Source organism: Taurulus bubalis (assembly GCF_910589615.1).
Source record: "Taurulus bubalis genome assembly, chromosome: 11".
NCBI lineage: Eukaryota > Metazoa > Chordata > Actinopteri > Perciformes > Cottidae > Taurulus > Taurulus bubalis.
The window spans coordinates 11,546,737-11,607,684 of record NC_136599.1 but is presented as its reverse complement, the minus strand read 5'-3'; the positions used below and the strand labels follow the sequence as shown (position 1 = coordinate 11,607,684).

The 60,948-nt window shown below is 39.4% G+C and overlaps 4 protein-coding genes and 1 long non-coding RNA gene across 6 annotated transcripts; 2 read left to right on the top strand and 3 right to left on the bottom strand.

Moving 5' to 3' along the window:
• Positions 1-1,883: 1,883 nt before the first annotated feature.
• ccm2l (CCM2 like scaffold protein) lies at positions 1,884-12,823 on the top strand (the record flags this gene model as incomplete). The annotated part of the gene is made up of 11 exons (XM_079226262.1): positions 1,884-1,913; positions 4,248-4,415; positions 4,510-4,593; positions 5,097-5,280; positions 6,221-6,906; positions 8,179-8,308; positions 9,084-9,147; positions 9,661-9,817; positions 10,333-10,471; positions 11,824-11,971; positions 12,351-12,823. The coding sequence occupies 11 exons, from the start codon at positions 1,884-1,886 to the stop codon at positions 12,484-12,486; spliced, it is 1,926 nt and encodes a 641-aa protein (XP_079082388.1). The 3' UTR covers positions 12,487-12,823.
• Positions 12,824-15,978: 3,155 nt separating this feature from the next.
• Positions 15,979-39,509, top strand: cables2b (Cdk5 and Abl enzyme substrate 2b; the record flags this gene model as incomplete). Its single annotated transcript, XM_079226543.1, has 10 exons — positions 15,979-16,571; positions 28,651-28,746; positions 32,825-32,902; positions 33,735-33,843; positions 33,947-34,115; positions 35,050-35,147; positions 37,054-37,160; positions 37,332-37,451; positions 38,009-38,093; positions 39,357-39,509. The coding sequence occupies 10 exons, from the start codon at positions 15,979-15,981 to the stop codon at positions 39,507-39,509; spliced, it is 1,608 nt and encodes a 535-aa protein (XP_079082669.1).
• A 4,566-nt stretch (positions 39,510-44,075) lies between these two features.
• On the bottom strand, positions 44,076-46,001 carry LOC306743562. 2 transcript variants are annotated; one of them, XR_013771087.1, is made up of 5 exons: positions 45,659-46,001; positions 45,198-45,288; positions 44,906-45,004; positions 44,747-44,784; positions 44,076-44,665 (listed from the first exon to the last, which is right to left on the bottom strand). It is a non-coding gene; the product is annotated as an uncharacterized lncRNA (long non-coding RNA). The 2 variants fall into 2 exon arrangements; XR_013771088.1 differs by lacking the exon at positions 45,659-46,001 and having other exon boundaries at positions 45,198-45,361.
• A 699-nt stretch (positions 46,002-46,700) lies between these two features.
• Positions 46,701-52,500, bottom strand: LOC306743983 (uncharacterized protein; the record flags this gene model as incomplete). Its single annotated transcript, XM_079226542.1, has 8 exons — positions 46,701-46,769; positions 47,573-47,734; positions 47,824-47,861; positions 48,880-48,978; positions 49,065-49,199; positions 49,581-49,931; positions 51,197-51,210; positions 52,391-52,500. The coding sequence occupies 8 exons, from the start codon at positions 52,498-52,500 to the stop codon at positions 46,701-46,703; spliced, it is 978 nt and encodes a 325-aa protein (XP_079082668.1).
• A 528-nt stretch (positions 52,501-53,028) lies between these two features.
• Positions 53,029-57,654, bottom strand: hsd17b10 (hydroxysteroid (17-beta) dehydrogenase 10). Its single transcript, XM_079226772.1, has 6 exons — positions 57,628-57,654; positions 56,472-56,636; positions 55,628-55,792; positions 54,669-54,797; positions 54,468-54,576; positions 53,029-53,472 (listed from the first exon to the last, which is right to left on the bottom strand). Exons 1-6 carry the CDS (start codon positions 57,649-57,651, stop codon positions 53,282-53,284), a joined length of 783 nt encoding a protein of 260 aa, XP_079082898.1. The 5' UTR covers positions 57,652-57,654; the 3' UTR covers positions 53,029-53,281.
• Between the last annotated feature and the right edge of the window lie 3,294 nt (positions 57,655-60,948).

Below are 60,948 nucleotides of genomic sequence, written 5' to 3'. Positions count from 1 at the left end.
GTTTGCGTGTGTGTGTGTGTGTGCGCGCGTATGCATGTGCGTGTGTGTGTGCGTGTGTGAGTCCATGTTCTGATCATACGTTGTTTGAGTAGTATTTGATATCTGTTTGCTAGCGTTTTTGTCCACAACTGCATTTCGTTGTATTGTCAACCATTGCATAATGACAATCGATCATTCTTGTTTCCTTGAATGTGTGTGTGTGTGTGTGTGTGTGTGTGTGTGTGTGTGTGTGTGTGTGTGTGTGTGTGTGTGTGTGTTTGTGTGTGTGTGTGTGTGTGCATGCGTGTGAGAAAGGTCACAGGTTTGATGTCATATCTTCTGCCTCCATCAGTGTCCTGCTGAGAAGAAATATGCTTTTCCTTCTTTCCTCTCCTCCCCCTCCTTCTTCCTTCAGATAGTCTTTGTCACAGCTCTGCCCCTCTGTGGCCAAACCTGCTCATTGCACCTGAAGACTGACAAGTCCTATATCTTTACTTTGAAATGTTGGCTGAATATCACTGGTTGTGGTGTCACTAGACATGACATATTTCTTCTGAAGCATGGCTTTTCATTTAAAGTTTTTGTATCGTCCGGTGACATTAGCAAACAACCTCACAACAGAAAACGTGTGTTCATGTAGGATCCGATTACTAATAGTAGGAAGCGTATAGAGTCAATAGGTTTGCTGTCCCTTTAAATGACATCATCATTTCAAATGATCAACACTAAAGAGAGGTGCATTTAATGTGAGCATGTTTTGCATTGACACAAACTTGCAGCCAGTTGTAGAAAAGTGATCTTCTACAACATAAAATTATTTAGTAAATATCTCATTCGTAAATTTTGAAGCAAAAATCCTAAGTGTTCAATTTTGAAGATTATCTTGCTGAACAAAATGTCTAACTATCTAATTAAGCTTATTTTCTGTAGTATTCCAAAACTCAATTAAAAAGTCCAATCTGATTTGTTTTTCATGGGAAACCGGGAGATGCTAACTTCCAGCTCGGCCTACGAAATTGTGTCATCCCTTGGGGTGGTGCAAGTCAAACAAACAAAGGACTTTGACCTAGGAGACTGCGGTTTATATCCTGTGAGAAACCAACATTTTTGTTTTGCTTTACGGTTGTTACGTAATGTTAGTTAAGAAAGTCAGCTAGGGGCAGTTGTTATATTATATTATTACTTTATCATTCTAACACAAACATGACCTTTCTTCTCACCTTAACCAAGCATGTTTCTTGCCTAAACCTAACCAATCATTCCACAGCGTTAAAGACTGTCATTGTGTGTTTCTGCAAGCATGATACAAGGCTGATATGTGACGTATTCATGAAACGTCTTTTTGGTTCAAAAAGTGAAAGAAATCATCGTAGAAAAAAAAGTTATATAGTTGTTCGCACCTCCAAATTGTAATTAAATAGGAGAAAATCCCTTAATTGTGTGTGTGTGTGTGTGTGTGTGTGTGTGTGTGTGTGTGTGTGTGTGTGTGTGTGTGTGTGTGTGTGTGTGTGTGTGTGTGTGTGAGAGAGAGATCAGTGCCGAGAGAATGGGCCTTATCAGTCTCTGGTGGAGTTTCCTCTCGGACAGGAAGTGGGCTTCCTCTGCTTCCTGTTCGTGTGTGTGTGTGAGTGGGTGGGTGGGTGGGTAGGTGTGTATGGCAGCAAAAGAACAATCAGTGTAAGGACAAGAAAGAACAAGAATGAAGCAGCCGACACAGAAGCAAAAATAACATCACCAGAGAGAGACGTTGACACAGTGGGAACGATGGAAAGGAAAACTGAGAGACAGATACAAAGGCAACAGAAGACAAACTGAAACAAAAATAATACATTCAGGAAGAGTGTGACCAGAACCTGGAATCATCTGACCCAGAACCGGACCAGTACTGGGGGGGTTAAATCGCAATGGACTATGAACCCAAGAAATCCAAGAAGGTAAGAGGCCTACACTCACTTTTGCTCTGTCTTTAAGTACCCAACAGCAAATCATTTTTAGTGTCACTGTTGAGCCTTTGGAAAATCCTGCTCTGCTCAGCAATCCTTTGTTTCAAACAAGCACAAGTGGAAGGCCTGGTCACAGCAGCATTTAAAACATCATAAATTGTGAGGGGAATTCACCTGACGGGGTGAAGTAAATCAGTGTGAATCTTTTGCACTGAGTTTGGTAAACTCTGAAAGACAAATTTCGGCTATTGCGCATCAGCAAACTGTTTCACAGTGCTAACCTTTAAAGGACTGGTGGTACCTATTGTAACGTATTAGCTGTGTGACAGCTGCTGCACAAAAGAGGAATGGTTTGAGGCCGGAGTCCATGGTGCAAAAATACTTAAATAAACAGTTTAAATGTATAATACTTTATTTAATAAAATGATTCCTGAGAATAAAATGTCAGGGAATAGTAAACAACAGCACCGTACAGAGTGCGACTGATTTGGTCCTGACCTGCAAGCCTGTTAGCTTGTTAGCCATTAGCTCAGCAGCTGCATTTCATAAGAACAACAGGATAAACTTCTGCATGCAATATTCCAGTGTTAATTAGGAGAATATTCTAAATGACTGGCCTCCTATTTTCTAAAATTTTAACTAAAACAGCATACAAAAATTAAACAAAATATAAAAGAAAAATGCCAAGACATAAAAAGAAGAAAAGCACAAACCTCAGAATTAATTTGCTCTAGCATTTTAGTTGTACATTCATTACAAAAATCCAATTATTTCTCTCTTTATGTCTCTTTAAAAAAAGACTGGAATAAGCGGAAGAACAAAACTCATTACAACACACCGCTGTCTTACAATGAAATCCAGCTGAGTGCAGAGATGTTCATCAGACCTCCGTCTGATATGCAGAAACATGTCCTTGTTCTTTTTCATCAAGACAAGACAGGTTTTCAATTCTAAAAAGCTAATTTACTCTCTCTATTCAGTATGTGTGTTACGTTCATTCGCCTCACGCCTTCCGGCCACAGTATATCAACGTGTGTGTGTGTGTCTGTGTGTGTGTGTGTCTGTGTGTGTGTGTGTGTGTGTGTGTGTGTGTGTGTGTGTGTGTGTGTGTGTGTGTATGTGTGTGTGTGCCTGTCTGTCTGTCAGTGTGTCGAACAGTGTGAGCTGTATTGACAGTGAGTCTTAGCAGGGAGCTGTCAAAGATCACTGCTTACCTGTCAATCACTGCTGGAACAGCCAAGGGGATGTACTGCATTAACACACACACACACACACACACACACACACACACACGTACACAGAGATACACCGAGGCATGTATGTTCACACAAATGAACTGTCTTCTATGATATTCGTTCAAATTCAAAACCAAAACACCCACCTAGTGAGACTGCTGTGATAAGTACAGCCATAATAGTGTTAAACTCGAGATTTAGTCATTAGACTCAGCAGTTGTGGAGCAGATTTCCCTGTGGACATAACTAAAGGGAAAGTCACGGTCATTAAAATCAATAGGTTTCATCCTCCTTTCCCAACTCGTGAAATGCCGCCGCTTGGTCAGTGTCCCTCGGCGTCTGATACTGACGCACCGTGGCACCCTTTAGCATCAGCTTTCAACGGACTCCAATGTAAAGCCATCCTCGTCATTGTTAGACGGTCTGAGTAACTGACTTGATATAAAGAAAGCGGGTGGGAGGGGTCTTGTGAAACCAAGTCAACATTGACCTATTTTAGCATAGTTTTGGGACATAATCCACTTAACTAATGCCAGTTATGTATTTGATGCCAAACACCTACCTTTAAATCAGCTGAACTAAGTACTTTTGTTGCCGAAACCTAACCTAAAGAGGTTTTTAGCCAAAGTAAAACTAAAAACTAGATAAGATTTTGTTGGAAGCATGTTTTGAAAAGACCCATGCAGACCCAAGGAATGGATCTGACGTATATGTTCCCGATACGTCCGAGACTGGCGCCAGAAGGGTATCTAGAGCATCATAGTTACCTCACACAGCAGGTGGATCGCGCAATTCACTTGATCAAGGGAGAATTTATAGGATCACATAATACATTAAATACCACCTTGTCAGGCTTCAGGTAGTACTTTTGTGTGCGGTAAGCAAGAGCACCGGCCAATAGTGGCTCCTGAAGCGTTAGCGTATGCTGACTATACATGTACTAAAAATGTTTATGATGACAATATTGAGATATGGGAATATAGAATGTGGCCTGATGGTGGCGATAGGGGACATGTCAGCAAAAAAAAGGTTGAAATAATGACACCTTAAAATGCTTAATGTCCAAATGCATCTCTCTCTCTCTTTTCAGAGTTTTGTCTCACCTATAAAGCGGCTCGTCTGGTCAAAATCTGGTCGCAAGCCGGTGGATCGAGGCAGCGTTTACCGACGGCCACTGCACTCTGTCCCTCTCTATCCCCCGGACTACCTCATCCACCCTGAGAGACTCATCTTTGACTATGTAGAGAAGGAGGTCAAGGTAGAACCTGAAATACACTACGTTACAACAAAATGCATATATATATATATATATATATGACAACAGTTGCTTGACCTTTCACCTCTCTCCTTAGTTCCTTGGTCACCTGACCTGGGTGTCGGTTTCACTGAACCCATCCAGCCGAGACGAACTGCTTCAACTACTCGACACAGCCAGGGTTAGTCATCAATAACCTTTCTATAAGTAATCACTGCTTAGTTACCAATAGCATAGCTATAATGAAGCATTTCTGTCGATACTGATGGACGACATCAAAAGAAAAAAAAAGCCAGGCTTTTCATTACGTTATCAACAATTAATCACTAATTTATAAATAGTCCAAGCCAGGGTTATAATAATAATATTATGGGCTCCTATGTGTAAGTAGCTCTGTCTTATAATTAGCGGGCCTTAAAGTTAAAAAATATATATGTAAATACATATTTTTAAATCAACACAAAAGGGAACTTGGAGCCACAATTGGAGTTAGGTGATCTTTTTTTCCCCTCAATGTTCCAATTTGGTATTTAATAACAATTGTTTTACTAATAACACATTTACTTTACTCCTAATCACTGAGGTTACTTATCACAAGTCAATCCATGGTATTTCATCAATCAAGGCTGCAACAATGTCTGACTCATAATCTATAATCACATGTCCATGTGTGTTGGTCAGTAGCAGCTGAAGGTGCTGCCGCTGAAGACCAGCGTGGATCAGGACTGTATTCTGAGTCTGTCCGCTCGCTGTCTGCTGCTCACATGGAGGGACAACGAGAAGCTGCTGGTGCGGATTCCCACACACGAGATCGCTGCTGCCTCCTACCTGAGAGACGACGCACTGCACCTGCTGGTCCTCAAGACAGGTGAGGACACACCTGATGACAAGACAGGGTCCCTTCCTGAAGGACAATAAGCAATGAATGTGTTTTTAATGATGCCTCCACCTCTCAGGTGACCATTTTCTTTACAATCAGACTTATTTTTAGAACCAGAGAAGTTGCCCCTGGCTGGCCAATAGAAATGATGCAACTAAGACTGTTTTAGAGTCAAAAAGTGTGAAATTAAACTAAATTAGATTTCAGAGCATTAGATACAGACATGCTTGTAGTAATGTGTGGGCACACCAATAAACTACTGCAATGTTGAACATTAAACTGTTAAGCAGTGTTGCTAATGATAGAAAATGAATTTATATGGCATAAACACCTTTTTTCTTTGCAGTATTATAGTTCAAAACTGTGCAATTCAACCATGACTCGTTATATTCTTTCTATATATACGACCCACACTCAAAACAAGTTATTTTTTACGAACTTCTGTAGATGCTGTATTTCTGTTAATCGTATTTATTTGATGGTTTGATGGTTTGATGGTCACGTGACTTGGTGATGGCCCTGTGAATCTCTCGTATTTGCACTTTGAAAATCTGACTCCTGCATAATCTTTCAATCCTCATTATTACAACAGAAAAGGATTTAACCGTTGAGTTTTTTCAAATGCAACACCAAACTTCCACTAGCCAAACACTTGTGAAACAGTGAGCTAACATGCCATCTTGCGGTTAGAAGTAAAGCTGGTTTACTGCTGTTGTAGTTTTGCAGACAAACACACATTTTAATCCATTCCTTCATATTTTCTCTTGGACTTCTGAAAAGAATCGCTCTTCAGGGGAGTTTTTGTGAACAGATAGTCAATGTGTTTTACTTGCTTTCTTTTTGTTTCTTTTCGTTTTTGTGTGAGTGAAATGAGGTGTTTCTTGTATGTGAAAGAGAGGGTACACACTTTTAAAACTCATCCCTACAGGTCTGAACGTGGATACAGTGGTTGCTGGGGAGGACAGCTTGGACAGGAAGAAACCAACAAGCGTGGATGGCCGACGTCAAACCGTGAGCTGCAACGCCGACCCTCGGCCAGCAGGGGGCACGATGGAGCGACGGCACACCATCTGCGGAGTCGACTGGAGGCAGTCGCTGTCCAGGAGTAACCACGACAAAAACCAAAATGTGGAGCGAGGGGGAGGAGGAGAGCGAGGAGGAGGTGGAGGAGAGAGAGGAGGAGGAGGTGGGGGAGAGAGAGGAGGAGGAGGTGGGGGAGAGAGAGGAGGAGGAGGAGGTGGGGGAGAGAGGGGAGGAGGAGGAAGTTTAGAGAGGAAGAGAGTGGGGGGGAGCTGGGAGAGGAGGCAGCAAACACGCAAAACAGGAGGGAGCTGGGAGAACCGTAGAGCGAGACCCACGAGCGGGAGCTGGGGGGTGGGGGTCGGCGGCGGGAGCTGGGAGAGGAGGGGAGGAGGTGCCGGTGGCGGGGGGAGCTGGGAGAGGAGAGGTGGAGGTGGTGGAGGAGGGAGCTGGGAGCGACGGCAAGCCTGCACTGGAAGCTGGGAACGGGGGAAGAGCTACGGCAGCTGGGAGAGGAGGAACCACAATCCCCTGGAGCCCACGCCCTGCCCCGACGCCTACTGCAACCTGGTCCTCCTGGCTGTGGAGAGCAGAGTGGGTCACCTGCTCTGCTGAAAGTCACTTTACAAACTTCACAAGTTAATTCAGGATTTGTTTTTACTTTTGTGGTCCGTGACCTCAATTTAGCGATCAGTTGTATTTTTTTTAATGCACAGCAAATTATTCCATTTTAATTTTCCTCGTACTCCCCATTAATTCATACCAGAGCCACTGATGTGACTGATGTGACATAGCAAAAATAACTGCAGCTTAGCCTTACAAGAGCATATAAGTCCATTTTACATGTTTATAACACAATTCAACCATAAATATTAACATAAACCATACATATGACTAATATGAAAGTGAGTCGAGAATGCTCCCCAAGTTATGAAAATATAAATTGTTATATCCCTAGCTTGATGCTACAAATGATTAGCGCACCTTTCTGGAAATCTTACGACCTACGGAATCTGCCAATTGCGCCAAATCCACTGTCAGACAAAGCCTGCAAGATATCAACCACAGTCCAGCCAAAAAACTGAAATATGACTTACTTATGATTAAACAATATTCCACACAGCCTTGCTTGATTTGTTAGGGCATTTTTTCTTTGAGCGTAACTAAACCTATGGTTCACGAAATCTGCACTAAATTAATTACTAAAAATATTTAACTTCACTCAATCAAAGTTTTAAAAAAGCGATGATATGCATAATAAAAAGAGAAAATACATCCTGGAAGGTTTTTTTTTTTTCTCTGAGATTTATTTTCTTTTTTTCTTTCCTGTGTTCTATCATCAACCAATAATTCAGTAAAACGTATACGCACCTCTTAACTAGTCTCAAACATGTTTTTTGAAATTATTCAAATAGTCCTTGTGGTTGAGGAGATATTCTGTATTTAGTATGGGTGTGCAAAACCATTCAGAATTTTTGAGAAAAATGGCTGGGGCTTAATTAGAGTTAGATTTTTGCAAATATGCCCATTCTCACAAGATCATCAATACCACGTTCGTATTTGTGTGTTAAGGCATTTAGCATAGCTTAGCATGAAGACTGAAACCAGGGGGGAAAGCCAGTCTGACTGTCGAAAAACTAGATTTTTTCATTTGCTGTTTGCACACGGATTAAACAAACAAGAAACACGTAATTAGTGAACTTTAGTGGTACAGTGGGGTGTATTATTTTGTTTGAGTGCAATACACTCAATCAGAATTAGAAAGATAAAGACATTTCATTTCAGAGAAGGTCACAGATATTGATTTGATAACCAATTCAGTGTGATGATAAGCCTCTTTTTTTGTTTATGTGTGTGTTTGTGCAGGATGCTGCAGAGGAATACTGTTCTCTGATCTGTCAGATGTTCCAGATCATTTACGGCCATCAGACCATCGAGTGTGTCGACAGAGCGGGGTTTCACCACACCGTGCCGGACCGCTATTGGCTGGAGAGGAGTGAGTGACACATGGGCAAAAGTAGATCAGAAAAAGATACTGGCAGAGTACTACACACATACCTATTTCTGGTTAGTATCCTGACCTGCAGCTACACGCGTCCGAAGGTCAGGATACACCACTGTCCTGTTTCTCAGCATTGGCGCTTGTCAATGCTCCAGAAAAATAGCAATTTAATCACAACTTGGAAATTAAGCAATCCACAAAGGAAAAAGTAAACATGTTGAGCTCCATTAGCCTACTGGTAAGGCTCGAGGAAAAGCTGCAGTACATCATCCGTATATCATATATTAGGTTTAACGACTACTGCAGTCTCTACGTGGACGCTAGCAAGGCGTTCGTGTTCGAAATTCCTTGCTAATCTATCGGAAATACTCAATTAGTATGTGCTGCATACTGCCTTCATGTTGGATAAACTGACCACATATTGGGAATCTAAAAAGTTACTTTCTTTATAAAGTGACATATTAACAGCTTTAAGCCTGGCTCAAAATCTCCCACGACTGACGGACGGTCTCCAGGAACCCAGATGCAGTGCATTGTGGGGGAGTCAAGTATGTTCAGTAGCTCACCACTCATACTCTTGCTAATGAAGCATACATCCGGGCATTTTTTGCTATACATAATACAAATACTACAGTGTGAATGCACTACCTTCTCATTTTGACGTCGTACTCAATATGAATATGGTATGCAATTTCGAACACAGCCAGCTGTTGGTCTATTTCAAGATTTTAGAGAGTGTAAATAGTCAAGTTTAAATGTCTCTTTGCAGGTGACAGCTGTCTGACTGACATGTCCTACGGTTATGATCCAGAGTTTAGCTGCTGCAGCTCATAGTGAGTAACATTCTGTCCTAATGGATTCTCCAACTTTTTTAGTCTCCAGATAAATTAATTGTGTTATCAAATATTTAGACTGTCTGAAGAGATCGCCTTGACAATCTTTACCACAAATATGACCACCCACTCTACTGTAGTGATGGGTTTGGTTGTAATGTTCAGACACATAATGCATTTTAAATAAAAGCTGATGGTCCATTTGCAATTCATTTTTATTGTGAATGTTTAACTTAATAATACGAGCCCAGAGAACTGTATGATTGATCATTCAGAGACAGTGACTTCTACAAAAAGCTAATATGGAGAAAAGTTCAATAGTTTCCTGAAAGAATACCTGAATAAATGGTTCCCTTGAATAATGCCATTGTTCACTTTAGTGAACACAGTAAATGATAACTTATCAAGTATTTGACATGTGATCACCTTATTATTTACCCTGTCAATGTTAGGTACAAATGATATCCTGGTCATGGTTTGATGTTATAGTTTGTTGCTCTCTCGCTCTCTCAGTGATGGTTCCCAGGATGCTTTTGAGCTCTACTACAGTGAAACATACAGTGAGAGTTCATCTCTCTCGCTGCAGGACTCCCATCGCAGTCTCACTTCAGCCAGTGAGGGAGCAGACAGTAACCCAGCCCTGCTGCTGATGCAGGAGTACATGATTACTGTGAGTATGTGTGTGCCTTTGTTTCCTAGGGAAGAAGGGTAATAAATGAAAGCGATTGTGGTCATCCTTCAATCAGAGGTTCGGCAGTTCAATCCCCGGCTCCGCTAGCCCATGTTAATGTGTGCTTGGGCAAGACACTTAACCCCAAATGGCTAATGTGGGTATAAATGTTAGTTACTTCTGATGAGCAGGTGGCACCTTAGCCACTGCCATCAGTGTATGAATCGGTGAATGATGACATGTAGTGTCAAAGCACTTTGAGTGGTCAGAAGACTAGAAAAGCGCTGTACAGGTCCATTTACCAAAGCTGTCACCAGAAACCTCAAGATATATTGAATATTCAATATGAGCTTGGCTACTGTAACAGCAAGAGAAATACAACTTTACTCCAAATACATGCAACTAATAAGTCTTAGTTCACAAGCTAACCTATGCTACCTATAATGAATAGAGTAGTAGGCTATATTGTGGTTATTTGGATGCTCTTCAGAGTCTCTCTTTGTGTGCACGTGTAGCTGCGTAACAAGCTGAGTCCGGTGGAGCTGCAGCACTTTGCGGTATTGCTGAGAGAATATAGACTGGCATCAAACATCGACCACTTCTGCTCCGAGCTGCTGCAACTGTACGGAGACAATCGGAAGTTCCTGCTGATGGGTAAGAGAGAGAGAGAGAGAGAGAGAGAGAGAGAGAGAGAGAGAGAGAGAGAGAGAGAGAGAGAGACACACATATACAACAACAGAGCTCATTAACTGACTGAAAATATTAATATTGTTATTTTAGTAGTGGGTCGTGACCGAAAGAACGAGATCTCGGATACAAGCGGCCGAAATGAGCTTCCTCCGCAGGGTGGCCGGGCTCACCCTTAGAGATAGGGTAAGGAGCTCGGACATCAGGGGGGAGCTTGGAGTCGAGTCGCTGCTCCTTCGTGTCGAAAGGAGTCAGCTGAGGTGGTTCGGGCATCTAGTCAGGATGCCTCCTGGACGCCTCTCATTAGAGGTTTTCCAGGCACGCCCAACTGGTAGGAGACCCCGGGGAAGACCGAGGACACGCTGGAGGAATTATATCTCCCGGCTGGCCTTGGAACGCCTCGGGATCCCCCAGAATGAGCTGGAAAGTGTTGCGGGTGAGAGGGAAGCCTGGGTCGGCCTGCTGAACCTGCTGCCACCGCGACCCGACCCCGGATAAGCGGCTGATAATGGATAATGGATAGTAGTGTTGCAAGAAAAGAGCAGGCAGCAACTTCTGGGTCTGAAATGTGAAGCCCATGCTGGGGTGCCTTAAACTTGCATTATTTCTAATGGCCAGCAGGGGGCAACTCCTCTGGTTGCAAAAAGAAGTCCAATTGTATGGAAGTCAATGAGAAAATGACCAAACTTCTCACTTGATTTTGTTTACTTCAGTAAACATTGTGAACATAAGTGCATGAAGCTCAATCAGTTTCCAGTCTTCAAGTTGCAGGTTAATCTTCATTTAGTAAATGATTGTCCCTTATAGAACAAAATAGACCTGCAGGGTATGCCTATTATCAATATCTGCATCTCATGTATTATTGACAGGATAGTGACAGCTTGAGAGTATGAAAACAATATATTGTATTGTGCAGCTTTAACACATTGACAAAACTCTCCTTGAAACTTCATTCAACTATCAAGCAAAAGGGGATCGTTTTATGGTTACTTTTATCTGATTATGATTGATTGTATAAACTACAGATATCCCCAGTTTCAACCTCAGAAAATATGTTTATTCGTACAAAAAAAAGTGTATACTACTAAAATATTAATTCATTAGAAATCGGAAGACTCGCTTAACTTTGAACCCTCAGGTAAAATAATTTCACAATAAAAGTCATGTTGTAAGGATTTCAGTTTCCATCCTTATTTTGATAAATATTAGGCCTTACCCATTCGTTGCCCTCTCATAGTGGTACACAACCCAAACACAATGCTGAACAACAAAAGTCATTTTTATCCATAAAAAACAGTCTTGTTCTCTTTGTTTCTTAGGCATGCGTCCTTTCATCCCAGACAAGGATGTCGGGGTGTTTGAGAGTTTCCTAGAGAGCATCGGGATCCGTGAGGGTGGGATTTTAACTGACAGCTTTGGACGCATCAAACGGAGCATGAGCAACACGTCAGCCACGGCCATGAGAGGGTATGTAGGTCAGGAGGTGTAGGTTGTGACTTGTGATTGTCTCAAGGCTTGGTTTGAAACCCGGTTCTGACTGGTTTTCTAAATACCACACTGCTGTCTCACATTCCATCATCTCCTATTGACATGGTGCATTTTGTTGTATACGTATTCTTCGGGACAAGCTTTTGATTCAAATTTTTGGAGAAGGGTTTCTTGGTCTGATTTTGATGCAAGACCACTCCCATTGAGTCTACATGGTTGACCTTTAGTAAACACAAAACATACATTTTATTTATTTTATGAAAGCAAGTTCATTCTAAACTGAAGATTTGAGTAAGCAGGAAGTCAGAGAGACGCGTTAACATTTACATAATCTGTCCCCCCCCCCCCCCCCCCCCAGCAGGTATGATAACTGCTCACTGGCCTCAGGATCTCAGGAATTCAACCGACGCATTACTGACATCACCCATGACATCCAGGCGCTGGGCTTCCAGGACACACATGGAGACATTGAGGAGGAAGACTACTACCTCTGATGCAGGGATGAAGGAACACAGAGAGCGATTGATTCCCTGTGGAATTCAGTTTGAACTTTGAATCTGCCAAGGTGCACCTGAGTGAGAGCAGCGTGTCCACAGTTCATTTTCTCTCCCTTACTGGACATTTTTAGAAAGCGCAGTATTTTGTCGTTGAAGTTTCACAATGCAACGGCCATGATTAGAGTCGACTAGTATCCAAAATAAATTCAATTTCAATCTAAATATGTCATAACTATAAAAGATGTAAATAGAAAAAAATAACATTATACAGTTATTGCCAGGTTCAGTTTCCACTGTTTAATTGGTTCAACACTACTCAATAAAGAGTCTGAGAATGTAACTCACTGTATTTGATTTCTTACCTCTAACACATTTGTAAAAATAATTACAAAAAATACAATCTAAATATATTAAAAACAATTATACATCATCAAGAAGAGCTCTTGAATCCATTTTGAATCGAGTCTTTGTCACCACATTTGCATAAGAAGATCAAGGCATCTAAATAATTTATGAAGCTGCTTTCCAGTATGATGGTATTTTCTGTCAGGGCTGTAATACCTAAGAATGACCACATGGGGACAGCTAAGGATGAAAGAGCTGACTTCCATCCCCACTGCTGAGCTAAAGACACTGAGTCTTTAGCTATTAATCAGAAAATATAGGTTCAGTAAAAATAAAATACAGATAGAGATAGACAGACAGTTAGATATGTAGATAGATAGATAGATAGATAGATAGTGGCTCACTGATGGAGCAGGGTCGTCCTTCAAGAGGAGGATCGGTGGTTCGATCCCCGGCTCCGCTAGTCCATTTGTCCTTAGGACAACGAATTGGGCACATAACTGTGCCTACGTTGGATGTTAGCTAGGCCTGATGGGCAGATGGCACATTTCATAGTCCCCCTCCCATTAGTGTATGAATGGGTGGGAATGATGACATGTAATGTTAAAGCGCTTGTGATTAGTTTTATGAATGCGTATTTTGTGTAGTTTTGTTCCTGGTAATATGTTGTGATGAGAACACCTCTCTCTATCTCTCTCTCTCTCTCTTTCTCTAGCATAGAGTCTATGCTCCCAACGCTGCATTGACCCGTTATCCTGGCAGCAGCATCATGACCTTCCCATAGTGCACTGCTTCTCTGTGCCCCCCGGTCCTCTCCTCTGCCAGCCCCACTGAACATCAGAGAGGGAGAGTCAGTACACCCATGGGCTTCACCCGAGTCTTGTTAGTCTCCTCACTCTCGTTATGTAATAGACCCACGCTGTGTGTGTTTACTTTTCATTCTCAATGACTTCATCATGAACAGAGTAACTTTATTTAACAGCAGCAGTGATACACATCACTGTAAATGTAACAGGATTGATGGAACACGGGCAGCCGTTCCAAAGAAATTAAGTGAGGCAGACAAAAACACAGTTATTTAAATAGGATGCATGCACAGAGAGTACTGGGTGTGATAAGAAAAGAGAGAGAGAGAGGCACCCAGAGAATCATGTCAAATTGTTCTTCTCTGTTGGAGAAAGTTGGGCTTATTGTAGCCGATATAGTAGCTACATCTTATACTGATCGAAAGGTCAAAGTTCAATGTTTGGTCCAGGACAGGAGATAAACTCTGAGGTTATTTACTATAGTTTTAGAGCAATGTGTGTGTGTGTGTGTGTGTGTGTGTGTGTGTGTGTGTGTGTGTGTGTGTGTGTGTGTGTGTGTGTGTGTGTGCGCGCGTGTGTAAGCACATTGTACTTTATCCTCATCATCGGATTACAGCTCTGTAACCTCTGCAATCATCATGTGACGGCATTTACTATCATATCATCATCATCGGAATCCCCTCCTTGCATCATCAGGGATACACTGTTTACTATCAGTCCTGCCAAAATACTATTTTTGTGTTCTGCTATAACACAATATTCTATTAAACCCATATGTATTTCGTATGGTTTGCATATGTGACAGGAATTAATCAATATGTTGTATTTCTGCTGAACTAGCAATGTATTACTGGAAAAAGTAATAATGATCTACAATAATCTTAATAATATATTTCACACAGAAGAATTAGATAGCAATTAAAATCGCAATTACTCCCAGGTAAACGATGTTGCTTGTTCTGTTTACTGGGTGTCTCCATGTTTCCCCCCACACCCTGTGCAGCACTTTACACTGCAGTTAAAGTTTATGTCACATCACACCCATGAATACAACAGACTACACCCAGGATCAACGTTTAACAAAAGTACCTCTTTCAATGCATAAAGTGTAGTACAGCAATATGTTTTCTTTATTACAATCTTTATTGTGGAGCTTTTAGCTGAGCCGCAAGCCAGCTTCTTCACATACAAAAACCTGTGTTATGATAAAACATGACATCATGCAAATGAAAAATACTTTCCAGTGAGATCAGACTGAAATAAATGATGTCACTTTTGGGATTTCCATCCTGCTGTTGTTCCAGCTGGAAGGTCAGTTGTGGTTAATTTGTTGCTCTGCAGATGTAGGGCATCAGGGTGTGAGTGTAAAATAACAAACTCCCAGCCTGCAGGGATTACAATGTGAGGGATTATATTTAGCAAGATAACAGTCATACTATACGGTGTGGTTATCCTGCTGAGCTGACCAGGTGCCTCTCAGCCCATGTGTTGGTGTCACTGCAGGGATCAGTGCAGAGAAAATCCATTGAGGTTTCATAACAAAGTGTCAACAGCCAATCAAAGCTGCTGTCAGGTAGCGCTGCAGTGACAGCTCACCTAATGCCTCACAGCCCTGATACTGCAGAGATGAACATGTCAGAGGAATTACACAGACGCTGCAGAAAACAGGAAGGCAAAAACACTTATATACCACAATAGATTAATTATATTTGTGTTTAGGAATAGGAATAATCCTATTATAATAATACTAATCCTATTGCACTTATTGATTGTAAGGAACATAACCCAAGACATTAACTAAGCCACAAATCTAAACCATATTTAAATTCAACATTTCCTCAGAATGAGATTTTACAAACAGAAACCTATCATCATCATTGCAAACACCATCCAAACAAGCCACTTGGCTAGATTTTTAGTTGGCTGGCGGATTTACATTTTTCTAAAATGTTAAAAAGCACTACACTCTATTTCCACTTCAAGTAGTAATGTGTATTTGTTACATTGTTTTCATCTTTAAAAATAAGTGTATTATTGCTTTAAGAAGGGGATACAAACAAAAAAGTCGGCCAAAAATGACTTTATCTCAATTTGAATCAATGTTTATAAAATAATAATTAAAAAAAATACAATAATTTGTTATAGTGCATTCTTGTTCAGTATATTTACATGTTTATAACAGCACGTACACACACGCGAACACACGCTATGACGTATCCCTGTCCCGGCCAATGAGAGTGGCGGAGGGCGTAAAGCCGTCTCGCGCCGGGTAAAAGGGATTTGACAGCAGCGGGTCTCGAGCTCATCCTCCAGTTGACTTCCTCAGTGGGACGGCGGCATGGCGGCGGCTGCTGCATACGGGCAGCACAGCGCTGCGATACCCGCCGCCGGTAGCGGCAGAAAGACGCTTAGTAACCGGGAACACAGTCGAAGGAACCGGGAGAACTCACGCCGGAGACAAGCCGCTCTTTTATTTCTTAGTAACATCTCTTTGGACGGCCGGCCGGTGCAGAGTAATCCAGCAGACCACGTCGGAAGCCGTCACCAGAAAGACGCCGACTTGGAGGCGGCAGCGGCCGAGCTGTGTCCGGAGCTCGGCCACCCGCCTGGACGCTACGGGACATTCTCCGGCCTGGCAGCGGCCGCGAGCTGCGGGAACGTGAACCCCTCCCCGGGACCGAGGATGGCGCTCCTCAACCTCCCTATGCCCATCCTCGTCCTGCCGTCAGACACGGGGTTCAACGACGCGGGGAGCGCGGAGGTGCTGCTGGAGCGCCGCAGAGACTCCTTCCCATCGCCGGGGAACTGCAACCTCCTCTCGCCGTCCCCGTCCAGCGCCAGCGTGCTGCCGTCGCCGCTCGGACCGCGGAAGTCCTCCACGCTGCTGTCGGTTCAGAGCTGCAACTCGGTGTCCTCGGAGCCGCGCCAAAGGTGAGACACACACACACACACACACGCACACGCACACGCACACACACACACACACACACACACACACACACACACACACACACACGCGCGCACACACACACTGAACTTGTTCACAGGCTGTCTGGTCAAGTTCAACGTTCAGAGTATTTTCGCTCTCGTTCCCACCTCGCGGCTGGCTCTGCCACGGTGCCTTTTAGTGTATGTGTGTGGCGCGTGTCACTGTTCGGGATGCAACTTTTCCCTGTGGATGAACTTTGACCTTACTGTCTGGAGGTGAGAGGCAGAAAGGCAGCAGAACCTAAACTGTAGAGGAGGCGGGTAACGTGTCCTGAGTCATGTCAGCCGACGGCTCCTTCAGAGCAGATCACCACTAATGCCACTTGACTGAAGGAGGTAGCCTGGTGTTGGTGAGAATTATTAAAGCTTCTGGTCTGGGCCACATTGAAATTAACCAAAAAGGCCTAAGAACAACACATTTCCAGAATAAACGTATCAACTCTATCATCAAATTAGTTGGTGATTCATTTTCTGTTGATTGACCTATTGATTCGACTTTTGTTTCAGCACCAATGTCAAATATTTAAAGTTGACAACGAATGCTAAATCAGATTCTTTTAATCTTCTTTCATTTTTTTTTATCAAACATTGAATTGATGCAAAGTCCTTCTATGTCTTTAATAATACATGATTGAACAGTAAACACTAATGCACTTAAGAACTTAGCCATCATTTTGAGATTTTTGTGTAATTATGCATACCAATTCATAAAAAACCTTAAAGGTACTTTTTTCATTGTAAACAGATAATATTTATGTTTTGCTTATATGTTAATGGTAGACTGTCTAAACATGCCAAACCTGTCCAGGGTGAACTCTACCTTCGCCCAATGTCAGCTGGGACAGCAGTCACCTGAACAGGATAAGTGCTTAAAGATAATGAAGCAGCTTGTTAGAGCCTGTTGGAGTAGCTTGTGGCTTTGTAGAGGAGAAGTGAACCTGGTGACGATTGCTAACCACCAACAGACAACCGGAAGTCAAGCTGTTTTCTGTGGCACAGTAACCCAGAATCATTTCCATTTGTGTGTTTACTGCAGTAACTCAGGATTAGTTTGGATTTTCTCTGCCGAAAGGGAGAAAATCAGACAGAGAAAAATATGGACTGGCTGAGATGAGAAAGATGAAGTGGAAAAAGAGTAAGAGATTAATTTATATGACTTGTGTGAGTCTGGTTTTCTGAGGATGAGAGTGGCATAGTGTGTTTATATGAAGCATCCTCATCTGACAGTGGTTCAGACTTGCAGCACTTGTGTGAGTGCTGATGGACGATTAACGTTGTCACCATGTTGGCAGCGTATCAAACCCTGAGAATCAGCCCTGCTGCCATAATGACTGCTTAGCCTATTTACACCTAACGACAAGCTGGGAAATTAGCGACAGATAACGTCTCATCAGGCTGCTGCAGCAGCCACCAACCGTCACCTACAGCTGCTGTTGTGTGACTTGATTTTGTTTATGTACTGGGATGCTGCATAATGCAGTATTTCATGCGAAGATGGTTGTTGTCAGTGTTACTATTGAGTGTAATCCACACACTGCATGTTGGTTTGTGACGGCACTACTTTGCAACAAGAGGTTGCTTTATTTTGCAAAAGGCTAAATCTGATTATGACTGACTATTCAATCATGTTTTAATAAATTGATTAATCAGTGAATTCCTAAAATGTGATAAAATACGAAAAAATGCTCATCATCATATCTGTTTACAAATGGTTTGTTTTCCAACAGTCCAGAACCTTCAAGATAATACCTTTTTATAATGGTTAATAAGACAGAAATGCAGGATAGTTTCACATTTTAGAACCTGGAACCAGAGAATGTTCAGCATGTTGCTCAATAAATAGTAACCTAAATAATAAACTAGTATACTATTTGCAGCCCCAATTTAGTTTAATTTCATCAAAGACAAGCAGCAAATTCAACTTTGAACCAAAGATTGCCGATACATACTACTTTGAGCTTCTCAAACAAGATTCAAATTATTCATTATCAAAATATTATTTTCTCTTGATCCACTAATCAATGATTTGACTACGGTAATTATTTAAATGTCAAACACATTTAGGCTTATATCAGAAGATTTTTATTTGATCAAATAAGAACATTAACAAGTGTTTTCGATCGGGATCTCGATATTGTTCCTAAACCTGACATACCAATAGTATAAGTAAGTATACGACGATACTATTGTCTTACGGATTTATTGGTTGGACACTACGTGACAACTTCTTCCTGGATGTTGATGTAAACTGTATTTTGTTTAATAATTCATTCATATGTTAACTGATCTTTAGCTATCATATGAAAGCTAAAGGCAAATGAGCTGCTGTGGTGTTGAATTTCCTTTGCCAATATGATTTGTTGAATTAACAAGCACCCTTCTCCTCACCTACATACTTCCTGTTCCTGGTGTGATGGATTTGGCTGTAGACCGATGCGATCATCAGTCACGCTCCGTTTAGCCCCGCTGTCTGTTACAAAGCTCAGTGTTTGAAGTCCTGCCGGCCAGCTAACCGCTTCATTAGCCGGCACATGAACACACACTGACGCATAGGATCAGGTTAGCTCATTAACTGATGCTCTTTATCTACAGTAAGTGAGCACACTTGGCTGGTAAAGTACACACTTTGACTACGTCACCTAAAATTGCTGTTGCATTAGTCACTGTTCATGTTCAGGCTGACCTTGGTTGTTGTTTTTTACTCAGGTTTCTTACGGTCATGGAAAACCTGGAAAAGTCATGTAATTTTAAAATGGTTATTTTCAGGTCTGGAAAAGTCCTTGAAAAAAATTAAATCCCAAAGGTTTTGGAAAAGTCATGGAAATTTGTTATATTCATATGTTCATGTCGTTCATTTACGCTGAGTTTGAAATAATGAATATGCTTTTAAAAGAAAGACGCTCAAAATATAAGCAGGCATCTTTATTCTTTTACTCAAACTATTGTCTCTCATTCATTTGTGTCATTTAAGGTAACGGTATGCTTTGGAATTCTCATTGTTAGTTTAAATACTACATTTTCGCACTTTTTCATGTATAACACCGAGATTTCACAAAATGTTCATGGTCATGGAAATTTGGTTTAAAGTCATGGAAATTCTTTGGTCAAAATGTGTATGAACCCTGTTCACTTTCAAGGAGGAAGAACACAGGCTAACTTTAACTGATCAAGGGATGAGGTGCATTAATATCTGCGGTTCTACTGGGGAAAGGTACAAGTATGTGCTGCTTTATTATTTTTGCTGTGGACACATTAGCAATCAGATACGGGCTAGTTTATTGAGTGTCTCAGCTCAGGATCGATTGCAAAAAAAAAAGATTGGGATAGTCATAATGGACCCATGAGCAGTATTCTGTACTGTATGGGGTTAATGTGAATGACTAGTGTCAGGTCAACCGGTGACAGACGCAGCAGGTCAGTTTCTGTGCCAGGCGAACACACCACAGCCAAGAGAAGCCATTGAGTCAGGTTTGTTTGGCTGACATTTCCCCTGGAAAGGTCAGGTTTACCACAATGACATCATGGATTTAGTGACGTATAGGCAAAGCCTCACCACTGACGTAATGAGGGTTGTTCCTGGTTTAAATTAGGTTTAGGCATTTCCCCCTAATGACATCAGGCCAAGGAGAGCAACTATTCTTATTGGAAACATATATGTGTCTCCTCCCTTCTTTTTCTCCCAGCAGAATAAACAGCATTTTAGGGTTTGGTTGTTGCAACTTTCCTTTCATTCTCTCTCTCTGTATCTCTCTTGGGTTTCTTTCACACCCCCGTTCTTCTTTCTGTCTTTAGAGTCTTTCACACTTTATTTTTCTTCTCCTTATATTTCACTTTTCTTTATCTCTTTACTTGAACTTACTCGTTGAACTGATATTAATAATATAGAGAAAATCAAATATCACTAAATATTTGATTTGATTGATTTGTATGATTGAACATTGGTGCTTTCACAAAACATTTACACAATGAGATTTTTGAAAAATAATCATCAGTAATGTGAATATCATGACTACGTGAGTAAAGGCACAACTGAATGGAACAGCCAACAGTCTGGTAAGTTCAGAAAATCACATCACTTTACTATAATGCAGCCAATAATAGCAGGAAAACACTGATGCTAGTAGATAATAAGACAATATCTAGTCTTGTAACACATTTCTGTAGATTTCCCAGCGCTAACTGATATGTGCTAAGGGTTGATACTGGTGGGTGTAAAGCTGCGCACATTTTTAGTTTATGTGACCATTTTTAGTCTAAAACAACCATGACATGTCTGCAATCCATTCCAGTCCCTGTGTAGCAGTTTTGTGGACACAAATTGCAATTTGGTTGATCAGTCTAACACTTGTGTACAAGCAGATACATTTTGTTTTCACTTTGGCCTTGTTTTTTATGTCAAACTCCTTCTCCTGTCTCACTCAGTCACACATCAAACTTGACTGCATGTACGTTTTAATCTGCTCTGTTCCAAAAACTTTGTGCTGAACTTTGTTGCCTTAAGCAGAAAATGTATCAGATTCAGCACAAAGCACTGATTAGACACACCCTCTGGACTAACGCACACAACCCAAGAAGGGATGGAATCTGACTGACATCATCATCATTGTGTGTGTGTGCGTGCGTGTGTATGCGTGTGTGTGTATGCGTATGCGTGTGTGTTAAACATGCACAACTCTCCAATGAAAACAGAGCTGAACCCCACTCCCCTCCACACCCTTAACACAAACATTATTTATCTTAATCATCAACTTTCCTTCGTACCATGTCGTCATGAATGTGGGAGACACCCTTTACCTTCTCGAGGGCTGCGATTATTTTCATTATCAATGAATCTGCTGATTAAAAGTAAAGTTATCTAAGCACCAACCTAGAGGCCTTGCAAAAGTATTCACCCCACTTGCCGTTTTTCCTATTCCTATTAATTTGGATTTTATATTGAATCGACACAAAAAATTCAATATTGGTTAAGTATTATATATATATATATATATATATATATATTTTTTTTTTTTTAAAGTACATTATATTGCATGTATATATAATTATATGACGACCGCATTCTTTTATTATATTACAGGAAATTAAACATTTGATGCTAAAAATAATTTCGAAGTAATGTACATACAAAGTTATGATTATGAACATATTATGAAAACATGACCCCCGTCTGCAATGCTATATTTATATATATTTATATATATACCGTACATGTCTCAGTCCACACTACAACATGAGTGGACCTTTTAACAGGTTCATGTGTTTTAAATGTATCACCATCTGTGTGAACAAGCCACAGTCTTCCTATGACCGTGTGTGTGTGTGTGTGTGTGTATGTGCGAGTGTGGTCTGGTTTGATAACAGATGCCACACACACACACACACACACACACACACACACACACACACACACACACACACACACACACACACACAGTCTTATCAGTCACATCCAGTTTGCAGTATTATGCTCTCGGTGTTGATTTAATGTCATATTTTATGACTCCCTTCTTCAAATTCATACAGTGTATTTTATTCTAACTCTTATAATTCCATTATAACCACATTTAATTAATCCTGTCTGTCACATAAACACCTTACCCAGGTTATGTCACATTTGGATTACAATCCTAGTGAGAAGAACAACCCCATTAGCAGAGCTGGATTATACAATATAATCTACTAAAGATACTCCGCAGGTACACAGCTAAGTTTGGTGTCTGTCAGTAACATAGACGTCAGAGTGCAAATGCAGTATGTTTGACAGCAGAGCTGCGTGGTTAGAAGCAGTGGAATAATGCACCTTAAAGTAAAGCTAAAGCACTTTTACATTACAAATAAGGAGAATAACCATGGACACACACACACACACACACACACACACAATCTCCCGTCAGGTTTAAGCCTTGCGGAAATACTTATGTCTATTTCAGGGCATTGGCTAATAGGCATTCACTAAAACTAGTATGACATGTGAAGATTGAGTGTTATTAGTTTTATTGGACTGCAGGCTGACCACATGTAATGAATAATGACAAAACTAAAAGATAAGTCTTGTACAGCAATATTTCCTGGGCTAGGATACAAACACAACATATCAGAGTTTACACTGCTTTGTCTAATTCATCCGGGAAAATACCTGTATTCACCTGCTGCTATGGTTACCAAATTAATAGCTTAATTATATATACTCTGCTAAGAAAGCTTCCTGAACAGTTCACGAGTAGTAGATGGATTTATTACTATAGCTTCTGAAATCGTGCTAAAATCATATGTAGTATAGACATCCTGTGGTTGGTCTGTTTGTTTTGCCTCTTTGGTTTTGCACCAAGGTGCGATTGAAACAAACCGGCAAAAGCACCTGGGTTGAATTCCAACTGAAGCAGTCGAACGCATAACAGTAAATGTTTTAGATTAGTGTTTTAATAAAGATAGAGAAAAGAAGGTTATGAGAAACGAAGGAGGCTTTTTCTTGCAGAAAAATAAGCAAAAGGATTCTTTAATCTGGTGATGTGTAACACACAACTGTGTCTTTATATGTTTTTTTTACTCACACTGCAAGTTTTAATTTTCCTTTCTGTACACCTAGAACTGTTATGCTCACACTGTACATATGAGCTGAGTTTATAACGGCTCTTTTACAGCAAGCATTTGGAAATATTACCTGTAAAACAGCATAATCATGAATCCCACTGCATATCTACTTTCCTAGTACCTCGACCAGCATGGAGCCTGACCAATCCTAGCGCTTGAATTCCACATAGGAAAGGTATTGCCAAGGAAAGCAGTGGGACTCTTAATGACGCACTGAAACGGCAAGATCACGCCGAAGATTTTGGACGTGCAAAATATTCTGCAGATTATTTGAGATATTTTAATTACACCACAGCAAATAAATGGTGCAGAACTAAACACTTTGTGTGGATTGTTCACATCTGGCTGATTAAATATCTGATCGCCTTTTTAAGCGCCTTTTTTTTCTTTGAGTTAACTTCTTTTTTTTTTCTTTTTTTTTGTGCTTATATCTGTAAGAATGGGTGAAAATGTATTTACTGACGAATCGATGCCAGATGAATCAGTCAACTCCAACTGGAGTGAATGGCTATGAAACTCTGGACTCAGGCAAGGGACTAGTCGGCACACTTTAAAACATGGAGTAGGACACAGTGGCTGGAAGTGTGTATTGTTACTATGTTCAAAGTGCGTAAAACAACACTAAAAGTTTGCAACGAAACAAAGCATTGACTTCTGTATATGACCTTAAGAGTTAATATTGATCCCTGTCCCTACAGCATGACATCTACAGAGACAGATTAAGCCAGTGTGTGTTGATATAAGCCTGTGTGTGTCTGCGTGCGTGCGTGTGTATGTGTGTGCGCGCTAAAGTCTATTCTGAGCTTAACCACGGCCTCTGATCAGTGGAGGCTTATGTGAGCAGGAAGAAGCTGTCAGCTCGCTCATCAAGATACAACAGAAGCAAATATCATTGATCCTCGAGGACGAATCCGGACAGACAGCAGTGACGTAGTCGGTACAGCATTAAGAATGACACCTACCTGCAGTTGGTTTAGTGTCTGTGTTTATTTGTATTTTGGAATAAATTGATATCAACTTTATCCCTTCTGAAAACATCTGGTCAGATTTTTTCAGTTTAGAATTTCAGTTCAATGCCATGCTTTAAAAAGTGTGTGGGAATGCCTTTTAATAATCTTATAATTCGAGAATGAAGGAAATATGTTTGCAGCGACAAAAAGAGGGATTGATGAAGACGCAAGGAAAAGATGGGATAAAAACAGAGAGAGAGAGATTATTTTAAGGTAAAACAACAACACCAGCTATTATTACTGTGACACTGGTGTTGTTCATACAGTTGGTGCTCTTTAATATTTATAAGTGCTATTCAGTGTTGGTAGTATTATTCAGATCTTTTACTTAACACTATTATGAGAAACCCTATTTGCCTCCAAAAGATAGTGGTGTAGATGCATATATAATACAAGTACTTTACTTTACAGTAAAATGTTGAGGTACTTGCATTGTAGTTAAAGATAGTAGTTATATTACTTTAATATTAGTGTCGCTAATTTCGATAACCGGCCCTTGTTAACCGATCGTTAACCCACAGGATTAGTGCCTTGCATGCTGTGGTTGAAGTGCCTAACAAGCCACCCAACTGCACTGATGAGCGACGCACAAACAATTTATATCTATAACTTATTGCCAGCTGCAGTGTATGCACACAACAGGCAGCTGAGTCTCCAGTTCACCTGGGGAATCTGTGTGAGGACAAAAAGCAGAAACCACTCAACTAAACAAAATAAAGATGCTGTTTCATGTCCAGTGAAGCAGTATGTATGACAGCATCCTCTCAGCTTTTTTTTAGGTATTTGAATTGTTTTGCTATGCTAATGTTAAACTGAATAATAACTAGATTTGTCCACCAAATAAAATGTATAACAATGTGACCCACTGTTTCCTTTCATGTATTCATATATGCATTCATTAATTCACTCTCTTATTTGTTAGCAACAGGGATATTTTCAGAAAGTCTGAAACTCTGTCCTGCTCCAACATTTGTAAGATCCAAGCATCCGACAAACCTAATGTGACGGCAACAAAGAATAGCGTGGCTGTTTTTGTCTCTTTTTTTTTAGCTTAATGGCCCAAGGATACAATTATTTAAAGAAACATGTCATATATTTAGAAAGACTTCTTCTAAAAGAAGGTTATCTGTACAGCAATCTTAATCATCCTCTGCAGCGAGGGAAACGGCAGACTGGATTTTTCCATTCCCACAGAAGGGAAACTTTCCAACATCCCAGAGAGAAATAGCAGACTGGTTTTTATGGAAATGAGCCACTGGTTTACAGATCCAAAGTTCAGATACTGGGTCAGACTTAGAAAGACCGTGAGAGCGATGGTGTCGGCTATCCCACTCTTATCTAGATATTGTTGTTGTTTATGACTACAGTGTTTTCCTTATGGAAGCTTCTAAGCTGAGAAAATGATTTAAAGATAACGTTGATTTTGACTGTTTAGCATTTGCTCTCATAAACCTTATTAGTGGCCAGTCACTGTTGAAGAATATCATGATCGTAATCGTGTGAGGGTTTGTCTGTGGTCCATCCAAACATGTTGTTAACTTAAGTCCTAATTGTTATTTGTAGCAATCAATCATGAGATGAGTGAACTACAGTTAGCTACTGCTGCACTAAATGATACAGCTAATTATGCATCCATGTAACCTCGTGAGTCCAACTGGGTTTGGTACAAATTGGCATTGAATGTTGGATTTGTAGTGTTGTTTACTTATATCAACAGATAGTTCCTGATTTTAATAATAATTTTGCCAATTGAGGCCGTTTTATTTTGTTTTGACAAATGTATTATGTGGCTGCTTGTGTTAATACAACATTCAACATATGCAATGGTTGACTTCTTTTGCTAAATGAAAAACAGATGTTTGGAGAGAAGCATGGTGATTTGTCGTAATAAAACATTTCAAACAACAACTAGCCCTCCAACCTTACAACTTGCTAATGTTGGCATAGTCGCACAAACCGAGAAGAAACACAGATATCATGAAGAGGGTGAGGTTGCTGTGTGTCAACCCGTGTGGCCTTATTTGTCTTTATCTTAAACACCAACCGCTATCATCCCCATTATCCCCATCGTCATCATTGTGCTCTTTTTTTATTCCCACACAATGAAAACATTCCACAACATTCCAGAATGCTGCGGAATCACGGTTCCCATGGAAGTGAAGGCTGAGACGATACCATCATGTGACCGTGGTTACAGTAGATATACTAAATATAGAATCAGTATAAATAGACTCTTGGGTTTATAATACTGAAGAAGTGACGGCTCAGACAGTTGTGTGTTCATACTTTTGATCTTTATTTCCATCTTTTTCTTTATTGAAACTGTTGAAAATCAATGTTCCAATACTGTGCCACTGATTACATCATCGTTGTGTTCAGTTCCAGATATGAAGGATGTAGCGCTTACATTGATGCTTTGCTCAGTTGCCATCAACACATTTACTTCGAATTCAATCATATGATTCTTATATAATTCCCACAATGTTTTTTTTGGGGGAGTTTTTCCTGTTCCGATGCGAGGGTCCTGGTACAGAGGATGTCGTATGTGTACAGATTGTAAAGCCCTCTGAGGCAAATGTGTGATGTGTGATTTTGGGCTATACAAAGTAGATTTAATTGAAAATGAATTGACCCAGGATTGTTGTTGTTCTGTGTGGTTAGGAGACAAAACATGACAGTTGGTTTGAGTTTTTTCAATTGAGTGACAAAAATATCAATGCATTGGTGATTTGCTATGTTGAAATTAAAAGAAAACCCTTGACACAAAGGAAACAAAAAAAGCTCTTACTCTTTGATTAGGACCAAAATGAAATGTTTATATGGTGCTGTTTCAGACTACAAACCACTCTCACAGTTGTGCAGTGGTTTTACAGAGTGAAGCTTCTCTGACCTCCATAAACAAATCAAATGTGTGGATTGATATTTTGGGTTAAATGTGACTGGATGACTCATTCTATACCCAGATGAGACGCGCGCACACACACACACACACACACACACACACACACACACACACACACACACACACACACACACACACACACACACACACACACACACACACACACACACACACACACACACACACACAGCTCCCTCAAACACCTGCTTCACAAGTGAATTTAAAATGTGCTGTGGACTCACCATCCAAAAACTGAAACAGATGCTGTCTGTCTCTCTCTGACGTGTGTGATCACAAGTGTGTCCACGTTTCAACAGTTAGTTGTGCGTGTTAATATCACAGTTGTGGAACAGCTCTGCTTTTTAGCGTTGTGTGCATAAATGTTGAAAAAACTAATATCACGTGATGTATGAAATTAATTGCAGCCACACTGCTCATAACATGACATTTTAGGCTGTGGAGTTGTCGTGTGTGTTTGTGTGTGTGGGTGTGTGTATCCATGCTGAAGTCTTAAGTTCAGCTCACTAACATCACAGCAGTTACATAACATTCTTGGCCTGCTTTTACGTTGAGGTCTGTTGTTTTAATCCAAGATACTATGGCAAACTAAGATAAACAGTTGGTCCACATACAGACAGCTTTTGTTTTGGCTTGTGTAGCAGAGTGTTAGGTTGTGCTTATTCTTAATGAAGCTTCTAAAATAGTAACATTGAAGCTTTTTTTTACTCCAACCTGGTCAACAGTAACGCATCTCCCCTTCATGGGCCTTGAACACTGGGCGCTGCTCTCTGAAACTCATCATTTCCAATAGTTTGCATTGCGCCACATCGCAAAAAAAACGTCTTATGTGAAAGACCCTTCAGTCCTTCCTATCCACCCTCGACACACTACTAGAGGGATGTAAAGTCATTCAGAGCAGATTAAAATAATGGTTTTCTACATGTCAACACACTGTTTTTGCTTGTTGAACAGGTCCTGTGATTGTTATTGGCCTTATATACTACGGTTTTATTACACTTACAGTATAGGGCGCAGTTGTCTTTAACTCAATGTCATCTGGTATGCTTCTTTGTCTCCACCGCAGCTTCTCTGGTCTGGTCTGGTCTGGTGTGTGTGTGTGTGTGTGTGTGTGTGTGTGTGTGTGTGTGTGTGTGTGTGTGTGTGTGTGTGTGTGTGTGTGTGTGTGTGTGTGTGTGTGTGTGTGTGTGTGTGTGTGTGTGTGTGTTTATTTGAAGGAGCTTAGCCCCAACACAGATTAAGGGAGTGGCTTTAGTGTGACAATAAACACTACAGTCTTAAGCCTCCGGGGCCCATTTAATACCCGGTTTCACTAACCACCCATAAACAAAATGATTGTTCTTATTCGTTGTACGCTATGTTCAATTTGATTTCAGGTCTAATGTTGTGTGTATGCTTTACTTAAATGGAGAATGTGTCATCTGAAATCCTTATTCATTAATTGCTGATGTGAGCGAACCCCTTTATTTATCTCCATTTCTGTCTGTCTGTCTCTCTGTAGGACTCGTAACCTCTCTGGTGGCTCTCCAAAACCTCGACACGCCAAGAAGATCCACTTCATCAAAAACATGAAACAATACGACACAAGAGGCAGCAGGTTAGACACACACATGTTGCTGCAACACCACAGGTTAACAACCAAGGAAAAGCCAAATCCTGTGACCTGTCTAGTAATGTAGTGATGGGTTTTGGGTTTTATCACTTTTTAAAGGTATAGGTTGAAAGTAGCAGACATCACATTGTTCCACTGCTGCAGACAAGTCTTTGTCCAGGTTTAGACGGAGTTGAGCCGCATGTTCACAGCATGTGGTGTTACAGAGCAAAACCTAAGCACAACAAGGTCGTGGCAGTGGGCTTGGGGTCTTGTAAACTGTCTAAGTTCAAAGAAAGAAACGGCTATATTTAAACAAATAGCCCCTGTGGGGTAGTACAATAACAGTGCCAGTATTTTTGCACAACCTTTTTTATATGTACTTCAAGCTATATTCTCTGCAATAAGTCAAACCACTGTTGTCCAACTAAAGTGTACTTACGCTAAACCCCCTGTGGAGTTATTCTGAACACATCCAACTGGAAAAAATACATACTGTACATAATGCACAATACATAACCTGAGATAGTATCTTGTTTATACTATATATTCTACTGTATTTGTAGTTATTTCAGGTAATTCTTTGTAGGATTTTTCTTAAGGTCATAGGGGTCATAACCTTGACTATTCCATTACGGCTTAGTCTCTTTAACCTTGAACCTTTACAAACTCGGCTGATACGCAGATATGTGCCGCCTTGCTGTAGTCTCCCTATTGTATTCTATTCTTGTCTTTCCTTGCTAGTGTATAAATCAGACCTCAGTGTCAAAGGAACACAGACCAACTCATCAGATAATAATAGACTAAAGGGTGATTGTTTTAGAATAGATCCAGCTAAGAGCAGCATAGCTGCTGTTTGTTGTTCAGCCAAGTCACCATGTCATTACTGAGATGAGACAGCAGCTTAAAGAGAAAAGTCAACGTTGGAGTCTGAAGCAGGGGTCTCCAGGTTTTAACAATCCTTTTGTCTTATGGGAGATTAAATGGGTGACCATGTATTAATCTGTATAAGCTTCCAGCAGTGCTAAAAAAAGGACGATTGTTAAAATGCAATGTGAAATTAGTTGATTAATGTCTGTACGTCGATAATTATGGCTATCATGGCGCATCTGAATGTAAATAACTAGAAAACAAGCTTCTTATGGATTTACAATACAATCCATCAGCCTTAATAACCTGAATTAAGTCTCCTATTGTCTCACTCTCCTCTCCATTCAACTTTAAATGCACAATTTTGTCCATTTAAACTGTCCCAGAAGATATAAAGTACCACATGTGTGTCAATTGAAGGTATTTCTGAGTAAAATAACTTTCTAAAAAACTTAACAACTAAAGTAGTTGGGACTGTGAATATGCCATGAACAGTAAAAAAAAAAAAAAACACTGCTAGAGCAATGACAATGAACTTCACCAAAATTAATTTCATTAATAACATGAGGTCATTGGTCACACTCTTATTAGGCATGTCTAAATTATCTCACCCTTTTAGTGTTTTTTCCTGGTGTTTTTCTTTTAAGTGATCATGGAATAATGGCCCCCCGTGTTATGAAATGGATGGTAATAAATGGATATGTAGAGACAGAATTCCCAGCAGAGTCTCATTTCCAGCAGGCCTGTTTTGATGCTTCTGCTGTTTCCACTGAGCTTCCCGGCGACTTCCTGCTCTTCACTTTTCCCATGCATCTTAGGGAACAAGCAGAGTGTGTGTGTCTCAGGGGCTCACACAACCAACAACGGCATTAAATCCAAACTCATCTGTCTCATGGGATGGATGGAGGAGGAGCAGGGACAAAAGAGGACAGTACATTTGTTTACAGTTCACAGGTTATACAGTTTAAATAGTAACAATGTATTCACAGTAAAATACAACATTGATACCAGAAGACAACTACATATTTAGCTTGTTGTAATAGATACACTTTGAACCAGAGCGTTTCATTTCCTTCCTTGGTTGTATACTTTGAATGAGAATCACTTCATAATACAGTTCTACCTCCTTGGATGATGAGTTACAGCCACAACATGAGATTGTCTTTATTTATTCTAGAATTAAAGTAACTGAATTATCTTCTCAGCTGGAGATTCATCAAACATGTATGTTTGTGCAGGATCATGTCATGTCTATAAAAATATCCACAGTGTTTGGATTCACTACACAGTTTCTAATCAAACTAAAGTATCAAAGACTCCACTACATAAAAGTGGTAGCTGCATGATTCAATCTTTTCAAAGATTAGATATTATCATTTAGTCTGGTGTCTGGGATTATTGTAAACTGAGATAAAACCAAGTCTCTTCACTTCAGAAATCAAGTAGATAAGAAACTACATAATATAATTTAATTTGCCTTTGGCGGGAATTGACTATATTCAATTACAACTTTATCATCAAGATATATTTCAAATGTTGACTGCAGATTTGCTATAAAAGTATGTAGACAACAAAATCTGCCGACACGTAAAGTTGAGATGCAATGAAAAATGTCCTTTTAACCTCTTAAAATCAGATGCCCGGTCATATTGTACACCTATTTAACAATATATGCAAATACAAATCTATATCTTTATATTTTTGCAGGAAATTTGTGATGTTTATTCGTCACGCCTTAGATTTGAATTTGCTCCTTGTTGAAGCTTGTATTTTTTTCGCTCATATTGTTTAATCCAGGTTATGTAACTACTTTGGTAGATGTACTGCTCTCTCTGCCAGTATTCTGCTTAAACGCAGAGCCGCTTGGTGTAGTTTAATTTTGCAGTATTTGCTTCTGGTGCTGTTCCAGGGAGGACTTGGTGTTATTTCTGTGGTTAACCTCAGTTCTCTGTGGAGCTGCAGATCAAAAGCTGTGGTCTGTTTTTAATGTTTTAGGCTGTCAGAAAAAGTCAAGGTGAATGATTTGAGATCTACTAGTAGCTGTATAAAGGACTAGTAGTTTGTGCATGTATAGAAGATAACATGATTCATCACAAGCATGATACACTCAAGGATAAGTGTGTTTTTGTTTTCACACTGTGAATCATCTTGCAGTCTCTTTGGTGCCCGAGCCAAAGATAATGACTGTAAACATTTTCCTCTGAGAAACAAACCAGGCGAGGGATTTGCAGTTCCTGCTCCACTGGGGTTTATACTCCAGAGGATCTGCAATAAAAAGTGCACACACACTCTGTTCCATTGAAACACCATTATAACAGGTTGTTTATAAGCTCTGGTAAGATGAAGGTGGAACACTTGGGTCAGTTAGGAAAGTGTCATTTGAGGTTTTCGGCAAAACATTCAAGTGCCAATTTTAATAAGTTAATTTAAATAACCTGAAAAAACAAATCAGACCCCAAATGATTTCTACAATACAAACAAATATATTGCCTTCTAGTCATCAAACACATCTGTTTCACTTGTTTACAGGTTGAGTCGTGTCTAAAACAACAAATTAAATCAGTTTAGTTTATTTCAGATATTTATTGTTCATCTAGATGAAGACAAACGTTTGAATGCTATTCATGCAGTAGAAAATATAATAAACAGCCAATATGATAATGACTGCAAAAAGTATAACAAGGACGAGATAAAATACCAGGCTGTGTCGGGAACTGGAAGATGGTTTGTTTGAACTGAGGGTTCTGCACCCGATAATGTAGTAATTTCCTGAAAATGTAATAACGCCTGCAAATATATACATAATGAAATGTGTGCTTAACCTGATCCAAAATGTAATTAAACTCAGACATGAAAGAACTTGAGCAATACTGCTTGTGTTATGTAATTATTCCATCAGCAGAATTTTTCAGGGTTTAAGGACATTTCTCCAACATTTGAGTTATATTGTCAATCAGTTACTGCCTCAACTTGTGAAATGGATTGTTGAGTCAGGTTTGTGGGGGGTTATTGAGTTTTAATGTCACTTTTTTCATTATTTGTGCAGCCCTGCTTTTGGATTTTGTTTTCTGTTTGTTTAGTCCGCTAAAAATGTGTGAGGACGGTTGCTGTTCACCTTGACAATGCTGATTCCTGTTGTTTCCTTTATAAGCAGCAAACCCAACAGATGTTCTAACAACACAACCACTAATGTGTGTGTTCGGTTGTCTTTCAGGATCGTTCTGATCTGTGCGAAGAGATCTCTGTGCGCTGCCTTCTCTGTTCTGCCCTACGGAGAAAGCTTTTACCTCAGGTGATGCGCACACACACACACACACACACACACACACACACACACACACACACACACACACACACACATTTAGGTCAGTGTCTGGATGAAAGCGTATGAGGGGAGCTTCGGAGAAGAGCTAGAGATAGCCACAGAAAGAAGTTGCCTCGGGAAGACGACACATTTTCCCATGTGCCTAAGAGCTTCCTGATTTGATCTGAGGAATCTTTAGCGGGAGACGCACACACGCACAAAACACACCGAGATAATCACACATGAACTTCCCAACCGATAAACACCTCAGTCTTTACAGACACTTTTAAAGATAAACACAGAGCAGAAAGTACACGTATCATGTTCTCCTATTCTCTCTGACTCCAACACATACACACACTCGGATACTGTATAAACACAGCAGAAAATACAGATGTTATTACAGTTACGTAAACTTATCCTAATCCCTTTCTCTCTATCACGTTCACACACACATGCACACACAGAGTTTCAGATGGTAATCAACAACTGCTGTGTGCGTGCTTACATCACGTAAAACTCACGCTACACATGCACATCGTAGGAAATATTAGGACACAGAGAAATTACATCACTTTGCTAGAGTGATGTGCTGAGCACTAATTGGTTACAGAAACAGTTGCAACAGCTCTTCCACAAGATCAGTTTTTCATGATGCTAACAGACAACAGCCATTGACTTGTGAGGAACTTAAACTGCTGCAGTGTTCTTAATCACATGTATCATGTTGTGAATCCTTTATCTGAGCCATCCTTAATTTAAATTCCTAACGGTAAACCTGCCGGTCACCTTAACCACCACCATCTCTGTCTTTCTCCAGTGATCCCACATTAAACCACCCCAGGAGGAGGCACTCATCTGGGAACATCTCCACTACCCTGGAGATGCTACCCGGGCTGGAGGGTTTTCAACTGGACACCTACGGCAGGGTAGATAAACAAACATTCATTCAGACACACACAGGAAGATGTTGTTATGATTAGGGAGGTTTTTGATTCAGATTCTATAAATTCATCATTTTTTCTGCCTTAGTCCGTGTCGTACGCCCAGTTCCTGTACCCTACAAACGCCCTGGTGAGGCAGAAGCCGTCGTCAACCAGCGACCTGACGCTACAGATTCCAGTTTCAAGGAGTACACACAGCATGCCGGGCCGGAGCTGCCCGCCCAGCAGACTAAACAGCACCGTGGGACTGGACCTGGGTAATACACGCACACACACACACTGAGGTCTAAACTCTCCGAGTGCGCTTAGTATCGATGTGCCTTGTCGTAACCCTAAATATTGGATTTTACAAATTCCACCGAATGTGATATTGAGAGTGGATGTTTCTCTGCATTGATAGTAAGCGTGAGAACATCGTGACAGGAAGTAAAAGCACAAGGGTGAGATTGTGGCTGCAGAGAGAAAGAGAATAAAAATACAGAAGACTAACAAACACCGGATGGAGGGATGAGATTAGAGTGAGGTTGGATGACGAGATGATAGAGTTTTTACTGGAGTTCCTGTTATATTTGAAACACATGTGTATACGTACACACTGCGTGTCTCATGGTTCTGCTCTCTATAAACACACCCACAGTGACAGAGCCCTGTATTAGCCTCTAAACCTCTCTTTCTAATCTGGAACCTTTCATTAACACAACACAGCTGTGTGGTTAGTGTGCATATTGATAGCAGGTTTTTATTTTGAATCTTCTTGTGATGTGTCTCTTTAGTCTCACAGCTCCCAAAAGCTGCCATATTCACACATCTTATGTTAGTTGGCTAAAGTCACAAAAGCTTCCAGCAATTATATCGTTTTGTTCAGAGGTATGAAACTGTGTGACGTCGTCAACTTTACCACAAGGTCAGGACTTCATCTTAAAAAGTTAAATACATACAATTTTACAATTAATACAACAGGAAATGGATAGAGTTGTTTGAAGTGGAGCAAGGCTAGCAGCTCCCTCCTGTTTTCAGTATTCATGCTAAACTCATTTTAACACATCAGAGATGATTCTGGTATCTGTTCTCGGGAGGAAGCACATTATTTCTGTGTTATCATTCTGCATGACATCTGTCATAGGAAAATATGATATTCATAAAAATCTAATCAATTCGATTAAACCACCTCACATATTGATTGTTGTTAAGGTCTTGAAGATGTGATGGACTACGACCCTAACCTCCTCAGTGACCCCCAGTGGCCTTGTGGGAAACACAAACGGGTGCTGATCTTCGCTTCTTACATGGTAAAAAGACACTGGACACTTTTTTTTTTGTCAAGAATGTTCTGCATTACATATCATTCAACAATTGGATTACCTAGATTGCACTAACATGCATAAGAAGTCACGCTATTGAAATAATGAAAAACTGAAGGAGAGACAGGCAGAGAGAAAATAAAGATGCAATGACAGAAGTGCACAGGAAGAGAATAATCACAACTGAGGAATGACATACACATTCATGCACACACACACACACACACACACACACACACACACACACACACACACACACACACACACACACACACACACACACACGAACACACACTACTATTTTACATCAATATAAGTACCCTATAGGCAGCAGCTTAGTTTTATCTCTCCACTGAGTTGAATGAAAATCTACGGGGACACACACACGCTTTGTCGTTGCTATTTAATCCGTATGTGTGATCATTACACAGTGAGATGATCTCACAACCTACTATAGCACCAACTCTACATGACCCTCTCTCTCTCTCACGCACGCACGCACACATACTGACCAACACCAATAAATCCCCTTTAGGCTGGTTCACAAAACTGGAATTAAAAAAAAATCTATGATCTCTCTCTTTTTTTTATATAGATTTGTAAAAAGAGTTAATGTATCCTACTATATCTTAAATGAGCAATTTACCGTGTTTTTATATCATTAAATCAGTCAGATAACCCCTTATTCCTATTCACAATGTTTTTTGTATATTGTTTTACAAGGTACTCTACGTGGTAAAAACAAACAATAAAAGCAATAACAATATAAACAAGAGAGATGACATTACAGTAAGAAACAAAACAAAAACCTACTGAACTAGCATCTCCGGTTAAAAGCTGATTTAAATAAATGTGTTTTAAGTGCTGTTTTGAAAGTGGTGAGTGATGGAGAACGTCTGAGGTGCTGAGGAGAGAGGGGGCAGCAATGGAGAAGGCCCCGCCCCCCAGGGCCGATGATTGGATGGAGTAAGGCGAGATTAGGGGCTTGGCGTCTGCAGATCTGAGGTTGCGGGTGGGAGCGTGTCGGTGCAGGAGGTCAGAGAGGTGGAGGGGCGAGGTTGTGAAGGGCTTTGTAGGTCACGAGAATAATTATCTGCTGTATGGGGGGCCAGTGGAGGTTTCAAAGGACTGGGTGATGTGGTCTCTGCCATGGGAGTGGGAGAAGAGACAGGCAGCTGAATTCTGGATGTATTTTGGTTTGTTGATGATTTTGGTGGATGTACCGTAGAGAGGATGTTGTTGCAGTGCCCAGTTGAGGTGATCTGATATAAAATGGTTTCTCTCCTGCGTTTATAACTGCATAGATGTAAAAAAAAAAAAAGTATTATAATAACCTTTTTTAGTTTCTTAATTATGTGTTTTCATCTCTGAAACAGTTGGTAAGAAAACATTGTCTTTTTTTGTCAGGATCATTTGTAGTGTTTGTTGTTGTAATACTCGTTTCTGCCCACAAGAGGTTGAAGTGCAATCACTACCACCGAATTAGCTACTCCCACCATTTTTTTCTCACACTCTTAACTGTAAAGCTGGAGTCTTGAATAACAATAATAGATTTAACCCACATTACTCATACATTAGTACACAACAATTATTGTATTAACTGATGTCTAATATTGTATAAAATACCAATAAAAACACAAGGATACTGAACAGGCATCGGCATGCTGTTGGCAGTTTGTGCCCCGAGTGAAGCAGTCAGTGTTTACTTCATCAAAAGGTCCATTTACATCCAGTGACCATTGTTTGACTTTTAAATGTCTGTGCTTACACTTTCACGTGACGACACATCTCTCCCTTCCTGTTTATGCATTCTTCTCCTCCTCCACTCCTTTTCCTTCCTTCTCTTTTCTCTATTTTAATTTACATCTTCCCATTCTCGTCTTTTATCCTCCAGACAACAGTAATAGAATATGTCAAACCGTCTGATCTGAAAAAGGACATGAACGAGACATTTAAGGAGAAGTATCCTCACATTAAACTCACTCTCAGCAAGATACGCAGGTAATATTCAAAATTAATTTACAAAATACCTTTCAAACTATCAGACTGTAATATTATGATAATGGAACACTCAATGTGTAATTATATACAGTCAAGCTGTCTACACATTGCTGAAACTACTGTGAGAATATCAACACTGTCTTTGACTTGTATACTGTCTTTGTCTCACAGTCTGAAGAGAGAGATGAGAGTAGTTGGGGAAGATTGCGGCATGCAGCCCGTCACCATCGCGATGGCGTTCGTCTACTTTGAGAAGTTGGTGCTGCAGGGTCGACTCAATAAACAGAACAGGTACTTTAACATCAAAATCACATTACTGTCACACATAGTTCATGTTGAGGGAATATTCAAAGAAGGCCAATTTGGTTTAAGAAACAGGAGGTCTGTGAAATCTTCATTTGAGTTATAATATTTTGTCGGCCAGTTTAAATAGTAAACAGGATATTCAACCTTTTTTGTTTCTTTAAAATTCATGTAATACTTGACTTGTTTCTTTACAGGGCTTGTGCAAAAGGCGATAAAGTAGTCCATGAATATGAGATATAAGTTTACAGATAATTACAATCCCTCCTCAGCATTGTGTTTATGACTTTTTGCCAGTTACGCCTACGGTCTATGGGCATATCTAAGAGCTACTCAAGTTGTCTTTTTAACTCTGGAGTTTCCGAGAATAATGCAACAAACGGCACATAGAGTGTAACGCCTGTGTATGTTGTTGACTGTTATTTTCAAAATAGTTGTTGAGGTACAAACGCATGAATCTGACCTGTTGCAGGACCATTAGTAATTACCTTCTCTCATGATATCCATGATATCTCATGCTCCTATGTACTGCTGTGGTTTTACAGGAAGTTGGTGTCAGCTGCCTGCATCCTACTGGCTGCTAAGATCAGCAGTGACCTCAAGAAGCAGGAGGTGAAACACCTCATTGATGTAAGTCACACACACACACACACACACACGGATCATGGTGGTTCCCTCTGCCTGTCAGTGAGCTCATGTTGCTCATGTCGGTGCTTGTGAAGCTGATCTACCTGAGCAGATAGAACACGACCTGCAGCATCTCTGAGCTGCAGGTCAGTTTCTGTCCTCCACAGTTAACTCACGACTCTCTTCACACACAGTAGAGGAGAATTGACCTTAGTAGTACTGTCATTAGATCCCAACTGGTTAAGTGGAAATGTGAGCTTATCAAGGAAAAATCAGCATGTATGTCAGCTAATAAGTACAAAAAAATACGTCAGCACAGAAATGTCAATGATTCTTTTTTTGGTAGAAACAGTGTCTCCATTACTCCAGAAAGCACTGACAAGTTTGTTTTTCAACAATAAAATGTTTCGATCAGTTCATATCTTGGTTACAATTCTTTAATAAACAGTGCCTTATCTAAAAATAATTTGATTTAATTAGTCAATTAACTGAAAATTGGTTGTCAACAATGTTGTTACTCAATCATTTACATCAAATATGAAGCAAAACTGTCGAATTGCTGTTTTATTTCATTGTACATTTTATTTGTATTACTGTTGAAAAGACAAAACAAATATCATCGTGCTGTTTACAGATTAATCGTAATGTTAATAGTTGTCCATTAATTACTGTATAGTAAAATAATGATGAATCCCGTCTCAGATTACCAGAATTTATACTAATGTCTACAAATTAAAATAATACAATTATTTCTTTAACATAACACAATTCTGATATGACTTGTTCAAAAGCATTGATTAATGGTTTGATTTGGGCAATATTTAAGTAAGTAGGGTGGCCTTGTGTTCAAACACATATCAAATCAAGATTCCCCAAAACTAAGGATGTCCTGAACACATTTTACTGTCCTTGATCCTTATTTGAGTCTTTTAATATTGAGTATCTGCTGATACAAAGTCCAATCCGTTACTCATATTTACCTAAATGTTGATAAGGTATCATTGTTATATATTGAAATAACAAATGTTGCTGCTCAATCTGAAAATCCTTATAACATGATTTTCCACTTGTTTTGTTAAGAGTTGCACTTTTCACCTCAGAGCCACCTTAAGGAAGTATTGTATCTGAACACTGAATTTTTGCTTCAACATGTATAAAATGCATCATCTTATAGGCCAATAAAAAAAGAAAAGAGAAACATTTGAAAGACACGTTGAAAGAAAGCATTGCGTGTCTCATGCCATTGCTGGTGTTGTATCTCTGTAGAAGCTGGAGGAGCGTTTCAGGATCAGCAGGAGGGAGCTGATATCCTTTGAGTTCACCATCCTGGTTGCCCTGGAGATGGCGCTCTACCTACCGGAGAGCAAAGTCATGCCACATTACAGAAAGCTGGTGCAGCTGCAGCAGTCAAAGCAGTGACACGCTGATCCCTCCCTCCAAGGGACTCTCAGCAACTTCCGCCTCCACACTGTGATGGACAGGTCCGTGTGATGCCTGGCTCAGAGGTACGAAGTAACTCCTCCAACACCAAAGTCCATCCACACCGTGATGGTACGACAGCTCAGCGGCGACGACATCGCCTTCTGTCCTCCCTCAAACACCAAAGTGACGACGCACTGTGATCGATGATTCAGCAGCAGGACTGATGCTCGGCTCAACGGCCCCACGAGAATCACGGATGGTCAAATGCATTATAAAGCTCCAAATCATGTCTTTCTCAAAGGAAATTATCTTTTGTTTTTTTTGACACGCCTAATCTCTTCTTTGAAGAGATTTTAGTAATGGAAACTCTGATGAACGCAACTCTTTAAGGATTGCTGGAGGAAACATATATGGCAGAATTTTGGTTAAATCTGAATTTATGTGGAACTTTGTGAAGCTGTGTTGAACAGTTTTGAGTAATCATTTCTGAAATTTCTGCAGTTGAGAATGTGAGTAACTATTGACTAAAAAAACCCGAAGGTTTCCCTTCAGGTTTTACCGCTGTACCTTCTGCAAATTTTACAAGATAGCTTCACAATTTTTCAAATCGGTGCAGAAATTTTGTTCCAAGCTAAATCCGATCAGAAATGCCATTTTCAAATACATTTTCACATTCACATCCAATCATTTATTGCCAAAATTACAATTTCCTAATTCTTTCACAACTTACGAGTTGACTGTTTGTGAAACACAGTGGGCCAAAGACTGTGATAACGAAGAAATTCAAGATAAAGGCTAAAAATATCTCTCTTTAATCTTGTTTAAATGTCACTAAACAAAAAGTGTTGCGCATTTGACAATCGTTGCATTTCAAAGCATCCTAAATCAATAGTCCTGAGTGTTTTCAGCAGCTATAGCAAAGAGTTTCACAACATTCACTTATTGCATAATGTTTTGTTGTGAAATTAAATTGAAGGCGATAAGTTCTTGTCACGGAAGGAAATTGATCGAGCACTTTGGTGACGGTAGTTCCCAGTACTTCCTTTTATCTCGTCCTCTCGTTAGACTGGTTTCTCTGGCATTAATGACTTTGCGTCAGCACTTTTCTGAGTGCAGTCCAGATGTTACATCCTTTGTTCTCTCTGAACGACCAGCCGCCTTTTTTTGAATTATCGGCATGATTTTTTGAGGCTTCTGCCTTTTTTTTTTTTTAGATGTTTACACTACCACTCAACCCTTCCTCACTGCTCTTAATTTACTGAGGGGTGTGTTCACTGGTTCACATGAGAGCCCGCTTTACTGTAACACGATGTTTAAGTGCCTTGCCTAAGGGCACCTGAATTCCATTTTGTCTGTCCCCGGATCCAGGGATTCAAATGGGCAACTTTATCTTCACCTCTTCTGTATTTTGACCTCTGTCTCACTCTGATGTTGGTTGTCGTCCCTCCACCAGCAGACTGCTGCTCCCTCTGGTGGTCACGGAGCAGCAGTGCATCTTCAGAGAAATGCTGTGGCGATGAGAAGAAGCATTCAAATAACACTGAAACGGATGAAGCCATCACTGTCATTGTCTCTGCTGCAGTGAATAATAACACTGTGGCATGCTGGCAAAACATTTCAAGGCTTCTACAGATGCAACCTGAAAGATGCCTTCTTTAGGTTTTGGGGATGCAACAGCTGTTTCCTTTTTTGAGGGTCTCTATTGTCTCAAAGTGATGGAAATCATTGTTGATACTACATCAACTCAGTTGACAAAAAAAACATGAATCATGTTTTATTTTTATCCAAATTCACTGATTCCAGCACCTCAAATATGAACGTTATTTGAGAGAATAAATTACGGATGGAGGCTATGAAACAGATGTGTGAAAAGCCCTGAAACAAACACACCAGCTCACTTAAGGTACAACTGGCCTGTCATGACTTATATTATTATTATTATGTTTTTCGGACAGTTTCTTGGAGGGAACTTGCTGTAGCTACAGACTTCCTGAGGCAACATCAAAGACCTTTGTACTTTAGAAAACTCAATATTTATTCTGTTATTTATTATTTAACTGTATCATAAAGGGACAAATATTTAACCAGAGGCCTCCAACAGGTTGTTTGTGCTGGTTTTTCCTCTATGCCGCAGTAGTAAAATCTGCTTTATCCAAAACCAAAGTGAGTATTTTCTTTTAGAAGTGGTCACCATGTTGGAGGAGACGGCGGCACAAACGCTTCCTGTCGGGCCTCTGTTGTTTTTGCACTTTTTTTTGCCTTTTTGCTTCACAATCCTGACTCTTGATTTCGTCACTAAGTAACAAGGATAATCATATTTTTCTACATTTAAATGTGTAAAGTATTTTATTGTATTTTTAAATCTGACCAATTCACTGAAACGTATTTATTGCTAATAATCCTCGAGATGAAGAATCATGTTTACAATGAAACAGTCAGAGCTGATGATGAAAGCAGATCGGAAACGATGTTCTAGTTCTAAAATATTCTTCTTCTTCTTGAGGTTTTCAATTCAATGGTCTTCCACTGATGTTATTTTCTTGTGTGTTTTGAAGGCACTTTGTTGTCTTTTGGAGTGTTGGATCAGCTGATGTTGACTAAGAGCAGAGCCAATGGACTGACATGGTGTCCTGTTTAAAGTTGTTTTCTTGCATAAAGCTGGGATTCAAGTAGAGTTTGATTTTGGTTATTTCAAACGAAACGTGTTCTTTCCCTCTCTGACTGGCCAATCTGCAAAAAAAACGCCAAGTTGAAAGAGAGTGATCGTTTCATGTGCTTGAATTAGCCAATATAGGCTGTATCGAATGGTTCGAAACTTCATTCATTACGTTGACATTCAAATTTTAAATCAACAATTATATGCTGCACAGCTTCTTTTTTTTATGTGTATTTATTATGTCTAAACTTTGTATTTCTGCACAGATAAATACGAGGCTATGCTAATCAGTGGTTCCTCTGTATTCATTCTGCAGCGAAGTATGAGCGCCGCTGCTCATAATGTCCTCTGCTCTCTGGTTTCACGGAAATGAAAAATACGAAAAATACTATAATTTAATTTGACAGATCACTTTATTCAAATTGAGGATTTGAGCACAGTGGAATTAAACACACACGGCTTTAATACTCAGAAGACATTTGCTGGTGGATACATTTTTGTGAGCCGATGCAATGTTTTTGCATCAATCTGCACAAAAACTGCTTTATAATTGTAAAAAGTATGCAATGTAAAAAAAAAAATAGCAACTTAAAGTTGTCACAATGAGTAGATTAATGGATAAGTCAACTGACAGAAAATCAATGAGGAACTTTTTTCATCATCAATTATCTTTTTTGTCTAAGCTAAAATATTTGAATATTTGTGGTTTTACTGTTCAGTGATGCATCACAAGCGAGTTTCAAGAGTCTGCAATTTGATGTCTGTGGACAAGAAAACATTTTATGCAGAAATATAAATTGTACATAATTTGTAGTTAAGGAGCTAATCTTTGTATCTTTGTCAAATCCATGAAGGAAAAAAAGCACATTTTGATTGATTCTATGCAGCCATTATTCTGTCAGCTGATCTTCATCCTCCTCCTCTGTGTTTACCTTTAATGTGCCACAGCATTTATTTTCATCTTTTATTTTAACGTCACATGTTGGGTTAATTTTATTATTTGTTTTCTTCTTTGAGCACTGTAAGGCTGTGAAGGGAAATATTTACCAAGTATTTGTCTTCTATTTATGATTATTGTTCTTACATTTTAATTTTTTTATGAACAACATGAACGAGCCACGCAGCATTGGCTTCGTGGCATCACATGAAGTTATTATGTGTAAATAATATTTATGATGTTTTTGGTTCAGCTGTCGTTGCCATGTGTATTGATACAGATGTTAACAAGGGGTTCGGGACAATTCATATATTTTGTAACATGTTTGCATTAACTTGACTGACTACACTGTGAACAGCTGCTGTGTAGTAAAGTACACGAAACGGAAGGATGAAAATATTTTGTAAAAGATAAAGACTGTATACTGTTTAAACTGCCAATGTCATGTCAAGTTTATTTTCATTAAAAAAATGTAAATTGCTCCTTGTGTTCAAATTCATTGTTTTACCAAAGTTATTTTCTGTAGAGTCTTTACAGTTAGACATCCGCTGGTCGTACTTGATGAAACTGTTGACAGTAAAGTCTGTGTACTATCAGCAAAACCAAGCTACAAGCAAAATAATGTATTAGTATCTAGTGTTTTTGAGCATTAGTAATAAAGAAACCTTTTACTTCTTGTATTTTGTTAAGTGCAATATAGGAACGTGCAAACCTCTTCGTAGTATCATAGAAACAAATGTATTGTGTTCACCAGAGAGCAATTACAAGTTTATTACATGTTAGAACTGTAATATGTCCCACTCAGTAAGATGTTGGTCCCAATTATTTAGAAATACATTTATGTGTAAAAAGAATATCAGCAGATATACGGTAATCTGAATTTTTATTCAGTCAAAAAAATCATTGACTCTGAGAAGAGGTAGCTTTTAGTTAGAGATAGATATATACTTTATTCATCCCGAGGGGAAAATTTGTTTGTAGCAACAGCAAGCAAAGTTACAGAGTAAACATAAAAATATTAAGTGTGAAAAATACTCAATATATTAAATACAATAACATTTTATTAACCCAATTCCGGGTTTTAGGGCTCATTCCTGCAGCACCCTTTAAGTTTACTCGCCTGTTTGTCACATGAGTATCATAACAGCATGTATGCTGCTTCATATAAACTGTTAACTTTGTATTAAACTACATATCTGTACTTCTCTCTTGTGGCTTTAAATGTTTTATATTTTAACTGGCAAAGTTCCTGTTTCGTAAGAAGGCACCACATTACTAACATGAGGTGAAGTTTGTTTCAGACCACATGTGTGAGAACATGTCCAAAATGTGTTCTGTTTTCTGACACACAATATTTCCTCTGCTGTACAATTAAGTTGCTGTATGTTATTTTAGAAGATGACGTTTAAAGATGTTGTGTCTTGAACCCAAAGCTTAATTCCTAACATATTCTTCCTTTCTTCTGACATGAGTTTAGGTGAAAGTGTAAACTGTGGACATTTCTATAGGAGGAGATGCGCTATGTCCGTCTTCCTCTCTGATCTCAGACATCCGGTTGGTCTGCAGGAGAACAGGTTTGTATTAATATCAGGTGGTTTCAATATTAATAATGCTCAATGTTCCAAATTGACTCAAACTCACCTCTGTGACATAAGCGTACTCATTTTCTACCGGAGGTTCTGAAAAAGATGCAGTTCAGAAGATTAGCTCCACTGCTAAACATCTGGCATGACAGGCAAAGTGTGTCATTTTGGATGTCCGGTTCCCTTTGGTATGTGTGTGTGTTTCCTGGAGCCGCACCTTCAGGTGTACTGGCCCTCTTCCTGGAGATTATCAGCACAGTCGCTGATAGTACGATGAGCATGATGGTCAGAGACAGATTCACATCCAGATGAGTGCCTGTAGTGGTTTATGCAGAAGAACAAGTTTGTTTTACACTTTATTATGCAATATATCTGGGATCCTGCATAACTGTCAAGCTAATAATAATAACATTAACTGAATATTTAAATCATTAAATTAACACTTTATAGCAAAATAAAGTTCCAACTTGCAGTTGGTGTTGTCTGTTGCTTTTGAGACTGCTTGGTACCTTCGGGTGAGGCTGATGAAGGTCATGGAGGCTGATGGGACTGATGCTGAAGAAGGTAGGAAGGTCAAGGTTGGCTTTGAAGAGATTGGAGCTGAGATAAAAAAAACAAAAATAAATGAATAATGAACACACTACACAATCAAATAGTGAAATCTGTGGTAACATATTTATATAACACTAATTATCCGTGAACATATCAATGCATTCAGAGAAATGCAGAAGGTGATCAGTGTGTTTGGTGCAACAATATTCAAATCAGCTGTAGTGTGGGACAATCTGAATGCATTAGATATTTTACAGTTGAACTGCTGGTTTTAAAGGAGCATTCATCCGTTTTTACAATGATGAAAATATGCAGCTCTAAATACAATCATTAGAATAAAAACAAGAGATATTTGAAACATCAGCAGCTGTCAGTGAAAAGTTGATTTTCTCAGTAGAAACTCATCGTCTTCACTCACCGAGAAACGACGTGCACGAGCATTAGAGACGTGCACTGGAGCAGAGAGGACGTGCATGAGCAGAGGGTACAAGCAGGAAAAGCAGATATTTGGCACAGATATCCTATTTCACAAATATGAATGGGTATATTCCATAGCTCAAAAACACAAATATTGAATATGTGTAGAATTTATTAATATTATAATATTTTTTTATAATTAATAATATTATAAATATATATTATTTATTTTTTGGTGGCTGAAGGTGGGTGGGGCCAAGCCTCGTTTCCCTCTATTGGCCGGACGGCACTGGCTGATGGGAAGTAACGATGGAGTACAGGGGAGGTGAAGCGTCTTCAGCGTGGCTGCCGTACGAGCGCTCTGCTCCCCGAGGCACAGAGTAGACAACGTTATCTGCATCACCACAGGGGGCGCTGTTGAGCGAGGCAGATGGACCGTCGGCACAATCTACGTCAGAGTAGATTAGTTTACTCGAAGCATCTTCAATCTGCAAGAAAAAAAAGAGGTCAAAGTTCATCACTGCCAACATGACAAAGCAGACATCTTTTGAGCAAACGCACCCATTCACTTCTGAAATAAAAGCACAGAAAAATAAACCTAAGAGCCCATTATGATCAGAAACCTAACATGTTATTCACTGCCCAGCAATGATGTTAACAGAGAGGAGAATAAAGCAGAAACAAGTGGTTTTAATAACCACAGATAAAATCCCTGCATACAAATTCCTCTTTTTAGAAGATGAGAAGAATATCACATTGTGGCTTTTTTGGGTGACATCACTTCACACCTGAATGAACTGAATTTAAAGCTGCAGGACAATTCAGTTCAGTTAATTGTTCTAAAATTAACTTACTTATTTAAAGATGCACATATTTTAAAAAGCTTTCTGTTATTTATTTTATTTTTGAATCCAGTCTATATTTTACTTGAAATAAGATTAGAGTATATATTATTTATAATTCTTCCAGTTCAATTTGAAATGTGATGATACATATTGTTGATATTGTGACGACCAGCCTCCCATACTCTAGGTGTCACTGTTTCAATCCTCTTTACAGGTGCTGATTGGCAGGTCGTCAGCCGAGACTAGCCACAACTGAGCCGGTGTGGCCTGTCCATAAAAAGGCCTCTGGATTTGGCTCACTCTCGTTGGGGGGTGAAGGACTTCTGGTGTGTGTGTGTGTGTGTGTGTGTGTGTGTGTGTGTGTGTGTGTGTGTGTGTGTGTGTGTGTGTGTGTGTGTGTGTGTGTGTGTGTGTGTGTGTGTGTGAGAGAGAGATATATATAGATATGGGACTAAATCATAGCGCAAGCTAGACATTAATGTGACGTGAGGGATTTCTCTCTATCTGGACCGTGTTGAATTATAATTGAATAACCCTGATGTAAACTGTTTTCATGGTTTTATCTCCAAATGTATTGAACTCCATGTATTTCAGTGCAGCATTCACTCTGAGAACTTCTTCCTTTACCAACAGAAGCTTGTGGCTCTCTGGTCACAAACTGGCCTGGTTCCTGTTTCTTAAGCTGCTGTTCTCTCTTGATGAAACAATAGACTGACAGACAGTTTCTGTATTGATATGAATATTTTGACGAATGTAAAAACCTGGAATTCTTTTAAATCTGAAACAAACTGATGTAAAGTTAATTCAAAACCTCTTTTTTAGGGACTTGTTTACAATCGTCTGTCTAATCTGCCAATGCAAACATATCTCCTTTGCTGTACAATGAAATAGCATTTTAATTTGTCTCAAAACCTGAATCAAAACCAAAAAGGTATTTTTTGGGGGTGTGGCAAAGATAAATCACTTTGGTGAAATGTGTGAACATCGTAGCATCAGCTTGTCAAGTTATTGTAGTGGCTGTAACCATCAGATGTTTTCTAAACCCAAATCCGCCCACAGTTGCAACTTACTGTCTTCTGAGAAGTGGCTGCAGTGGCCAAGCTGTACTCGTCTGTGGTCTCGCCTCTGTCTGATTTGGTGTAATTGGCGTAAGCGTAAACTGTAGATACTTCTGCAGGAGGAGATGTGCGCTGTCTGTCCTCCTCTCTGATCTCCTCATACACACAGTTTAACTGAAGAAGGAGAAGAGGGGTTTGTATTAATATCAGCTGTTTCACAAACATGAGTGATGCTGTGATGTCACAGATGTACTCAAACTCACCTCTGTGTCATTAGCGTACTCAGTTTCCACAGGAGGTTCTGAAAGGCATATGCAGTTCAGCATATCAGGTTAAAGGGCAAATATTATTAAAAAACCTTTACGTCTTCTTTTAAAAAAAGAATCTTCTAAAGGTTTTGGGCAGACCTCAACTCCTCTGTGCTCTATTATTTTGTATGATGCTCTTTATTTAATTGTATGCTTTCATGTGATTTGCTTTTGATCTCTTTTAAACAAACCTAATACCTTGATGTATAATATAGTATACAGTATAGTATACGATCCTATGGCTAACATACAAATAAATACATTAATATAGGACTAAGAAGACGCAGTGTGTAGGTTGTCGTGGCCTCTCATGGTGAGAGTGTGTCAGAGAACTACAGTGGCCTTCAGGTAACAAATAAATACCAAAGGCTTTCAATAGAACCAGGATTTAATTTCATTACTTTCTTCAGTTTTGTGCAAAAACAATTTGTTGACTTTGCATTGGAGACAAGCATCAGCACATTCAGTCGACCAATCATCAGCATGCATGACTTGTTAATGTGCACCAAACATCCAGTCACTGATTTTTTTGTTTTTGTTCTAAATGATTTTACTTGACTTGTAAAATGTTTACAATCCTGAGTTTATTCTACTGTCTGGATCGTGTCTTTTCCTGACACAAAAAGTTACTTTAGATGCATTTTGATGAGACAAAAGCAGTGTGAATAGCTAACTACAACGCTCATCGATTAAGTTCAGCTTGACACCATTTATTAAATCTTATACAGTATATTTATTTCATGATAGCACTGATATAGAGCGTTACATAATAGTAACATCTAGCAGGATTTAGCGTTCAATTCAAAATAGTCTGAAACACTTCTGAAAATCTCTTGTGCACTTTTCTTTAGAAGCTAAATGTTCCGTTTCAGATGTCTGTGTGTGTGTGTGTGTGTGTGTGTGTGTGTGTGTGTGTGTGTGTGTGTGTGTGTGTGTGTGTGTGTGTGTGTATGTGTGTGTGTGTGTGTGTGTGTGTGTGTGTGTGTGTGTGTGTGTTTCCTGTTGCCTCACCTTTGGGTATACTGGCTTTCTTCTTGCAGAATATCAGCACAGCTGCTATTAACACGACAATCATGACGGCCAGACACAGACCCACGTACATCAGTGGAGCTGTAGTTGTTTGAGCAGAAGAACAAGTTTGTTTTACACTTTTGTTTAACACAATTATGCAATATATCAATAAATCATCAAATTACCTTCGGGGGAGGCGGATGAAGGTGTAGAGCTTCCTGGACTGGAGTTTAAACTCTGTGTCGTCATCAGAGTGGAGGCTGATGGGATTGATGCTGGAAAAGGTTGGAGGGTCACGGTTGGTTTTGAAGAGATTGGAGCTGAGAAACAGAAAAAAGAAATGCTGAACACACAACTACACAATCAGATACATATTGTACAGATACAAAGAAATCTGTGGTAACATTTCTCTTAAATAACACTAATTATCTGTTAATATATCAATGCATTTCTAATCATACAGAGAAATGCAGAAGGTAATCAATGTGTTTGGTGCAACAATATTCAAATCAGCTGTAGTGTGGGACAATCTGATTTCAATAGATATTTTACAGTTGAACTGCTGGTTTTAAAAGAAGCATCCATCAGTTTTTACAATGATGAAAATATGCAGCTCTAAATATAATCATTAGAATAAACACAGAGTTATTTAAACATCAGCAGCTGTCAGTGAAAAGTTGATTCTCTCAGTAGAAACTCACCGTCTTCAACTCTGATCTCAATCTCCTGGTATGATGAGGGTAGTATAGATCTGTGCAAACCACACATGTACTTTCCTGCATCAGACTTATTCAGCTTTGTGATGCTCACATACAGAACTGCAGATGTAGTCAATGTTCCTTCTTCATATGCAATGCTGTATCTGCCACTCTGAGCTGTGATATCAGTTGTTTCAATGAGAACATTTCCTTCTTCACATGTTTCCTTACAGAAGCTCTTCTTTTTTCCAGAGAAATAAAAGATGCATGGAACTGTGATGTTTCCTCCTTCATTTCCTGTCGAGACAATGATCTCTGCATTGATGAGACCACCAGTGTTTCTGCTCCACAGTGCTGGTGAAGGGATGATCAATCAATAGGGTTTATCTCAACGTCCCTTCCTCTACTGGGATGAACCCAGTCCAACTAGTCTGTGACTGAGGTGTAACAATCAATCAATCAAACTTGTATTACAGACTCAAGGTCCAGATAATACAAAATACATTAAATAGAATAAAATACATACAAAAGCACAATTAAAATACATAGACCTATCTATGCTTTATAAATAGACAGCTGTACCAATGTCTCCACAGATGGGACTGGTACCGGGTAGTACTATACTTTATGTTTGATAAAACCATGATGATCTCATTTTCATTTGACGGTTTATTAACGTCACTGGATGAAATAAAACGATATTACTATTACAGAGTTTTGGGGCAATATTCAGAGAAAAAAAATAAGTGTCATATATTTAGGTGAAATACAAAAAAAAAATGTTTTCTGAGATTTAAGTGGCAGATTTAAAAACCCAAATTTACAAGAAAAAAACTTAAATAAGCTATTAGATTGCAAAAATTTGAGAAAAAAAATATTCTGAAAAATAGTATTGTTTATGTCTAAATGTTGAGAACGCAATGAAACATATCACTTAATTAATGTAATATAATAAATATTTAGTTAATTGTTTGAGTTATGGAGGAGAATTAAGACCATGAAAGTGTATACTCATTTAATTTCATTCTAGGTTTATTTACCTATGTCACCAGTACTTTTAATGATGTCATGTAAAGGGAGGTGGCTGGTGACTAATGGAAAGTAACTAAGTGCATTAACCCAAGTACTGTACTGTGAAGTGAAGTTTTGAGGTATTTAATTTATATTCTCTGCTACTTCATGCTTCTATGCCACTACATTTATTTCATACCTTTAATTACTCTGCAGACATACATTAAAAATACAAAATATAATCAATGTCAATTATAGTTTTATTATAGATTATAATGAAACTGTATTGATTTCCAGGAGGAAATCCACACGCTAGTCAGCAGTACATAAAGTAGTCAAAATCAGGTCCAGCTCCACCAGCTGAAACATTAAAGTGATGAACACATGAATGCATCAATAATTACAATGCAGGATTATGATCCGCATGAGAATGAAAGAGGCCATTCGGCATAATGAGTACTTTATTACTGTAAGTATATGTTGATATTAATACCTGTAGTGCTTTTATTTATTTTAAAAATTTGAGTGCATGGCTTTTATAACCGAATATGTCTGCATTGTGTTATTTAAATATCTAAATACTTCTTCCACCACTGAGTGACTCATACCAATTCCAATCATCCTGAAACCACAGAAAGCAAAAATATGTCTTGAAGCGATATGAGATGTGATGAAACTGTTTACCATCTACTTTAAAGTCTAACTGACTGACTGAAACAAATAACATAGTAAAAAGAGAATGATATAATAGAAAAACAGCGTACTCACAGAAATAAAAGACCAAAGTGTGACAAATGTTCATGTTTGAGGCTCTGATGGTTTAACGCCTCTCTTCAGTTTCACTGTCAAACCAGGAAGTACTCACTTCCCCTCCTCAAACACATCACATTATCTATTTTAAATCTCTTCCTTATTTTTTTACACCGCATACGTTTATTTATGATTGTACATAAGAACTGTGTTCTTTGTAACTTGATGCAGTAATGTCATTTTTTTGTTGCACAAAATGCAGCAATTAAAAAAAAAATGAATACACTGATACACAAAGAATCCCTCTCAATCATCACTTATGAACCACTAATTGTGTGGCGAGAGACCCTGCCCTCTGCCTGTATTTCCTCTTTTCTTCTTCTTTTGCAGGACTCTTCTGGTCTGCAAAGAGCATAAGGTCCCCACATGGGGTGTAACCCCCAGGCAAAAAACAGGGTTATTGACAAACCTTTCCTTAATCTATAATACATAATATTATATTTGTTGGATATATTTTGTATTAATAATATGACACGGTAACTCATGTTATCAAATCAATGTAGTGGAGCAGAAGTATAAAGTAGCATGAAACAAAATATACTGAAGTAAAGCACAAGTACCTCAAAATTCTACTTCAGCCTGCTGCAACATATGCTACAGTATTTGAGTAAATGTACCGTTCACCACTGTTGGATTGTAATTAGTGGTGCATTAGAATGTGCATCACTTCAACAAAGTCACTAAAGCTATACAATATATTTGAGTGGAGTATAAAGTACTATAACATGGAAGGCTAAGTCCCTCAAAATTGTACTTTGTTTAAATTGTAAATTGTATAAGTTACATTCCATCAGTGGTGACTTTCTTTCTCAAACATATTTTTGTCACTGACATGATGCTGAAGTTCTGATTCCTCTCTTTGAAGATGAAGACCTTATGGACGTTTAAAATAAGATATGTGTTTTTGTAGGCATCAGGCTAATTCGAGATTAACATCGAGCGGCGTGCAATGCATGCTGGGTAGATTTGTATCTGACTTGATCCCGACTTACTCTGACGTCATGCACACATGGTCAACAATAATCTCGTGAGAGCGAGAGGGACGCAGTTTTAAGAGCCAGGAGCCGCAGTTGCTCTCCAGCCACTGCATGGCCCAGTGCATGATGGGAAATGCCTGGCTGCTTTTATTATTATTCAGAACTTGTACTCAACAAAAGTTGAATGAAAAATAAACAATTTTAGTTAGTCACAGTTATTAAAGATGTGTATTTGGCAAAGAGCCAGCATTCTAGCTGCTGCCACTGAAACTTTAATTTAATGTGATTCAGGGGAATTGCTGAATTCCCAAAATGCCTCGTAATTAGATTTCACAATTTGGCCCAGAACTGTCATAAGAGTGATGTGCAATTCTGTGCCACTCGTAAATTGTGTTACTATTACCGTGATACGGAATAAATGGATCAACGGATGGAAAGAGAGACAGCGCACTGGACAGGGATTTGTTTGAGGCATAGAACACGCGTCCGAACAATTTCTCTTGTTCGCGAAAGTACACAAATTAAGATAAGAATACAAATTTCTTTCTAAAAATCTAACTTGTGGGAGCAGGAAGATCTGAAAAATGCTGTCGGGGAATACAATTCTACACTTTAGAGTTTTAAAGACAAAAAAAAAAACCTTAGAAGATAATCAAACCGATCTGGAGGTTTATTAGAATCTGGATTAGTTTACAAAACAACCAAAATTGAGTGCACAAATTACAGCAATGCTCTGAATGATTTACAGATATTTTACACACTTTGTGCAGCTTTCTACAACGTAATTTCACCAGGCAGCCACACACACACACAAACAAACACTCAGACATACAAATGTTCTCTTAATTCGATGGTGATGATCAACACCTTTTGTTAATGTGGACACACAGACACACACCATCGGCCTCAGAGCTGCATGCGAATGGCTCCGTCCAGTCTGATGACCTCGCCGTTAATCATGGGGTTCTCAGCCAGTGATGTCACAAGGTGGGCAAACTCAGCGGGGTCTCCCAGGCGAGAGGGGAAGGGCACCTGGCGGGCGAGAAAGGAGCGCACCTTCTCTGGGAGACCAGCCAGGAGGGGAGTGGAGAACAGACCTTGAGGAATAAAGAGAACATTGAGATTCATACACCAAGGAAAGATCCCCTTCCAATTGCTGTTAACTCGGATCATTCACTCAAGTAAAAGTACCAATACAACAATGTAAAATACTCCATTACAACATTAACAGAGAGGTGTGTGTGTTTAAGACAAGGACGGTGCGTCTGTTTTATAGAGGATGATATCATAAAGGCAACGAGACAAGAGTTTGGCATCTGAAGCGTTCTGGTTTCTGTTTAAAGTCCAAGTGGTATTTGCATCATTGTTGACAGTCACATTCCAGCCGGCTTTGATATCGTCAACCTCCTAAAATAATGGCACAAGTCATTTTTTCAGAAAACACAAAAAAAACTAATACCAACGTGATAGGGGTGCACAAGCTGCCTCTAGACACTGCACAACAGGCTTACTGTAATAACGGTCAAATTATGTTATGATTACTAATATCATGTTCGAGTGAGATTTTCATTGACAGAAATGCTAACTAATTTGCTAGCTTCAAAATGCCATATTGAAAAGCTTGTAAAATGGCCTAAGTCACACTCTTGACAGGCCATTATAGCATAGGGGTAGAATCACATGATCTGTTCAACTGAGGATGTAGGGGATTTTACCAGAGGTGGCTAGTATCATGAGGAGATGATTTAGGCAAGAAAATAATTTGTCAAAAAATGACTTAGGCCATTATTTTTAGGATAATGATTGATGATTTAGCTTTTTATTGGTTTAAAATCAGCTCGTAAAACTGCCTACTTGTGAAACACACAAGTAGGTACGTGTTGTCTCTAAACTCCAGTCTCGCGTCTCAGTGTAATACAGAAATGTTTGTAAAGTTCCTTCCTCAGTTTCCAGCAGGAGCATTGTGTCCGTCTTTGTCTGCTCAAAAAAAGCATTGTTTTATTTTCTCAGTTGTACCGAACTCACACCAAACCATGACTCCTAAAATGGGGTATGAACTGAACCCAGACTTTATGTGTACCGTCACACTGACCTGGTGCAATGGTGATGACTCTGACGCCCATGGGTGCCAGATCTCGTGCAATAGGGAGGGTCATTCCAACGATACCGCCTTTAGAGGCCGAATATGCCGCTTGGCCGACCTGTAGAGGAAACGGAGAGCACAAAGAAAAGTTGAGAAATGGAGCGACCAGTCAGTTGTTTCTTTTATGCTTTTTATTTTGTTTCAAATGACCTGTCCATCAAAGGCTGCCACACTGGCTGTGTTGATGATGCAGCCTCTGTGTCCATCTGCATCAGGCTCGTTCTTCCCCATCTCACCCACAGCAAGACGAATCACATTAAAGGTTCCTGCAATGTTCACCTGCAGAAAACACACAAAGCAAGGTCTAATGGTGAAAGGGTTATTCGGAGCCTGGAAGTAAAAGCACTGTGAAAATATTCCATTGCAAGTAACCACTTTGCATTCAAAACCTTACTTAAGTAAAGGTATGGAAGTATTATGGGCTAAATGTACTTAAAGTATGAAAAGTACTCATTGTGCAGTAGAAGATATTTCTGGATTAACATTACTGCTGTATTAATCTGTACGTTGCATTTAACTGCTGTAGATGTTTGCGGTTCTGATCATTTAACTCCTATATTGTTGGGTATCTGCAGAAATGCATCATATTCAATAAGATCATCATGTTTGTGGAGTCGCTGTCCTGCAAGAACCACAAATCTTTAAAAAGTAAACTTTACATGAGCTCAGAAAAACAACCGTTTTCAGCTTTGTGACGATGCTTTTTCTGACTGAACCAGGTTGTTTTTTTTATAGTTTATTTAGCTTAAGAAATAAGATAACTTGCTCAACACATAAGGAAACATGTTATCCTTCAGTTTATCTCAAACTAATATCAACACATCTGGAGATACATGGTTTTCACTGGACAGGAAGGGGTTGAAAGTGACTGAAACTGCCAGACAAATGTTGTGCAGTAAAAATATATTAATATTTACCTCTATGATTTAGTAGAAGAAATAAAGTTGCGAAAAAAGCAAATTCTCGAGCACAAGTACTTTCAATTTGTTCATAAGTCCAGAGCTTGAGTAACTTGGTTGCATTCCTCCAATGGAACTGTCACACAGCTGCGACTGGTATTTCTTTTTCTACTGATGTCGTATGCCTCCGCTCATTGTGTGCATCCTTACATTGATTACACGCTGGAAGTCCTCCAGGCTGTGAGGGAGGTCCTTCTTAAAGTTATACGTCTTAACGGCGACGGCAATGCCGGCACAATTAACTGCCAAGTCCAGCTTTCCAAACTTCTCTCGGGCCAGGGACACTGCTGCCTGCACGTCTGCTTCAGAAGTCACCTAAGAAATGAGAAGGCTGCAAGATAAATATCACCACACATACATGTGTAAATACATAGATACCAGTTATTTGGTTCAATTTCTATCCAGCAACTAGAGAAAAGTCTGGCATAAATAATTTGGCGGGTCAACATGTACCACATGCATTAGTCATTATGTTGTATGATGTGTGAGTGCCATCTGCTGATCTGAAAGCATAAGTGCAGAGTTCCAATTACAGCTGCTGCCTTGATCTGTATTTAATTTATATAATAGTTACCACAAGTTCAATTAGTACACATTTTCACAAGTTTCCAGATTTGATATCTTCCCATAAAAACGTTAATATCCTTATAGTTTTCATGAAATCAAACAAGGTTTTTCCTGAATATTTTATGGCTTTTTTTAAACAAAAGCGTTTCAGTGTATTTACATACTGTAATTGTCAGTCTATATTGTAGTTGGTATTGTCAGTGGTAGAGTCCTTAACTGCACTGGATTAAAGTTATTTTACGGCAGAAGGGATTACAAGGAAACAATTCAATGGTGTTAGAATTATACTGTTTTTATCTATTCAAATTGATTATTGAAGGCAAGACGCAAACAATCAGTATAACAGCCGATTCATAACTTTTTACTGTAATGTACATGCTTATTGATTTTGCACGAGTGACAGTGCGTTGTGAGTTTATGGACTCACGTCTGCAGGAGCGAAGGCACAGCGGTCCCCCAGACTGGCTGCCAGAGCCGGTCCATCAGAGGAGGGCAGGTCCAGGATAACAGCAGACGCTCCCATCTGGATCAGACGCTCCACAGTGGCCCGGCCCAAACCGGACGCACCGCCCGTCACCAAGCCAACCATACCCTACACAATATGGACACACACATGGACAGGGGTGGAGGGTAGAACAGGAAAAAAAAAAATGTAATCTAAGACTGAGTCTGTAAAGTTGACAGTGAATTCTATGGATTAGCTATTGTTGCATCTTTTCATAGTTAGTTTCTCTCTCAATCTTTATCCCAAATGCGTATAGTTTCAGACCTCTGGTAGCGCCATGAAGCTGGTTTTCTATGAACGAGTCCCTATTGCATGCGCAAGGAAATGCATGTGCATGAACAGTTCTGCCATTGGAGTCACAACAGATAGTAATATGCCAAGATATGCAGCCAGCAAAGAAAGAAAGAAGAAAGTATGTCAGCTAGTACACACGTGATACTGAGTTCAAAGTACCTTTTATATTTATTTATTTATTAAATCAGCTTTGAAAATATTTAATATGAAAGGAAATGTACTCAATATGTTGGTTATACCTCAAGAATACACTAGGATGAAAGACATAATCTGAAAAGTAACCCAACACTGTAACTAACTACAAATGTAGTACAGGAACATTTATAATATTTGCCTCTAAGATATAGTGGAGTATAAGTATAAGCTTTAAGAAGAAAGAAGAAGTTAAGTAAAGTACCTCGAATGTGTACATAAATAGAGCACTTGAGAAGATGTACTTGGTTACTTTACTAAACTATCTGCAAGGCCAGATAGCGCCAATGTCAGGGACAAACGACATTATGTCGGTGCTTTAGGTGGAATAACCCTTTAAACTTGTCTCAAAGTCTCCAATGTCGGAATAACCGAGAAAACAGAGGTGAACAAACACGCTGCAGGACTCATTGATTCCCATATGCTGGCTACACAATGAAACTTCGTACTGACGAGAACAACTAATTAACAGGAAGAAGAATAAACACACATAAATAACAGGTGTCTAACGAGTGCAACGTATCCTAATCTCTCGTAGTAAGTCATGTTGTTGAGTGTTGCATTGTGAATATTGATCCTTTTCTTTCCTCACCTTGACACATCGAATATTCGCCATGTTGGTTTCTGGATGGACTGGCTTCTTCTTCTTCTTCTTCTGTAGTGTTTAATCAGGGTTCTTAAACCAGTTCAGGAGATGCATTACCGCCACCAGCTGGACTGGAGAGTGGAACAAGAGGCTTTGCAGGAAAAAAATACAACAACTTTACTCAAATCAGGTTGTTTAAAAAAAGGTAATAATATCATCGCACAGGGTTTATGCTAAGAGTTCCATAATAAAGCCAATAGCCCTGTTGGGGAGGCGGTCTAGAATTATTTTCTTAATATAAGACTCATTCACTGGGATATACAGTAAATTCCGCACCAGCACACCCTGCACTTGGATAGTTGGAGCTATCTGTGAATATAAATAGTCTGAGAATTGAGTTGTACATCATCACCACTATTACTTAGTATGTTGGAGTGTGGATTTATTTAATTTAATTTATTTCTAACATTTTGTATTTATTAATTAGATAACAATAAACAAAACAATACAAATTAAATCAACTTAAATTAACAATGCTAATTAATTGTAATAGTAATAATAATACAATTTAACGTTTAAAACAATTCAAATTGAGTCAATGTCAAAAGAATAGCCGTAAAAACTGATTTGATGTTAATTATTTTGTACTTTTAATGGGAGTATAATACTATAATATAGCACGTGTTTAATTAATTGTACATTGGTCAAGGTGTGGATCACGGGGCATGGACGAGCTTTTACGCCCCGCCCACTTCTGTCTGATTTGACCAATCGGTGAGCGTTTAAGAGAACGCCTCCTCTGGAACGTGACAGCCCGTCTAGAGATTAAAAGGCTCTGGGATATAAAGGATGCTGTCCAATCACAGCAACTCTGCTGCTCAACAAGGTCATTTCAGGCGACTCAGTTCACAAGGTTTTGACTCGGTTACCGATTTATCTGCGGGGGAAGAAGTACTACGATCTTATAATAGGACGGTGAAGAAATACTAAGAAGTCCTGCTTTCAAATTGTATTAAAAGTACAAAAGGATTAGCATAACAATATAAAGTAAAAGTACTCATAATAGAGAATAGCACATTTCTGAATTGATAGATATATTACTATAATATATTATTCTACCTACCTTCCCAGGGAATACAGGTGGAAAATAGTAATTTGCTCAAACCTGGTACATTATATCTCTTGCTCCTCATTTTATACAAACACATGTGTATATTGTCCAACTCATTTAATTATTCAGTTAATAATCCTATAATTGATTCACTCAGGCAAAAAATAAATGTATCCCAGTATGACATTTAGCAAAGGTTTCTCCTTTATTTTAAAGTACAGCATTTAAAATACCCCAAATATTACCGGGTAAATGAAAAAGGAAAATAAGCAATAGTGTCATTAATACATTTTAGCGTTTTAGATTGTTGGTCAGACAAAACAGGGATGCGTCACACTTTGCTCTGGTTATAAGCATTTTTACTATTTTCTATCATTTTATAGACTAATCTAAACTAATCTTCAGATTAATCTGATAAAAAAAAAACTGGTTAATAGTTGCAGCCCTAATTTAGATCAATCTCACAGAGTATTTTTTTTAAATCTGCAGTTAGTTCAAAATCCTTGCAAAAGAATCGTCAAATTCAGCTCTAAGGACAAAAAAAAAAATATTCATGTAGTACACACTTTCTACAGATAATCTAACAATTTACTATCTTATCCGCTGTGCATTATGCTGCCACGCTGTGGAAGGCAGTAAGTTGTATAGTTGCATCTCCAAATTAGGGGTTGCAATATCCAACACCCCACAACAACACAACTTACTACCTCACCACAGCACAGCTACAGAGACATCTGCCCTGGGCCATCGTAATGCCGTCCCAAAGTGGCAGACTTTGATTTGTTCCAAACATGTACATTTGAGCTCCAAAGTTAAATAGCTGGAATGTCAAGAATAGATAAATATCTCAATATGTAATATCAAACTGCTCAGAATTCTCCTTCTACAGCTGAGAAACTTAAAAAACAGAAATACTGAATTCACGAGTCAGGCGTCGTCTTTGGGGGCAAACAAGGAGCAATATGCAGAATACTACAAGCTAAATTAATCGAATGTTCATGATGTAATTTAGGAGCATGGTTGGTCACCATTGGCAACAGAGGCTTAAGTCACCGTGGCAACTGAAGGAGAGCTGTGGATCTGCTGGTGGTCTCCATCGTGCAGGTGAAGGTTTAGGTAGCCGTGAGAAAGACAGTAGGCTGTATAGTTATCTCCCAGATCTGGTGTGATCCTAAAACTATACAAACTACTACCTCATCCCACAGTTCCCCTTTTCATCTCAAGAGTCCAAATCAATCATTACATATAAAATATTCTTGCACAACAACAAATAGTCCCCGTGTTATCTTGCTTATATCTGTTTAAACATGTCTGACAAGGACATGAGGGAAAGAAGAAGATGCGAGAGGACAGAAGAGGTGACCAATCCTCAGAGAACGATGTAGCCTACTTCTCAAAAGGCTTCCTGTCCTTGAGGAAGGTCTCCAAGGCCAGACGACAACCTAGAAATCAAGAGAAAAGCATGTTATAAAAGAGGGGGCAGGACGTAACGAGCAACAAATATCAAATAGTAATCAATGAGCGACCGCGAACATGTTCTCCTGGTAGCTTGTATCTTACATCAGGTGAGGCTAACAGGCTAACTCGGACAGCATCTCAACCTTTTAAGCTAGTTACTACCAACTGTTCAGCAAATAAGCGGCTGTTGACGTTACGGTGATATATAAGTTATACACATTAGTAAGATCGGAAACGTGCTGCTAGTTATTTCATTTAGCTTTTAAACTGCAGCACCAGTCCTGGAAGTCAGCTAGCCAGGTAGCTAGCCCATCAGTGTTCACTAGCTAGCTGACAGCTAGCTGGAATTGGCGGTTCTCGCCCTCTCAGTCCGCCCGCTGTCACACCCGTCCGTCGCGCGCGTCCTCGCGGGCACGCGGCTGCCAAGTGGCTCATCAGCGTCAGTGACGGTCGGTGATGTGGAGCTCGAAGCGGAGGTTACTCGGACACGGACGGTATCGACCTTTACTAGCAGAAAGTATCTCGGAGAGATGTTTCGATGCCTTGCTTCACCACGCCAAATAAAAATCACGTGACCACCCCCCAAACGAGGCCTCGATACGTCACGCTCGTGTCAGAGTTGTCGCGAATCAGTGGCGAACCGAGACTCTAAGCCGGGGATCCGGGTCTAACTTTCTCTATATATAATAATATATTATATAATATATATATATATATATATAATTATATATCATATAGCTATGTGTATACGTATCTAT

Bases quoted from the DNA above. Each gene is read 5' to 3' on its own strand.
- hsd17b10 (XM_079226772.1), bottom strand. From the start codon at position 57,651: ATGGCGAATATTCGATGTGTCAAG. The intron at 56,637-57,627 runs GTGAGGAAAGAA...CATATTGTGTAG, and splicing joins CGAATATTCGATGTGTCAAG to GGTATGGTTGGCTTGGTGAC. The intron at 54,577-54,668 runs GTCATTTGAAAC...TTTCCTCTACAG, and splicing joins TGGCAGCCTTTGATGGACAG to GTCGGCCAAGCGGCATATTC.